The 72,089-nt window shown below is 40.8% G+C and overlaps 2 protein-coding genes across 2 annotated transcripts; one reads left to right on the forward strand and one right to left on the reverse strand.

Moving 5' to 3' along the window:
- Nucleotides 1-25,603: 25,603 nt before the first annotated feature.
- Nucleotides 25,604-26,308, reverse strand: LOC138889234 (uncharacterized). Its single transcript, XM_070172510.1, has one exon. The coding sequence runs from the start codon at nt 26,306-26,308 to the stop codon at nt 25,604-25,606; it is 705 nt and encodes a 234-aa protein (XP_070028611.1).
- A 30,980-nt stretch (nt 26,309-57,288) lies between these two features.
- LOC138889235 (uncharacterized) lies at nt 57,289-57,891 on the forward strand. The gene has a single exon (XM_070172511.1). It carries the CDS (start codon nt 57,289-57,291, stop codon nt 57,889-57,891), a length of 603 nt encoding a protein of 200 aa, XP_070028612.1.
- The last annotated feature ends 14,198 nt before the right edge of the window (nt 57,892-72,089 follow it).

A 72,089-nucleotide genomic window follows, 5' to 3' on the forward strand; every position in this document is an offset into this window, starting at 1 on the left:
AGTCGTTAATCACTTCTGAACACTTTTAGAAATAGAAATCCAACTGGAGTTGAAATGCTTGCTGAAATTGAAAGCAAGGAGGAGAGCCTTTGGTGGAGATTTTTTGGCTGAAAGTTGAAGCCCCTTTCTCAAGGCACTTGATGCCCTCTTATAGATGACAAAAAGAGGGTGAATCAGATTTTAGGTTTCTCTTTTAGTCCTTCCCTTATTTCAGTTTGGTCCCTCTATTTTTGACTTGCTAAGCAAGCAAATACCTCTATAGTTCTATCATCTACACTAAAGTACCCTTTTAGAAGGCCCTAGGATGCTCTTCTACCCACAAAATACCTATACTACCCTTATTAATGTTTTTAAATTACCATTCTTGCAGAAACTACCCTTTTCTATGCCTAAAATGCCCTTCCAATAGTCTGAAAATTACAGACTAAAGTTAACTGATCCTAATCCCTCACCCTGGCTAGAATTTAACTAAAGTTAATTAATCAAAAGGTCTTCTCAGCTATATCCAATCCAACCATCTTAAACACTGCAACAATTAACACTAACTGAAATCAAACTAATACAAATTCCAAATCCCACTTCACATGAACAGGATAAAGAAGAAACCTAATTAAACTAACGATTAATTGACGAACTATTTAAACCATTAACAGAAATTCAACAAAAGAGAAGAAATCAGAATCAAACTAAAAGAAGCAAGCATGAATACTACTAACTAACAAAGAAAACAAATATCACAACTAAAGAGGGCGAACAAAAGAAACCGATAGAAACTAGAAAAGAAACTCACTCAGACTCCATGCGGACTAACCCATCGAAATTGAATTCCGGTTAACGTTACTTGTCTATTTTAGCCAAAATAGGCAGGTAACGTTAATAGAAATCAATTGACTTCGAAGCTCCTTAAAACAGGCCCGAGCTGACCAACCCTAGATCCAATATGCTGAGCTTCAGAGTGATTCGAGGGATTTCGCCCAGGGACTCAAGATGAGGAAGGTCAGGGGATTATCAGGTATCGATTTCGGGCCGTTTGGACAAAATAGGATTTTGGGTCTGATTTTAAAATCAAGATTCGAAAGGCTAGGCGTTGATTCAAAGGGTAATTTTTGGTGTTTTGGAAAGAGGAGATGAAGGTGAGGAGGAGGTGTAAATTTGGGCGACATTGGACGACGGCGCCGCTACCGGCGATCTAGGGGTTTCAGGGCGGCGCGGCTAGGGTTTGAGAGGGGTGAGGAAGATGATGAGAGATGGGGTAGGGGGGGGGGGCGTTTCGGACAGTTTTATAGGGGGATCCTTGGATGATCTCGTCCGTTGGATTAAGAATCAATGGCTGAGATCGAACCCTAAAACGACGTCGTTTGGAGTTTAAAGAATTGGACCGGGTGGGAACGGGTTATGGGCTGATGGGGCGAGGGGGTGTATTGTTTGGGCTGGGAATTAATTGGCAGTGGCCCAATTCGAATTAACACACCCTTTTGTCCCTTTTTTTTCCAAATTGTTTTTTTCTTTATTTTATTTTTTCATTTTTTTTATAATTTTTCTAATTTTTTATAAAGATGCAAAATTAACATGATATCCTAATACATTTCAAAGCAAAGACTAATTAATTCCTAAAATTGTTTAAAACAGTTTCATGACAAATTCACAATAAAAATAATTAAAATGATAAAGTGAACTATTTTTGTGATTTTTCAAGTTTTGTTCTAAAACAAATTTACCCCTAATTAATACTAAAATATGAAATTAAATCCGAAATGCAAATGCATATTTTTTGTATTTTCATATGAATTATCATGCACAAATAAAATGCAAACAATTAACATAAAATTTACAAAAATTATAAAAATAAGGAAAAATCTCTTTTGTTTGAATTTTTGGGAATAATTCATATATAGAGCAAAAATCACGTGCTCACATGCGTAACTCTTCTGTCTGGACTGGGTTGTGCGGAGTCTATCCTGAATCACCTTAACCTTGTCCAAAACATCCTAAACTAAGTCTGTGCCCAATAATCTGGCTTCACCAGGATCAAACCAACTCACCGGGGATCTACACTATCTCCCATATAAAGCCTCATACGGTGCCATCTGAATGCTGGACTGATAGCTGTTGTTGTAAGCAAACTCCGTCAATGACAAGAACTGATCCCAAGACCCTCCAAACTCAATCACACACGCACGGAGCATATTCTAAAGAATCTAAATAGTGCACTCGGACTATCCGTCCGTCTGCGGGTGAAATACTGTACTCAACTCCACCCGAGTACCTAACTCATGCTGTACGACTCTCCAGAACCGTGATGTGAACTGAGTAACTCTATCTGAAATGATGGAAACTGGAATACCATGCAGACGAACAATCTCCCAGATATGGATCTATGCCAACCGCTCCAAAGAATAAGTAGTACACACAGGGATGAAGTGAGCGGACTTCGTCAGCCGATCAATAATCACCCAAATAGAATTGAACTTCCTCAATGTCCGTAGGAATCCAACTACAAAGTCCATGGTGATCTGCTCCAACTTCCACTCCAGAATCTCTATCTGCTGAAGCAACCCACCCGATCTCTGGTGCTCAATGTCATTCATTGAGCACGTTGTGTGACCCCTCGAACGTTGTGTGACCCCTCGACATGGGAATTTTGACCCCTCGAGCGTTGTGTGACAATGTCATTCATATGGCGCAGTCATGAAGCGACCGAGATGGACCCGTCGGTACACTTCCACGAAAGTGATAATGGATTAGTTAGAATGAATTGGCCTTGAAAGTAGGTGGACAGTCACCGCTTGCTCTATATATGAGTTTGCTCTCCCCTTTTTTGAGGATTCCGCTACTTTGAGCAGCTATCCTTTTTATAGAGTTCTCCTTCCTTGTGTAAGCTCTTTCATCATTGTAATTCAAAGCTTTCGCGTAAGTTTTCATTTCCTTTCTCTTGTTTCATCATATTTATGGCTACTATGCCAAAACCTACTCGCCAAGAAGAGGAGAGTTCCGCCTCTGCTTCCTGCTCGGTCAGTGGTACACCACCGACGTTCGGTGACCTCACCTCGAGATGTTTTGTCTCGAGGTAGGACCTTTCGTTAGAGTGACCTCCCAATGTTGATTGCAATTGGTAGCATGCATCGAGGTTCACTTCATCAATAGGAGAGGGATACCTCGAGGCAATGAGGAGAGACTGGGAATGGGGAAAAAAGGTGGTACTGCAGGTATCTTCCCCGAAAGAGAACATCATGGCTCATGTAGAGGGGTTTTTGAACATATACACGTACCCCTTCACGTTGGGCCCTCTTGATAGAGTCTTGCTTCACTTTTGTTAAAGATATCGGGCTACCCTAGCACAGGTTCACCCGTCATTCTGGAGGATAGTATTGATGATAAAGTTCTTTGCAGAGGAAGTCGGGCTTGAGTTTACCCTTAGTCATCTCATCAGATTGTATCGACCCTTTCATTACCGAGGCCTGATAGCTTTACGATGTCGATCCACCACTCCTTTTGTTGCCGATGACGAAGAAAATGGGGACCGAGGGTGGATGAATAAATTTGTCCGAGTGCGGACTTTCGATATTATCCCTATGGATTTCCTGCCATTTTTTGAGAAATGGAATTTCACCAGTAAGTGGTACACTTGCATTTTTATCATTTTTATAGTGAAGGCGGACTCCGTAAAGATGTTTCCCTCTACCATTTTACAACAAACCCATGGATTCCATACGAGGTTCTCGACCTGGCAGATTGGACTTGGAAGCTGGCAGCTCGCTCAACCTACGATAGGCATAGGTGGCGAGACCTATTGAAGGATAGATGGGAGGCAAATCACCACGATACGTTCCGTGTGGTTTTATTCCTTCTGAAAGGTACTTTCTTTTATGCGTATTAACTCCGTCACTGCAGGTATTGAAGAATTTCCTGATATGGGACTGTGCCCCCTTAGAGGGGAGGAAGGACCATCGGCTTCAGGGCCAAGGAATAATAACAAACGGAAAGAATCCTTGAAGGGTGAAGGTGCTCGTAGCGAGGAAAGCCCTACACGGAGGCTCAAAGAGGATGTATCAGCTGAGCCTGCGGCAACCCAAGGCTTCTAGCCTCAGAAAAATGATTCCTCCTTCGTCGCCGTCCTCTTTTCCCGTCGAAGGTACTTCGAGGGATAAAGATTTTCTACCGCCGTCTTTTTCTCCCGTTAAAGGTACTTCAAGAGATGTTCGAGGCTAGGGGCTGCCTAAATTAAGCGGGGTGTCGAGAGACCATATCCCTACCGAGAGCGGTTCGACCGGGGCCAATGAGACCAGCTGGTAGACGTACGATCAACCTTTAAGGAGGCTCAGCGGCTCTGCTCTGTGGTGAGTTTTGGTTGACTTTGTTGGTTTTTTGGTTTTTCATTTTCATATTCTCACTGAGCTTCTTTTCATAGGCCTTTGACAAGCTCAAGTCCGAGCTGCTCCGCTGTAAAGCCAGGTTGGAGATGGCCTTGAACAAGGAGAAATCCCTCAGGCTTCTTTGCAATAAAAGGGCAAAGGAGTTGATACATCTTCGGTACGAGATGAATCGAAGCTTGGATTATGAAGGCCACCTCGAGAGACATGTAACCTTAGTTTCGAGAGGATGTATGTTTTTTCTTCAACCCTCGGAGATTAATATTTTGACACTTCAGTTGCAGAGTAAGAGGACCTGGAATGCCTTTGAGGCAAAGTTGGCCAGGCCAAGTATGAGTGTAATGAGCAAAGAGCTTAGATAGATGCCCTAGTTGTGGCCAAGAATAATGCTTTGGCCAAGGCTTCTGCCCTCGACGTGCAATTCCAAAATACTTGTAAAAACAGCTCGGTCCAGACGAGCAGGATTGCAAAGCTCGAGTCTTGCCTATTGAAAATGAAGGCAGAGGTAGCGAACGCCCGGGCTAAAGCTGAAAAGATTCAAGGTAAGGCCGATAAGAGAGTGGCCATATATTTAAAAGATGGTGCCGATGCTCGGGCTGAGTTGAGAGGGGCTACCAATCGGGAGAGTAAAAGCAATGAATATTCCCGGTGCAAGTCTCGGAGGGAAACCCTCGAGGAAATCCATGCTAGGGGCTTCAATCTCTCGGAAGAGATTGAGAAGGCCAAGGCGAATGAATACGACGCCAAGTTCCTTCTATCTGATGTCGAAGATAATGAGGGAGAGGCCGATGGAGCCTTAGTCCCCGAGGAGAAAGTAGAATAGGCTATTCTTTTCTGATTTTGTGTATAGGGCTCTTAGAGAGCATTGGAAATGGAACTTTGTATTTTTTCACATATACATATAAAAAGAAGCATTCTTCTTCTTTCATGAATTTCTCTTTGCTTGTGTACGTCTTTTTGTGTCTCGAGTTTTGACGTTTGTCAGTGATTAGCCAGATGAATTGGCCTTCCAGTAAAAACCCTTAGTTTACAAATCAGTCCCGAGGCTTTTTATGCTGGCCCGTAGGCTCTTGCGCATTCGGTCGGTGCGACCTCTAATTTGGACTGGCGATAATGGCTTTTACGCATTGGGTCGATAAGACCTTTAATTTAGGCTGGAGACAGTGGCCCTTATGCATTGGGTCGGTACGACCTTTTAGTTTAAGCTGGTGATAGTGGCTCTTACGCATTGGGTCGGTACAACCTTTTATTTTGAGCTGGCGATAGTGGCTCTTACGCATTGGGTCGGAACAACCTTTAATTTAAGCTGGCGACAGTGGCTCTTACACATTGGGTCAGTATGACCTTTTAATTTGAGCTAACGACAGTGGTTCTTACGTATTGGGTCAGTACGACCTCTAGTATAGGCTTTATTTTCCCTCGTTAAATACTTTTTGAAATTTCATGTTTGTCCCAATTTTCAACGGTTGGATAATAAACTCGATTGTGAGTCGTTATGTGACGACAGATGAGCACCTCAGAAGGTTTCGGTCGATGACTGAATTGTTTTGAAACCTTTTTGTTGTTTGGAGGTAATATAATCGAAGCTATTTTGCTTATGCCGAGGGTAGCCTGATTAAACGGTTCTTTTCGAAGTATTTGCGAAGTAATTGAAGCCCTATGATTTTATAGAGATGCTCAGTCATCCCTGAGTTGCATTAGTTTGGCTGGTACAGCCTCGTGACTAGAGTCATTGTGTTTAGCTGTAGCCTTTTATTCCCCGAGTGAGGTAGCTTTGACATCTATATCGAGGGTATGCCTTTTAAGGGGCTTAGAAGTTCAAATATATAGCCTTGACTTTAAGATCGGGGTAATGCCTTTTTTAAAGTCTTATAAATTTGATCATGCCTTGCTTGAGGTCTTACAGATAGGTTACTTGGTACAAGTATAAATCATGCATTGCTTGAGGTCTTACAGGTAGGCTACTTGGTACAAGTATAGATCATACCTGGCTTGAGTTCTTACAGATTTGGGCACGCCCGGAGGTCTTGTAGCGTTGAAGATGCCTCATGGAGGTCTTATGATCTCGAGGTTGCCCGCACAGGGTCTTATGGCCTCGAATTTTTGATAGCTCGATGGGGAGACAGTCCCCGAGACATTGAGAGTTCTTGGCTCTGGAGCCGTTTTTTGATGTTGTCTCATTGAGGGCTTATGAGCTCGATGTTTCTTGGCCCAGAGGACTTACAATTTCGAGTGGCTCTGGGGCTGTTTCTTGTAAAAATAGCAAACTTTGCTCGGAGCATAAAGCGTTTTGATGGTAAAAGTCAACATGTATTCCTTGATTACTTGGCACAACTATTACATGGTTTTCGTCGTTGAGGGTTCGATTGTTCTATGAAGACACAGTTCTTTCGACCGTTTGGCCTGATACATCATTTTTCTATTGAGAACCTCTTTGGCTTGTCTTGATATCTCTGGGGAGATGACCTCCCGGGGGGATTCCCCCTAGTATTCGAGGTTGATTGGGGAGAAGCCTTGAATACTTGTTGAGTTCTCCTTAGGTACCATATAGATGTTGCCTCATTAAAAACCTTACCGGTAAAACCCTTCTTAGGATAAAATCCGATCGAAGGAAAAGAGTGCAGTGCATGCTTTAAAACCTAAGGTCTTCAAGCTGGAAGGTGCTTTAATTTTTCTTAACCGAACGCCTGCACAAAGGTTAGCATAAAACAAAAAAAAGAGTCGGTTATACCTTAGCCGTGATGGCGCTCGAGCCTCGATATGCTTCAACCGCTATCTTCGGGGATGCGGTACAATCCCTTGATTGTTCACTCAGGTGCGGCTGAGGATGTAGCTTGTGATTGCTACTTCGTTGTTTGCTTATCCTTTAGCTTCTTCGATATTGAAGGTGTCAATATTGGTGCCACATCATGCACAACGAACATTTCTCTTGCAGCATGTTGCTCCCCGTATACCGCTTTTATTCCATCATTTGTTGGAAACTTCATTATTTGATGAGGGGTTGATGGTACTGCTCTCATGTATCTTATCCATGGCCTTCCGAGAAAGGCATTGTATCTCATGTCTCCTTCGATGACATGAAACTTGGCATTTTGGGTTGTTCCGGCCACATTGACCGGGAGGGTGATTTCTCGTTTAGTTGTCTCGCTCACCATGTTGAATCCATTAAGGACTCGGGAGGCGGGCACGATCTGGTCGAGCAGTCGGAGATGCTCCACCACCATCGACCTGATAATATTGGCCGAGCTACCTGGATCCACAAGCACACATTAAATTTGAAAAGTATTCACAAGAAAAGAATTTACCAATGCGTCGTTATGAGGCTGAGACAGGGTCTCGATGTCCTCGTCGCTGAATGTGAGAGAGTCCTCGGGTATGTAACCTCGAGTTGGCTTTTCCCTAGTGATGGATATTGTTGTGCCCCCTTTTTCTTTCCCTTGTACTGGGAAAAAAGGTCCGGTTTCAACATTTATGGGGGTAATAACTTATTTCCTTTTGGGAATTGGGTATTTTGAAGAGTCGCCACCTAACGGATTATGGTGCGTTAGGGCACCTAGAGTGATTAACTCTTGGATTGGTTTGCATTACCAGAGATTTAGGGTAAGGGCTCAAAATAACCTTGAGGGAAAGGTGTTAGGCACCCCTCTCGATCCACAACTGTGGGTCCCGGACAAACTTATATTTATGAATTAGTCCTTTAACGAATAAGTAGTTGAAACAAATAATTGAAAATAAAGCATGTTGGACATTGTATGACTCAAATAATAAGACACTGAATTTGAACAAGTTGTGTGCATAAAAAAGAAAGTAAATTTTAAGCAAAGGGAATTTGGGAAAGAGGGGTCCTATGTTGGTTAGCCTACAGGATCACCCCACGTAATGTCCGGTAAACACTGCTCAATAAAGGGCTACACGTAACATTAGCGTGTAGTTATCATATCCCGTTCTACCCAAGTCCCTCCCCTTGGTCATAGCCTAAAACGTTCTACTAACATTGAAAATGCCTATGTGTGCACTACCCATCCCTTCCTTGTGGCCCTGGAGGTATTTTAAGACCTTTAAATCTGGGTAGTTCTAGACGACCCCTAAGGTGTTTTAAAAGGAGAAAATTCTAGGCGGTAGGCAAGAACACATAGGACTTAATAGCTAACTACATAAAGAAATAGTTAAGAGGCCCAAGTTTACCTCCACAAGTAATGCACATAAGCAGCACGTCTTAAACACAAACAAGATCAGTTCTTATTATAGAAAAGACCTAAATAGGACATATAAGTGGGTGTCAATGCGCAGAAGTATGCAACTTTGTTTCTATGAACTTGATAGTAAGGTTCTAATCAGTTTGCCTACTGAGTTTAAACCTGTTAAATCTGAACAACTTTAAATAGCAAAAAATATAAAGTTATCAGAGTTGCAGAATTTAAAATCGCCCTATAGGCTTGCCTAAACGCAGAATAGTGATGTCCTAAGAGCATAATAACTACGTTTGATGAGGTAAAATAGTGAGTAGTTCTTTAAAAAATAGACTCTTGAGTTCCTATAGGCATTCTTTTTAGCGGTATTTAGTAAAGGCAATGTTTAAAAGATCGATTAAAGAAGCAGACAATTGATTAAGCCAATTTCAAATGAAATAACACAAATTGGACTGACTTGTATAACTAAACTGATTTTAATTTCAATAGGCAGGATTTCTGATTTTTAATTCCTATAGGCATGGTATCTAATTGTTAAGAACTGATGTTAGAAACTTATAGGCATGATATCTACTAAAAGTAAATGTAAATACCTGTTGTAACAGAAACTGAACCTAATCACATTTTATAAGTATGGTATCTACTTAAGGAGTTGATTTTTAAACCTATAGACATGATTTCTGTTATTGGAACCACTTAGATCCTATAGGCATGATTTCTAGCATGGTAAGGCAAACATTACAAGTATATTAACATGATCATATAGGCATGGTTTCTAGCATGGTAAAGCAGACATAGCAAGTATAAAATCATATAGGCATGGTTTCTACCCATACTACCGCACAGATATGTGACTACCCACCCTTTTTTGCTAATCACCCCAATATCCGTTTACAAATAATTATTACAAACCAGATGAATAAATTACATAAATAGATAAAAGAAAAGGAAGAAGTTACATTATATGGAGCCTGAAGCAGGCCCAAGTGATTTCCCCCACCTCCAATAGTCTCAGATGCCAAATTTCATAGACAATATCATTGTCTAGGTGCGTCAAAGTTCACTAAGGATCTCAAGGATCCCAAGCAGTGCTCACACCTAGACTTTATAACCAAAACTGAGTAAGTGAAGTGTAAAAGAGCCAACTACAGTGCGTCAGAGTTCAGAGGGATCTCATAGGGATCCCAAGGCAGTCACACACTGGAGGGGAAGAACTTAGGGACCTAAGAGTAGAGTGGGGTGCATAACATAGTTTGAAAGGGTTTTAGTAAGAAAACAGTGTTAAAAGATACTTATTTGAAGTAGTTTTGTAAAAAACAACATAGGGACTTATTCAATAAGACAATTTTGAAAAGGATAAGGTGATCAACAAATAACAAACCAAACACAGAACCGGAAGAGGTTCATCAGCACTCCAAGACATAAAATCAAACAGGTACAAACATTCACTCAGGGGTATTGGGGGATTTGAGGCAAGTATAGGGCACATAGTAGGCAAAGATGCACATAGGTACATAATCAGAGAAGTCCTGAAAGGGGTTATAGGGATTAAGGTACAACATGAACTTCAAAATTAATATAGAATCAGACAGACTTAGGATAGCCAACTACTTTACACAGGAAGGTGCATGCCAGAAATCAGAGAAACATAAGCAAGGAAGAGTCACATTGGGGGGTATAATAGAAAGGGATTCATAAGCAGGTTAATCCTAAGGGGGTTTGGAAATATTCAGAAGCATGCAGTAAAGAAGACATTGAAGTAGACATGTTAGTTGCAAGTTGCACAACAAAACCATAGGCATAAGCATATTAGAAACATGACAAACTAAAGTAGTAGAAGAAGCATATTGTTCCTGAAACTGGAATCGAAATCAACACATACCAGTGAAGAAAATAAGCAAGCACAAAGTGAAAGAGAGCCTAATAGTTAGCCTTGGCTTGCAACCGGCTAACTTAGAACAGTAGGAAGTAACACAAAAGAGAGTAGAAAGTTTTGAGTGAGAGAGAGAGAGAGAGAGTTTTTTGAACCAATGTGTTCGTCTCTTGATTGTTAGTGAGAGAGTATATATATATAGTAGTTCAAAACTAGGTAAATAAGGCAAGAATCATAATTGTACAGTAATTATGGAACTCAGAACCAATTAGAGAAAAATTAGTACAAGTACTCCCTTAATTATGGGAATCAGTTCAAACGGTAAGAACATGTAACAAATAAGGAAAGAAATCAATGTGTAATTGAAGCATAACAGACAAGGGAAATAATTCATATATAGTAGGCATAGTGTAAAAAATTACGGCTAGGTGCAAAAAAACTCCAATTTAGGAGTTAGTCAGTAAGAATCAAGCACCAATACAGATAAGGTAAGCAAATCATTCTAATTGAGTAGAAAGGTAGGAATCAAAGGTTTAAAGGAAATTGTTCTAATCAGACCACAAAACAGGGAATTCAGAATCAATCAAAGAGAAAGTCATGACTCACAGTTTAGCATATAAATAAAGTAAGACTTGGAGAGTCAAGAGTCGACATGCAACTCTAGCAAACATGAAAGTTAAACACTACTGATTCAGTGAGAAAGATGCAAGTCTTGATGTGAACAGTCAAGATGAACATAAGCATACAGAATCTGTGTAAATTCAGGCTAAGAAACTCAGTAGAAACATATAAAGGCAAGATAGTCACGAGAAATCAAAGAAACTCAAAAATAAGAACTGGTCAGTCATGCTGATACACAGAACCAAACGAAAAACCCTAGAAAATTAGGTCTTTCAACATAGATGAGTTAAAGATGTAGTAAACTCATAGAATCAGTCAAGATATGTGAGAAATAGAAGTTTAAATACAAAGTAGCAGTTAAACGAAGTTTTAAAAAGAAGTTTCGAAAACCCTAGTTTTAGAAGAAGATGAAAAACACTTGAAATCATATGATTCTTGTAAAGAACCTCAAGGACAGTTTAAAACATTCAAGAAACAAACTCAAATCGAGGAGGTATAGAAAAGAAATTAAGGTTTCGAAAGAACCCATATAGAGATGAAGAAACTTATCTAGAAACTTAAAGATCGTAGCAAATATAGAATGATTTTACTTGAAATCACACTGGAATAGGCAAGAACAGGTAGGAGATGAACCCTAGATGCATGTCGTCATGGCCTTGGGCCCTTGAAGACCTTAGAGAAGGCAAGCATGACATGAGAGATGCCATTGGAGGCTTAAGAGATGATGAGAGGTCACTGGAGATGGCCGGAGATGGGAGGTCGGCGGTTGAAGATTAGGGTTAGGTTGAGAGTGTTTTGAGAGCAGAGAGGATTTTAAGGTGGCGGATGTAGAGAAGTGATTAGGGTTAGGGGGTCGTTTGGAGATAAAAAAGAAAGAACAAATGAGGGTCGTTGATCTTTTAGATCAACGGCCAGGATCTGATTGGGCCTTGGGTCGGGTAGGTGCATTTAAGGCCTAGGTTGGGTAATTTAATTATGAATTGGGATGGGTGTTGGGTTGAAATTAGGCTAAAATTGAAATACAATTTGGCTAAGTTTTAAATAGCCAATTTAAATTTTATAATTTATAATAAATAATAGATGATTTCTAAAAAATAATTTCGTATACTAAAATGATTTAAAATAGATATTTAACATTTTAAAAATATAGAAGATCATTTTATGCATATAAATGTAATTATGCGTTAATAGGGCTAGTATTGCAAATATATGCAAATTAGTTTTAAAAATGCAAATGAAATTATAAAAAATTCACTAAAAGTACTTAAGCACTATTTTGGCATAAATATAGGATTTAGATGGCTAAATTACCACAGCAATAATTTGAAGGAAAATTAATGGAAATCTTATAGGTAAAAGGGAAAGATTTAAATTATTTTAAAGCCTTTAAAATTATAGAAAAATTATAAAAACTCTGTGCATGCTTATATATATATATATATATATATATATATATATATATATATATATATATATATATATATATATATATTATTTTGAAAGTATATATGTCTATAAAAATATATAGGGAAAATTGGGTATCAACAACTACCCCTCTTTACCCGGGAAGGATGAAAGAGTTTTCAGGTAAAGAAATGATGGCCAATTTTGACCGGACGGGATATTTTTGAAAGGAAGAGTCCGGACTCCAGTCTTCGAGTTGCCTACGTATCCCTGGTTTTAAGGGAATTAAGCCATATGTAGTTATGGATCCATCGGCGGAATATGCCGATGAAATTATTGCAAGAACGGATACGCGATACGGAAGTGGCTATGGTGAGCAGTTAAGGTTCGGGACGGTTGAAGGAATTGGAGTGAGATCGCTCCTGCTAGGATAGCCGTTGCTTACTGGTTACGTGCAGATAAAAGATGATACAAACATGTATTTGCGAAAATTTAAACATGATGCAGATTCCCTTCGGACCATAATGGTTGTCTTTGGACGGTTAAAGATGACGTCCTTGGACCATGAAGCCTTGGGCCATGAATATTTTAGTGAGGGATTCACAAGCCATGAAATGATGTTCTCGAGCCATGAAAATGGTGCCTCCGAACCATGATGCCTTTGAATAATGATATGCAAATTTGAGAGATCCTCAAGCCACGGCATGGTGTCTTCCGGCTATGGGGATTATGCCTTTAGACTATGACGCCTTCGGATAGATTGCAGATATTTCAACCCATGATATGCAGTAATGATGTAAACAAGACAAGGCTTAGTATTGTGAAATGGAGGGTAGAGCTTAGCCCGATCGAAAAACAAATAGATAGTGCTAGAAATAGAACAAAATTTGTGCGAAAGGGGAAAATGCTTAGTCCCATGCGAATACAGAGGCAGGGATTAGCCTCATACAGATATAGGGGCAGGGATTAGCCTCATGCAAATAATGAGGCAAGGGATTAGCCTCATGCAAGTATGGAGGCAAGGATTAACCTCATGTAGGTATGGAGGCAAGGATTAGCCTCATGCAAGTATGGAGGAAAGCATTAGCCTCATGCAAGTATGGAGGCAAGGATTAGCCTCATGCAAGTAGGGATGCAAGGATTAGTCTCACGCAATTATGGAGGCAGGGATTAGCCTCATGCAGGTTTGGAGGAAAGGATTAGCCTCATGTAAATATGAAGATAGGGATTAGCCTCATGCAGGTATGGAGGCAGGGATTAGCCTCCTGCAGGTATGGAGGTAGGGATTAGTCTCATGCAGGTATGGAGGCAAGGATTAGCCTCATGCAAGTATAGAGGCAAGGATTAGCCTCATGTAAGTATGGAGGCAATGATTAGCCTCATGCAAGTAGGGAGGCAAGGATTAGCCTCATGCAAGTAGGGAGGTAGGGATTAGCCTCATGTAGGTATGGAGGCAAGGATTAACCTCTTGCAAATATGGAGGCAGAGATTAGCCTCATGCAAATGTGGAGGAAGGTATTAGCCTCATGCAGATGGGATGCAAGGATTAGCCTCATGCAGATGGGGAGGTAGGGATTAGCCTCATGCAAATAAGGAGGTAGGGATTAGCCTCATGAAAATAACACGTAGCAAATAAGAGTAGTATATGTCTTAGCTGGAGATATATTCGGTGTATGATGGACTGATTGATAGTGATCTTGCTACGTTACGTCGGATGTGCCTGCGTTCAAAGAAAAATTGTAAGTTTTTGTGGGGAGGAAGGTTGGTTCGTGCTTCTATCAACTGGCTTTGCTTTGCTCTATTCTGAAAGCCTTTCGAGTTCCCCTGGGTGACACCTGACTATTACAGAAATAGAGTTTTTGAAAAATATGCAATCATTTATGAAAATAGAGTTATTTAGAAATATGTTGATACATTAAGTAATTTTAGATGAACCAGTGAACGTAACACATCTCAAAGGTATTGCAGCTCTCTTATGTTGGAATTTTTAGGGTCCTCCTCAAAATTCTGCCCTAGTTTGGTGGATGATCTTTTGACTACTTGCGGATAGTAGGCCTTGCTGAATCTTCTTCGTAACTTTGAGAATCCTTCTCAAAATTTTGCCCCAGTTTCTTAACTGATTACTGACTTTCTAGCATGCGATGGCGTTGGCTGGACTAGCTCCGGAATTTTGAGGGTGCTCCTCAAAATTCTGCCCCAATTTCTGAGCTTGGGGGAAAATGGAAATTTTATTATGATATGAACGAACCCATAAGGATGCCTACGTATCCCCTCTTAAATGAAAATCAGGTCAAGCATAGTTCAATTACATCAGAAGAGAAGTGTAAACTAATTTAGGAATAGTATCTCTTGACTGCGTCTGAATTGATTGGTTTTGGCCAGATTTCTCCATCCATTTTTGCGAGTATGAGTGCTCCTCCTATCAGTACCCTGTGAACCACATACGGACCTTTCCAGTTGGGAGAGAATTTCCCTTTGGCTTCATCTTGATGTGGGAAGCTTTTCTTCAATACCAGCTGCCCTGGTGCGAACTGTCTTGGTTTTACCCTTTTGTTGAAAGCCCTGGTCATTCTACTCTGGTAAAGTTGGCCGTGACATAACGCGTTCATCCTCTTTCCATCGATAAGGGCCAATTATTCATAGTGACTCCTTATCCACTCTGCATCCATGAGTTCTGCTTCCTGTATGATTCTTAAAGAAGGAATCTCTACTTCGGCTGGGATGATAGCTTCGGTACCATAAACCAGCATGTAGGGAGTTACCCCGCTTGATGTGCGAACCGTGGTGCGGTATCCCAATAAAGCAAAAGGTAACTTCTCATGCCATTGTTTGTGGTTCTCTACCATTTTCCTTAGTATCTTCTTGATGTTTTTGTTGGCGGCTTGTACAGCTCCGTTCATCTGAGGTCTATAGGCTGTGGAATTCTTGTGCTTGATTTTGAAAGTTTCATACGTGGCCTTCATCAAATCACTATTGAGATTGGCGGCATTATCAGTAATAATGGACTCAAGAACCCCGAATCAGCAAACAATACGATCCTTGACAAAATCTACAATGACTTTCTTGGTTACAGCTTTGTAAGATGCAGCTTCTACCCATTTTGTGAAGTAATCAATGGCCACAAGAATAAACCTATGTCCGTTGGAAGTAGTGGGCTCAATCGGACTAATAATATCCATTCCCCAGGCGGCGAATGACCAAGGTGAGCTTATTGCATTGAGCTTGTTTGGCGGTACTTTTATCATATCAGCATGCACTTAGCATTGAAAGCACTTGCGGACATATTGGATGTAATCTGTTTCCATGGTCATCCAAAAGTAACCGGTCCTAAGTATCTTCTTAACCAAGATAAAACCATTCATATGCGGGCCATAAGTCCCGGCATATACATCCTCAAGTAGCTTAGAAGATTCCTTTGCGTCGACACATCTTAGTAAACCCAAATCAGGGGTTCTTCTATATAAAATCCCTCCACTGTGGAAGAAGTGATTGGACAATATCAGGAGTGTGCATTTCTGAATGTGATTTGCATGCACAAGGTATTCTCTTTTCGATAAATACTCCTTGATGTCATGGAACCAAGGTATTCCATCCGTTTCTTTTTCAACATGAGCACAGTATGCCGGTTAATTATGGATTTTTACCGGAATGGGATCAATATAATTCTTATCTGGATATTGTATCATAGATGACAAAGTGGCCAATGCATCGACAAACTCATTCTAAATTCTAGGCACATGTCGGAATTCTATCTTCATGAACCTATTTCTCAATTCCCGCACAAGGTACAGATATGGCAATATCTTGGAATTCGTGGTGGCCCATTCTCCTTGTACCTGGTGCACAAGCAAGTCTGAATCACCGATTACCAGCAGCTCCTGAATGTTCATATCGACTGCCATGTTGAGTCCTAGTATGCAGGCTTCATACTCTGCCATGTTGTTGGTGCAGGGAAATCTGAGTTTAGCAGACACCGGATAATGCTAACCCATTTTTGATACCAAAACTGCTCCAATGCCTACTCCTTTGAAATTTGTAGCTCCATCAAAGAACATCCTCCAACCGCCATATGCTTCGGTAATGTCTTCCCCTACGAATGACACTTCTTCATTAGGAAAATATGTTTTCAAAGGCTCGTATGCTCCTCCCACCGGATTTTTAGCAAGGTGATCTGCCAATGCTTGTCCCTTGACCGCCTTTTGAGTTACGTAGACGATATCGAACTCACTTAGTAGTATCTGCCACTTAGCCAACATCCCGTTTGGCATAGGTTTCTAGAATATATACTTCAGAGGGTCCATCCTGGATATGAGGTATGTAGTGTAGGAATAGAAGTAGTGCCTCAATTTTTGAGTTGTCCAGGTCAAAGCACAGCAAGTGCATTCAAGCAGAGAATACCGTCCTTCATAATGTGTGAACTTCTTACTCAAGTAATATATGGCTTGCCCCTTTCATCATGTCTCGTCATGTTGTTCCAAAAAACATCTGAAGGCTTCATATAATATAGATAGATAGAGTGGCAAAGGCCGTCCTGGTTCTTGCGGGACCAGAACTGGTAGTGTGGATAGGTACTCCTTGATCTTGCCAAAAGCTTTCTGGAAATCCTCTGTCCAGCTTGTTTCAGCATCCTTCCTTAGCATCTTGAAGATGGGTTCACATATGATTATGGATTGTGCTATGAAGCGACTGATATAGTTGAGACGTCCTAGGAAGCTCATCACGTCCTTTTTGCTCTTAGGTGGTGGCAACTCCTGAATAGCCTTGAGTTTAGACGGATCCAGCTCGATCCCTCGACGACTGATGATGAATCCCAATAATTATCCTGCGGGAACCCCGAATGCACACTTTGTGGGGTTCAGTTTCAAGTTGTACCTCCTCAGTCTATCAAAGAACTTCCTCAAGTTTGCTATGTGTTTTGCGGCCCTCTTGGATTTGATAATGACATCGTCTACAAACACCTCTATTTCCTTGTGTATCATATCATGGAATATGGTTGTCATGTCTCTCATGTAAGTGAACCCAACATTCTTCATACCGAATGGCATCATCTTGTAATAGTATACACCCCACGATGTGATGAAAGATGTCTTCTCTGCATCTTCTTCATCCATCCAAATCTGGTGATAACCCGCGAAGCAATCTACAAAGAATTGGAGTTTATGCTTGGCGCAATTATCGTTCAGGATATGTATATTTGGCAGTAGGAAGTCATCCTTGGGACTTTCTTTATTTAAATCCCAATAGTCAACACACACTCTGACCTTCCCATCCTTCTTTGGAACTGACACAATGTTAGCTAACCAGGTTGGGTACTCAACTACCCTAAGGACTTTGGCTTTGATCTGCTTGGTAATTTTCTCCTTGATTTTCAGGCTCGTGTCTGGTTTGAACTTTCTAAGTTTCTGCTTGACTAGTTGACACATGGGATTAATAAGCAGCTTGTGAGCCACTATGGACGTGCTCAAGCCATTCATGTCATCATATGACCATGCAAAAATATCGTCATACTCTTTTAGGAACCGAATGTACTCTTCCTTCTCTGTCGGTGACAAGTAGATGCTGATATGAGTCCCCTTAATGGTCTCAGCGTCTCCCAAATTTATTGCCTCGTCCTCGTCCAGATTGGATTTAGGATTATTCTCAAAATTTTCAACCTCCCTGACAATTTCCTTGGGTATCTCATTTCTTCCTCTAAATCACTATTCTCAAGTTGCATTGCCTCATTACATGTCACAGTTACTAGTTCATCAGAAAAAGTAATAATAACACTATAGAAAGGAAATGTGTAAAGATAGTAGTGAATAATAAAAAGCAAATGCATTTGATTAAAACTGAAAAATTATCCAGACAATGTACGGCTTGACGAATCAAGCATTTATTTTGAAACAAGTAAATCTTAAAACAAAATTACGTGAAATCTTAAATGCCCAGAATGACTATAGAAGTAAATTCCGCCAAGCTACCCAGATAATCGGCGGGCTGGGGATGGTGTGGCGCTCCAGTTTCAGAGAACATCTCCCTTCTTCATAGTCTGAATAGTGAGGACTTCTTCCTCCTCCTCCTAAATTATGGCACTGCAGTCCATGCCTTTGCCAAATGTCCTCCTTCGTTTCCCTCAGCATTCTGGCAGTCGGTGACTCTCTTCCTCACTTTTCCTTCTAATTCCAACAGGCTGTATTCCAAATTATCCAGCTTCTCACTAGATTTGGCGGCCCTCTCTTTCCATTTATTGATTTGGTCATCTGATGGAAGAGTCTTCCACAAGTCCAACAAGAGTGAGGGTGTGCTAACCATACAGAAGCTGGGGACCTCGTGCCTCATTTTCTGCAAAACAAAAGGGTTAGGACCATCTCCACCAAACTCGACTATTTATACATTTACGATCAGCATATCGGTATTTAGTTCTCCAAATTAATGCACAGAACGTGGTTGTGTCCGTTGGGATTATGAAAAACCCAATGGACTTTTGGATAAGGCTTATCTTAAAGGATCATTATGTGGACATCATATTGATTCAACTAGGTTGGACCATGATGCATGCACAATTTTGACCAGAGTAAGGCTACTATGGGGTTTTAGACTGGTACCCTCAAGCGAACAACTTGAGGGGGAAGGCACGGAACCGTCGACTGTACTGCTAATCAACTGGTTTTACCGCAAATAAGTCTTTCCGAATTTAAGGATAATAAATAGGAAGATCGCAACCACTCATTAAGCGTTGCTATAGGATTTGATGCGCATGAGTGAAATATGATGTGGAGCATGATTTATGCAATAATTAACAACATGTAGTCAAGTATTTGCACGTAGAAAAAATAAATACAGTATTTAAATAATTGAAAGACAGTTACAGAAAAAATAAAACAAAGAGACAAGTCAGTTTCAGGGATAAAGAATCATAAATGCTTAAAAGAAAACAGACAGCTAAATTAAAACAAAGGGAAAGGGTACGGGATAAAGCATGCTTGGACTAATTCATAAGAATAAGTTTGTTATGGTAAGAGCCTGAAGTTATCCCTAGCAGAGTCGCCATGCTATCGCGCCCCCTTTTTCTTTCCCTTTTTTATGGGGAAGAAAAGGTACGGGTTGCGACATTTATGGGGGGTAATAACTCATTTGCTTTTGGGAGTTGAGTATTTTGAAGAGTCGCCACCTAACGGATTATGGTGTGTTAGGGAACCTAAAGAGATTAACTCTAGTATTGGTTTGCATTACCAGAGATTTTGGGTAAGGGCTCGAAATAACCTTGAGGGGAAGATATTAGGTACCCCTCTCGAATTAGTCCCTTAACGAATATTTATGAATTAGTCCCTTAACGAATAAGTATTTGAAACAAATAATTGTAAATAAAGCATGTTGGACATTATATGACTCAAATAATAAGACACAGAATTTGAACAAACTATGTGCATAAAAAAGAAAGTAAAGTTTTAAGCAAATGGAATTTGGAAAGAGGGGTCCTAAGTTGGTTAGCCTACAGGATCACCCCATGCAATGTCTGGTAAACACTCCTCAATGAGGGGCTACATGTGATATTAGCGCATAGTCATCATAACCCGTTCTACCCAACTCTCTCCCCTTGGTCATAGCCTAAAGCGTTCTACTAACCTTTTTTTTTTGGCAATCCGCTAGGCAAGCGCCTAGGGCTAGTTTTTTTTATTAATAAAAGAAAAGAAAAGAAAATACAACAATTAGGAAGAGTACAAATAAGGGGGACAATAACACCGATTTTGTTACCCATATGCCTTGGCTATATAATCACTCCTCTGCGCCTCACATTGCCTTATGATGACAGCCTCATGTAGAGGATTCATGGTGTAGCTACCGGCAAAGTCTCACGAGGGCATATAATCTCATAGCCGTGTGGATATTTTTCCAAAGGCATAGGACCAAGGCAACAAAACCCGGGCTAAACCTTACCTTACTAATCCTATTGAGGCAAAGAAAAGGCCTCACCTACTAACAAGCATGTAAAAAATAAGAACTTGAAAGTACCAAATATTCAATGATCATCACAGAGTTTATAACATACTCTGATGATATTACACATGATAATAGTTAAAAGTGATAAAATAATACCATGTAAATTTTTTTGTCTTGGCCCTCTTTCTTGATCTCTGTGCATTCTTCGATTTGTAGCTCTTTGGCTTCTTGTTCCACTGTCTTCAAATACACTTCAAACTTTATCATTTCTTTTTTGATTTATTTGACCTTGTGGATGTGGTAGGGAGACTCGCCTTCTGCTTTGCATTTCTCATTGGTGGCTTCCTATGGGCAACCTCTTGTGTTGCTTTTCCATCCCACCTGTGTTGCCGTTCATGTGCCTTTTTATTTGTTTTTATTTGATCCACTTCTCATGTGTCTAGGCGAAAGGTCTCCCACCCTAGCTACATTTTTGAAGGAGGCATCCAGTAGTTCTTCTTCCTCCCCTTCTTCGTAGAAATCTTTACCCATGTCCATTCCAAATGTGTCACTATGATTGTATCCGGACTTCACTAATGTACCTTGCTCATTCCTCGGATTATCAAGAGCTTTCAATGTATCCATATCATGTGTAAGAAGAGCATGGAGAATATTGGTAAGTGTCAAGTTGAATTTAGTAGTCAATGAGATTGAACTTCCAGCAGTTCTTTCATTTCTGGGCAGTTCTAGACACCCCCTAAGGTGTTTTGAAAGGAGAAAATTTTAGGCGACATGCAAGAACACATAGGACTTAACAGCTAACTACAGAAAGAAATAGTTAAGAGGCCCAGGTTTACCTCCACAAGTAATGTACATAAGCAGCACGTCTTAAACACAAACAAGATCAGTTCTTATTAGAGAAAAGACCTAAACAGGACATCTAAGTGGGTGTCAATGCACAGAAGTATGCAACTTTGTTTTTATAAACTCGACAGTAAGGTTCTAATCGGTTTGCCTACTGAGTTTAAACATGTTAAATCTTAACTGCTTTAAATAGCAAAAAAGATACAATTATTAGAGTTGCAGAATTAAAATCACCCTATAGGCTTGCCTAAACGCATAATAGTGATGTCGTAAGAGCATGATAACTAAGTTTGATGTTGTAAAATAGTAAGTAGTTTTTTAAAAAATAGACTCTTGAGTTCCTATAGGAATGCTTTCTAGTAGTAGTGAATGAAGATAATGTTTAAAAGATCGATTAAAGAAGCAGACAATTTATTAAGCCAATTTCAATTGAAATAACACGAATTCGACTGACTTGTATAACTAAATTGATTTTAATTTCTATAGGCAGGATTTCTGATTTTTAATTCCTATAGGCATGGTATCTAATTATTAAGAACTGATGTTAGAAACTTATAAGCATGATATCAATTGAAAACATATGTAAATAACCGTTGTAACAGAAACTGAACCTGATCAAATTCTATAAGTATGGTATCTACTTAAGGAGTTGATTTTTAAACCTATAGACATGATTTCTATTATTGGAACCACTTAGACCCTATAGGCATGATTTCTAGCATGGTAAGGCAAATAAAACAAGTATATTAATATGATCCTATAGGCATGGTTTCTAGCATGGTAAAACAGACATAGCAAGTATAAAATCCTATAGACATGGTTTCTACCCATACTACCCACAGATATGTAACTACCCACCCCTTTTCACTAATCACCCCAATATTCATTTACAAATAACTATTACAAACCAGATGAATAAATTACACAAATAGATAAAAGAAAAAAGAAGAAGTTACATTATAGGGAGCCTGAAGCAGGCCCAAATTATTTCCCAAACCTCCAATAGACTCAGATGCCAAATTCCATAGACAATATCATTGTCCAGGTGCGTCAGAGTTCCCTAAGGATCTCAAGGATCCCGTGCAGTGCTCATCTAAAATTTATAACCAAAACTGAGTAAGTGCAGTGTAAAAGAGCCAGCTCCAGTGCATCAGAGTTCAGAGGGATCTCATAGGGATCCCAAGGCAGTCACACACTGGAGGGGCAGAACTTAGGGACCTAAGAGTAGAGTGGGGTTCTTAACATAGTTTGAAAGGGTTTTAGTAAGAAAACAGTGTTAAAAGATACTTGTTTGAACAAGTTTTGTAAAAAAAACATAGGGAGTTATTCAATAAGACAATTTTTATAAAGGGTAAGGTGATCAACAAGTAACAAACCAAACACAGAACTAGAAGAAGTTCATCAACACTCCAAGACATAGAATCAAACAGGTACAAACATTCACTCAGGGGTAATGGGAGATTTGGGGCAAGTATAGGGCACATAGTAGGCAAAGATGCACATAGGTACAGAATCAGAGAAGTCCTGAAAGGGGTTCAAAGGATTAAAGTACAACATGAACTTTAGAATTAATAAAGAATCAGACAGACTTAGGATAGCCAACTACTTTACACAGGAAGGTGCATGCCAGAAATCAGAGAAATATAAGTAAAGAAGAGTCACATTAGGGGGTATAATAGAAAAGGATTCTTGAGCAGGCTAATCCTAAGGGGGGTTGGACATATTCAGAAGCATGCAATAAAGAAGACAATGAAGTAGACATGTTAGTTGTAGGTTGAACAACAAAATCATAGACAGAAGCATATTAGAAACATGACAAACTAAAGTAGTAGAAGAAGCATATTGTTCTTGAAATTGGAACCGAAATCAACACATACCAGTGAAGAAAAATAGCAAGCACAAAGTGAAAGAGAGCCCCAATAGTTAGCCTTGGCTTGCAGCCGGCTAACTTAGAACAATAGCAAGTAACACAAAAGAGAGCGGAAAGTTTTGAGTGTGTGAGAGAGAGTTTTTTGAACCAATGTGTTCGTTTCTTGATTGTTAATGAGAGAGCATATATATAGTAGTTCGAAACTAGATAAAATAAGGCAAGAATCACAATTGTACAGTAATTATGGAACTCAGAACCAATTAGAGAAAAATTAGTACAAGTAATCCCTTAATTAAGGGAATCAGTTCAAACTATAAGAACAAATAACAAATAAGGAAAGAAATCAATGTGTAACTGAAGCATAAAAGACGAGGGAAATAATTCAAACATAGTAGGCATAGAGTAAACAATTAGGGATAGGTGCAGAAAAACTCTAATTAAGGAGATAGTCGGTAAGAATCAAGTACCAATAAAGACAAGGTAAGCAAATTAATCAAATTGGGTAGAAAGGTAGGAATTGAAGGTTTAAAGGAAAGTGTTTGAATCAAACCAAGAAACGGGGAATTTAGAATCAATCAAAGAGAAAGTCATTAGTTAGTGTTTAGCATATAAATAAAGTAAGACTTGGATAGTCAAAAGTCGACATGCAACTCTAGGAAACATGAAAGTTAAACACTACTAATTCAGTGAGAAAGATGCAAGTCTTGATGTGAACAGTCAAGATGAACATAAGCATACAGAATCTGTGTAAATTCAGGCTAAGAAAATCAGTAGAAACATATCAAGGCAAGATAGTCACGAGAAATCAAAGAAACTCAAAAATGAGAACCGGTCAGTTATGCTGATACACAGAACCAAACGAAAAACCCTAGAAAATTAGGTCTTTCAACATAGATGAGTTAAAGATATAGTAAACTCATAGAATCAGTCAAGATATGTGATAAATAGAAGTTTAAACACAAAGAATCAGTTAAACAAGGTTTTAAAAAGAAGTTCCGAAAACCCTAGTTTTAGAAGAAGATGAAAAACACTTGAAATTATATGATTCTTGTAAAGAACCTCAAGGATAGTGTAAAACATTCAAGAAACAGACTCAAATCGTTCTAGATCCGTACAGATCTAGGAGGTATAGAAAAGAAATTAGGGTTTTGAAAGACTCCATATAGAGATGAAGAAATCTGTCCAGAAACTCAAAGGTCGTAGCAAATATAGAATGATTTTGCTTGAAATCACATTGGAATAGCCAAGAACAGGCAGGAGATGAACCCGAGATACAAGTCGGCATGGCCCTGGGCCCTTCAAGACCTTAGAGAAGGCAAGCATGGCATAAGAAAAGCCATTGGAGGCTTAAGAGATGATGTGAGGTCACCTGAGATGGTCGGAGATGGGAGGTCGGCGGTTGAAGATTAGGGTTAGGTTGAGAGTGTTTTGAGAGCAAAGAGAATTTTAGGGCGGCGGATGTAGAGAAGTGATTAGGGTTAGGGGGTCATTTGAAATTATTAAAAAGGAAAAACTAACGAGGGTCGTTGATCTTTTAGATCAACGACCAGGATCTGATGGGGCCTTGGGTCGGGTAGGTACATTTAGGGCCTGGGCTGGGTAATTTAATTAAGAATTGGGTTCGGTGTTGGGTTGAAATTAGGCTAAAATTGAAATACAATTTGGCTAAGTTTTAAATAGCCAATTTAACATTATATAATTTATAATATGATTTCTAAAAAATAATTTTGCATACTAAAATGATTTAAAATAGGTATTTAACACTTTAAAAATATAGAAGATCATTTTATGCATATAAATGTAATTATGCGTTAATAGGGCTAGTATTGCAAATATATGCAAATTATTTTTAAAAATGCAAATGCAATTATAAAAAATACAATAAAAATACTTAAGCACTATTTTGGCATAAATATAGGACTTAGATGGCTAAATTACCGCAACAATAATTTGAAGGATAATTATTGGAAATTTTATAAGTAAAAGGGGAAGAATTAAATCATTTTAAAGCCTTTAAAATTATAGAATAATTTAATAAACCCTGTGCATGCTTATAAGCATATATCTGCTGTTTTGAAAGTATATATGTCTATAAAAATATATAGGAAAAATTGGGTATCAACAGATACTTTTATTCTTTTGATAGTGGGTTCCTATGGGATGTTGACTCCCCAACAATCATGTGGATGACATGTTGGCTCTTCTGTTTCATTTTTCTTGTTCGTATCTCTTCCCCAAAATTGATTTTTGGCTCGGTCGCTGAGGAACTCTCGGAGGTGCCATTTGCTAAGTAGTCGAGCTACTTCTTCTCGAAGTTGTCTGTAATCTTCGGTCCTATGACCGTGTGTGCCGTGGAATTTGCACACCAGGTTAGGGTTCCTCTGCGATGGATCTGATTGTACGGTCCTTGGCCACCTTGTATTTTTGATTTTGCCAATGGCAGATACGATGTCTGAAACATCAATGTTGAAATTGTACTCAGATAACCGGGGTGTCTCCGTCGACCCTATTATCTGTTGAACCTGGCTCTGCTCATGAGTCCCTGAGGGTTCTGACCTCGGTCTTCCCTTCGGTTATTTCGGGGTATGTTACGCCTTGGGGCATTTCTTTGATCTTCGGTGTATGGTTGGTACCTTTCCTTGTTTGGTTTTGCCTCCTTTGCCAGGAGCCTACTAGGATATACTGAGCCCGAGGGGGCTCCTAATTGGTCATCCCTGACCCTAGCTTTTGATTGATATCGATTGTGGACATCCGGACAAGTCATGGTAAGATATTCAACCAAGTTCTGCTTCAGCTGCTTCGAAGCCACCAAGCTTCGTTCATTCAAACCTTGGGTGAAGGCCTGCACTGCCCGGTTATCGGAGACTGGCGGTAATTCCATTCGCTTCATTTGAAAGCGAGATACAAACTCATACAACATCTCGTTTTCTTTCTGTTTGATTTTGAAGACATCGGACTTCCTTGTAGGAACTTTGATGGCACTGGCATGTGCCTTTATAAAAGAATCTGCTAGCATGGCGAATGAGTCTATCGAATTCGGGGATAGTTTTTGATACCATATCATGGCCCCTTTTGAAAGTTTTTCCCATAATTTCTTCAACAGGACGAATTCAATCTCGTCGTACCTCAGTTCATTTCCCTTTACAGCACAAGTGTAAGAAATTACGTGCTCGTTTGGATACGAGGTTCCGTTGTACTTCGGGAGATTGGGCATTCTGAATTTCTTCGGGATGGGCTTCGGAGCCGCACTAGATGGGAATGGATTCTGTACGAATTTCTTTGAATCAACACCATTCAAGATCGAGGGTGCGCTTGGGATCTGGTAGACCCTTGAATTGCAGGTCTCCACCTTTTATTCATTAGCTTCTATCATTTTTTCGCCCGATTCAAATCTCATTTTGAGGTCCTCGAGCATCTTGATAATAGAGGGGTCGACTGCTGACCCATTGTTACTCGATCGTTTCAGTACCTGTTCGGCTCGAGGAGCCATTTCCGGTGTTTACCTTGAAAATGGTAATAACAATTAGATTTGATTTTGTGGTTCTAAGAATATCTGATTTACTTTTATGCTAGTTGTTGACAATAGATGCTAAGTGTGAGTCTAGAAAATAAGATAAGAGCTTGAAGATTGTGTGTTGTGCAAACCGAGTGACCGAGGATCGGTGCCTCGAGCCAGACTATACAGGACTTAGGGGTCGAGCTAAAGCCTTAGGTTGGGGCCGATTAATGGGGAATAACAGTCTCAAGAGCTTTCATTAGGGCTCTTTATGACCAATGATGAGTAGCAAATGAAGAACAATAAAAAAATGAAATGCAATAAGTGTAAGTAATAAAATTGAGGAAAGACAATAGAGAATGTTTAAGTTTAGAGAGGAGAGAATATTCTTGTTCTTGTATTGAATATCAACCCCCTTCACAAAATGACAAGGGTCCCCTTTATATAGGAGGGGAAATCCTAACATAGTACATATACATTTATTACAAAGGTATGCGGCTAGTACAACCATTTAATGCCACGGTACGGGCTTGTGCTAGCTCAATAGACTTGGTCAGCTTTACTCACGTGACTTGGGAGTCTCCCACTCGTTCATCATAGCCGACCATTTGCTTTGCCCCGAGGTCGAGCATAGGGAACCCCCGGGGTCGAGCCTCAAACTGGTCCTCAGGCCTTCTGAAGACGGGCTATGGGATGTACTAATGATCATAAAATCGGGCTCTCCGATTTTAGCCGCATACAGGGACCATAAGGAAAATTGAATTATAGGTTTCTTATTAAGTATCCCATTGCTAGACATGCTAATGCAGACATACTGACCTTATTCCATGGATTTAGAATTGCTTCATCTCAATGTACCTGATCACTTGTAGTGAAAATTGATTCTTCCGAAGTAATAAAATAATAAAAGATATACATAACTGTTATACTAATATAATTGATATTGAACTAAAGAGTACATATAACTAGCATATTTTCGCCTTATATCTTATGCATATTTATTATGGGTTGTATTGTTCTTGATGTATTTTGAGCTTATTATGTGCTTTATATGTGTAAGAGTGATTTTAGCCCAAAGTGGGATTAAAATAAATTATTCGGCACAAGTTTGAGTCAATAGCACAAGAAAACTAAGCTCAGGAGGAGATGTCTTCCCTTTATTGTATCACGTCCCAAGAGAACAAGCTAATGAAGTTGATATCCATGAAAACCAGTAAAGTGAGGCCATCAAGTGGCCTCCACGAAGGTGGAGGTCAAGGTTGTTGCCATGCTAGCCCAGAAGATATGCTCTCCAGGTTTTCTAATTCGAGTTCGGAATGGACTAAAATGTCTCCTACACCTACAAATATATCCTAAACACGATTCACAACTTATGACCTAGAGAAAGCAAGGAACGACCATGGAGCTTGAAGTTCATCTTTTCTTCTGCCAAGTTTGTACTTTTATGTTTCTTTGGATAATTTATTATTTGGCTACCATATCTATGTGGAGCTAAGCTTCACGTTCTAGGATTGTGGTTCTTTCATGACTATTGTTATTTGAATACTGATTTCAGTTTCTTGAGTTATCATATTGGTTCTCCTTAGTATGTTGTAGGTATAATGGCTGTAGTTCGAGATGGTACAATAAGGTCATGTCCTCGGGGAGGTCATGGTGCCGGGCGAGGGTGGGGTGGGGGTGGGGCAGGGGTTAGGGGGTGGGACAGAAGGCAAGGGAGGTAGGGGCATAATGGTGCTTATAGGTTGAGAATTGGGTCATGGAACATAGGTACATTGCCGGGTAATTCTATAGAGATGGCGAAGATCCTGCAGAAGAGGAAGGTCAATATAGCATGTTACCAAGAGACTTAGTGGGTAGGATCGAGGGCGAGGAATGCAGATAAGTACAAGTTATGGTACTCTGGAGTCCTGAAGGGTAAGAATGGTGTAGGCATTCTGGTGGATAGGGAACTTAAAGAGTTTGTGGTAGAGGTTAGGTGGGTGAATTATAGGTTAATGTATATTAAGTTGGTGGTTGGAGCTTGGATGAGGAGGTCAAGAGGAGCTTCTGGGAGGGCTTGTATGAGATTGTGTGTAGTATTCCGCCTGCTGAAGGTTATTTATATGAGGAGATTTCAATAGTCATGTTGGGTTGACTGCAGGCGGCTATGGCAATGTGCATGGTGGCGTCGATTTTGGGGATAGGAACCCAGGAGGTACTTTATTGCTGGATTTCGTAAAGGCATTTGAGCTGGTGATTGCTAACTCTAGTTTTCCAAAGAGGGAGGAGTATTTGGTTACTTTTCAGAGTATAGTGGCGAAGACTAAGATTTACTATCTTCTCCTTAGGAGGTGCAACAGAGGGCTGTGTAAGGATTGCAAAGTGATTTGGGGTGAGGCCCTCGTGTCGTAGCATAGGCTTTTGGTGATGGACATCGGTATTATGATGAAGAGGAACAAGAGGACTACACGAGGTCGACCGAGGATCGGGTGGGGAGCCTTGACTAAGGATAAATCTTAGGAGTTGCAAGAGAGGTTATCAGCTATGGGAGCCTGGAGGAGTAGTGGGGACGCGAGCGTTATATGGTCAACAATGGCGGATTACATATGGGAGGCAGCAAGAGAGGTGTTGGGAGTCTCAAAGGGTTATGTTGGCAGGCACAAAGGCGACTGGTGGTGGAATGAATTGGTTTAAGGTAAAGTGAAAGCGAAGAAGGTGGTGTACTTGAAGCTAGTTGGGAGCACATGCGAGGTAGAGAAGAGTGTGCACATACAGAAGTATAAGGAGCTAGGAAGGAGGTGAAATTGGCAGTCACGTAGGCTAAATATGTGGCTTTTAGTCATCTGTATGAGGAACTAAGGGCCAAAGGTAGGGAGAAGAAATTATTTTGGCTGGCCAAGGCGAGAGAGAGGAAGGCCCGAGATCTAGACCAAGTGAGGTGCACCAAAGACGAGGATGGTAGAGTATTGATGGGAGAGGCCCAGATTAAGCGGAGATGACAGACTTACTTTCATAAACTTCTGAATGAAGAAGGGGATCAGGATATTGTGTTAGGCGAGTTGGGGCATTTCGAGAGTCTCCACGATTTTGGGTATTGTAGGCGCATCAATGTTGGGGAGGTTGTGGGGGCTATGCATAAGATGAGTAGGGTCAAAGCTACCAAGCCTGATGAGATTCCGATCGAATTTTGGAAGTGTGTGAATAGAGTAGGCTTAGAGTGGTTGACTAGGCTATTTAATGGTAAAGATGCCAGACGAGTGGAGGTGGAGTACAGTGGTTCTGTTGTACAAGAACAAAGGTGACATCCAGAGTTGCAACAACTATATGGGTATAAAATTATTGAGTCATGCCATGAAAGTTTGGACAGAGTAGTAGAAGCGAGGGTGAGGAGGACGGTGTCTATATTAGATCACTAGTTTAGATTCATCCCGGGTCGTTCCACTATGGAAGCTATCCACCTTATTAGGAGGTTTACGGAATAGTATAGTTATAGGAAGAAGGATTTGCATATGGTGTTTATTGATCTGGAGAAAGCATATGACAAGGTTCCTAGAGAGGTTCTTTGGAGATGCCTAGAGGCTAAAGGTGTACCGGTTACCTACATTAGGGTGATTAAGGACATGTATGATGGAGCTAAGACTCTGGTTAGGACAGCGGGAGGCGACTCTGAGCATTTCTCGGTTGTTATGGGGTTACACCAAGGAACCGCGCTCAGCCTTTCTTGTTTGCTCTAGTAATAGATTCACTGACACACCATGTTCAAGGGGAAGTGCCATTGTGTATGTTATTCACTAATGAAATTGTTCGGATTGATGAAACACGGAGTGGCGTTAACGAGAGTCTGTAGGTTTGGAGGCAGGCCTTTGAGTCTAAGGGTTTCAAGTTGAGCAGGACGAAGACGGAGTATCTTGAGTGTAAGTTCAGTGTCGAGCCAAGGGAAGCGGGCATGGACGTAAGGCTTGGATCACAGGTCATTCCCAAGAGAGGCAGTTTCAAGTACCTTGGGTCGATTATCTAGGGGGATAGGGAGATTGACGAGGATGTCACACACCGTATTAGGGTGGGGTGGATGACATGGAGGTTAGCATCTGGATTCCTGTGTAATAAGAAAGTGCCTCCGCTACTCAAAGGTATATTTTACAGAGCGGTGGTTAGGCCGGCCATGATGTATGAGACTGGGTATTGGCCAGTTAAGAACTCACATAGTTAGAAGATGAGAGTAACAGAAATAAGGATATTGAGTTGGACGTGCGGGCACATTAGGATGGATTAGAATAGGAATGAAGATATTCGGAAGAAGGTGGTCGTGGCTTCTATTGATGACAAGATGTGGGAAGCGAGGCTTAGATGGTTCGAGCATGTTCATAGGAGGAGCTTGGATGCACCGGTAAGGAGGTGCTAGCGGTTGGCATTGGTAGGTACGAGGAGCAGTAGAGGGCGGCCTAAAAAGTATTGGGGAGAGGTGATCAGGCAGGATATGGTGAGGCTTCAAATCTCCGAGGACATGGCACTCGATAGGAAGCTGTGGAGGTCGAACATTAAGGTTGTAGTTTAGGAGGTAGTTGAGTTTCATTTAATCTACCAGTGTGAGGCTAGGCTGATAGGATTTAGTCTTAGACTGCTAGTGGTTAGTGTTGTGTTTTCACTACTCTTCTATTATTTACTAATTATTATTTCTGCTTTCCATTTATTCACTGGTTCTTGTGATGTCTTTATTATTTTCATTTTTTTTATATTGATGGTACTGATATATTTTCTCTTTTTATCTTTTCATCTTCTTGAGCCGAGGGTCTATCAGAAACAGCCTCTCTACCCTTCGGGGTAGAGGTAAGGTTTGCGTACACACTACCCTCCCCAGACCCCACTTTGTGGGAATAAACTGGGTCATTGTTGTTGAGTTATCATATTGGTTTATTTAGTCAATCATGCCTTAATTATTTGATTACTTAATCACCTTTTGAATATCATCTACGAATTTAAGGCTGAACTTTGGAGAAAAAAATCTAGATTGCAAAGAGGATTGAGTATAACTTATATCTGAACCCATGTCTTATGGAATAATTTCGTGGTTAGGATAGAGATATGCCTAATAGCTTTTCTTAGTTGAGTACCATGTTTTCTATGAATTCTTTGTAGATTCTATTCTATAGGGATATATGCGATGATATATCTTAAATAAGCGAGTAGTATTGCGTGAGCATGCTAGTCATATGTACAATCCGATTAATTAGTAAACTAGGTAACTTAAGAAGTTGAATCAGTTGAAGAGCATAATAGGATTGTTAGGTAGCCCATATCTCTATATCATTTTCATCACATTGATAACATAAAAATCTGCTCTTCCTTTCTTTAAAGTTTATTATATTTTTTTAAATTTAATTAATTTAGACTCACCATTCTTGGGTTTAAATCTTATTTAGATAATTAGGATAGTATAATTCATTTAATGGCTAAAATTTAAGTCCATGTTGGTTTGACACACTATCTCATTATTTTATTACTTGTGTGTGTATTTGACTATAATAGTAATAACTGAATGTAGGTTCCTGTTGCCCCAGCTAGGGATCCAAAAAATGAACCACTGCTTCCGGAGCAAAACCTAGTTGCGAATTACTCGGCAATGTTACACCCCACATACGAAGTTGGAACATTTATCAGGTTTAAGTGCAACCAACTAGATGGCGACACATTACCGGGCAGAAGTGGCAACTGCATGCGATCAACTTTCACCAACTCTCCCATCGGGCACAATAGTTGATACGAGACGACCCATTTTGCATGTGGAGCGGTGAAATTTTCTATGTTTGGTACATATATTTAAAGGCAGTAAGGCTCATTCTCTCTTATTTTTTAGAAGTATCACCCACTATAACTCACTCAAAAATGCTCTCAAACCTCCATTGAAATTCCTAAGTAGAACTAGACTGGATCAGAAGGCAATCCTAGTAAGGCTAGCATGAAAAAGAATTGAAACATCACTGTAACATCTATTATCTTGTTGCGTTGATTCTAGAGATTTGTCGAAGGCAGAGTAATCATTGTAGAAGCGTAGCTAGTTCTGCGACGAGGTATCTAGGGCAACTATATTTCTTGGCATGAGTTTGGTGTAAGTCTCTCACTTCTAAATGATTTCTACACTGTAAGGTTTGGTAGTTCTAAGTTCCTCTCAATAACGTTGTTTTGTTCTTGTACATTCTCGTTGGTGGAATAACTTTCAAAGTATAAAGTGTTCCAAGTTGGCATCCTGAGGTCGAAGTGTATGATTTATTCAGAGTTTAAACTTAGTATTCCTTGAGAACGACATTGCATTGCACTTATATATATATATATATATATATATATATATATATATATATATATATATCTTATAAAGTCGTGCTATAGTCGGCTAGGTACGGTACCTATCATGCAACCACTGATCAGTTGGGTTTGATGAGACATGATATATGATATTACCGAGCCCTTGTCTGGCAGGGTACAATGATGTGTCATAAGAGATTACCGAGCCCCCTGAGTGATCGGGTACGATCAAGTCCTCTATGAGGCCGGGTATGGAGTGACGTAATATAAATCATTACCGAGTCCTTCTGAGACCAGGTACACCGAGTTCTATGAGATCGGGTACGACCGAGATCTCCTAAGGCCAGGTGCGATCGAGTCTTCTCTGAGGCCCGTTATGGAGTGACGAAATGTACCCCAAATATATATATATATATATATATATATATATATATATATATTAATCCATGGTTTAACAAAATCTTGCATGCATTCATGATTCATTGTTCATAGTTTTCACAGATTACGCCCTTGGTGGCTTGTCTTCGGTGTTAAGGGTAAAAACTAGTAGTAATATCTCCTATGTTATGCATTGATTTTATAAGTTTTCTTAGTCTTACATACTCAGTATGTTTTTATATTTTTTCGTACTAACACCCATTTTCTTTTGGGTGCTGTGTTCATGTCTACAGGTATAAAAAGATCGGGTGACGTTCTACCCAGTAGGTGCACATTCTATGTAATGGCCCAAAAGGTCTTCACTTGTTTTGAAAGTAAATTCTGTGTTTTGAGGCCTTAAAACCTCTTTTTGTATCATCTCGATTTACGTACACAGTCTCGACGCGTTTCTGAAACGCTTTTATGTGAAAACTAACTAAAATAAGGAAAATGACCTTTAAAATTGATTAAAGTTGACTTTGGTCAACATTCTTGGTAAATGGACCCGTACATATGATCCGACGATCTCGTAGGGTCCGTAGTAAAATTTGAAACTTGCTCATATGCCCGAAATTGAATTCCGAGATCCCAAGCCCGAGAAATGAATTTTTAAAGAAATTTGGTTGCTGAAAAATATAAAGGTTTTTAGATGTGAATTGATACATTTTCTTGATGGTATCTGGTCCGTATCTTTGTTCCGGAGCCTGGTACAAGTTTAAAGTAATTATTAAGTTGAATCAATAAAATTTGGTAAAGATCGGAATTGATTTGGTATAAATCAGATGTATAGTTGAGAAAATAGAAATTTTGATGTTCTTGAATAATTTTATGAATTTGAGGTTTAATTCATGGTTGTTAATGTTATTTTGATGATTTGATCGCATGAGTAAGTCCGTATGATATTTTTGGACATGCGTTCATGTTTGGTTTGGAGCCCTGAGGGCTCGAGTGCGTTTTGGATAGGCCACGGAATGAATTTGGACTTAGAGACATGGTTGTTGCAGGTTCAGCTGTGTTGCAGGCTCTGATCTCGCAATTGCGAGGTCAGGCTTTGCAATTGCGAGCCCAACAGGCTTGGCAATTGCGAGGGCTTGATCGCATTTGCGAAGAAAGCCCAGGCCTGCCATGTTCACAATTGTGAACCTTCCTTTGCAAATGCGAAGTCATCATGGGAGGGTTATTATCGCAATTGCGACGATTTGTTCGCAATTGAGAGGTAAGCAGACAATGCTCAGGTTTACAAATGTGAGGCCTGGTTCACATTTGCGAGCTTTGCAATTGCGAATCTCCCGTCGCAATTGTGACATCTGCGACCAGTTAATTGGGATTTTACGGGGATTTCATTCAATTTTAGCACTCTTCAAACCCTAAAAATATCTTGGGCGATTTTTCAAAGGCATCAACTTCTCCAAATCATTAGTAAGTCATTTCCAACTTATTTTCTTCAATCTATAACATCTTTTCATATGATTTCAATTCAAAATCATGGTTTTTTCATGGGAAATTGGGTGATTTTGGGTAGAACCTAGAATTTTCAAATTTTAGGGATCTGGACCTCGATTTGTGGTCGATTTCAAAATAAGTTATATATTTGAGTTCGTGGGGGAATGGATGATCGGGTTTTGGTTCGAACCTCGGGTTTTGACAAAGGGGGCTCGGGGTTTTTGACTTTTTTTGGGAAATCATTAGAAAACCTATTTTCATGCATTAGAATTAGTTTATTTAGCATTTATTGATATCGTTAAGTAAACTGTAACTAGTTACAAGCGAATTGGAGGTGGAATCGAGGGGTAAAGCGGTAGTTGAGGCTTGATTATAGTCGTGGCATTGAGGTAAGTGTTTGGTCTAACCTTAGCTTAAGAGAATAGGAGTCTAGGTCTTATTTGCTATGTGTTCATTTTTGAGTACGACATATAGGTATGGTGACGAGTATATATACGTCGGTGTCAACCATGCCCGTGAGTCTTATACTATGATTGATATAACTCCGTTTTGAATTGTCCATGCTTAATATGATGATTTCTAATGTTGAACAAGGCTTATGGAAGAATTCTTGGTAACTGAACGTTGTAGAGTATTGGCTCAAGTTGAGAATTGAAGTGTGAGGTAATTGAGGAAAAGAGAAGAGGTTTATGATATTGTCTCCCTTGCCGGGATGTTATTGCTTTTGATATTGTTTCCCTTGCCGGGATGTTATTACTTATGATATTGTTTCCCTTGCCGGGATAGTATTGTTATACTATTGTTCCCTTGCCGGGATTCTATTGTGATTTTATTGATTCCCTTGCCCGCATTGCTTTGTGATTGTTGCTTGGGTAAGGAAGAGTGTAAAAGCACGAAGGGTGATGTCGTGCGTGATATTTGTGAGTGAGCGTTAATGCATGAAGGGTGATGCCGTACCAATATTGTAAATGTAAAAGCACGAAGGGTGATGCTGTGCCATGATATAAGTGATAATGCACGAAGGAAAATGTCGTGCCTTGATTATGTGAGGTAAAAACACGAAGGGTGATGCCGTGCCGATTATATTGATCCTTATGGTGAGAACGAGAGTAAAATCGTGAAGGGTGATGCCGTGCACTTGTTACTGTCTTTCCTTGTTCTTGCTCATAATTGAATTATGGTGTTCCTTATGCTTCTTTACTAAAACTCTGTTTTACATGATATTTCCCGCAACATGTTTTCCCCCTCCCATCTTTAACTGCTAGTTTCTGTTGTTATTATTTGTGATATATAATATAACTACATAGGTTTATTTGGTAGTCTTTGTCACACCCCGAACCTGGGGAGCCGTGGCTGGCACCCGGTGTCACGCTCGATCGAGCGCACCACTCTATAACTCATTTTTTTTCTTCTGTAACTATCATGGGCCAACATGGCCACAACTCGTAATGTATAGCTATAAGTGGTTAAATGTTATATCAATGAACCATCTTTCACAAAATATGAATACATATGGGCCGTCAAGGCTTCTGACATACTGTACATAATAAACCTCTATGTCGACAAAGCCTCTAGATTATTTGACATAAAATGGGATAGGGTACCGGCTGACCCATAAGTATATAGTAAAATTCTGACACGATGACTCATAGACTCGGCTGCACTCCGAATGAGGTAGTCTTACCGATCCTTTGTTGAATGCCAATCTCATCTACTATGAGGGATCGTCAAACTGATTGTCTATACCTGCGGGCATAAAACGCAGTGTCCCAAACAAAAGGACGTCAGTACAAAATAATGTACCAAGTATGTAAGGCAATATACTGAAAGCTGAAATTCAACTGATAATATAATAACTGCAAATAGCTGGAAGTCAAAGATCATTTGAAGATATGCTTACCTGTTGATACTGTCTCAACTCTCTCAATAGTAAGTAAAATAGATGTCCGACCCTATAAGGCTCGGTATATATATATATATAACTTGTCGTAGTAGGCTCGCTCATAGGCGCTCGGCCATACTAGGCTCTGTATCTCGACTAACTGGGCTTGCTCCTAAGCGCTCCGCCATAGTAGGCTCGATATATAACTTACCATCTGATCAGAGGTTGCCCAATAGGGGCCTTCCCATCGATTATAGCTCGATGGTAATGAAAATACTTTTAATACTGTATATATAAACTCTTTGCTCTCTTGACCGAGAGAAGGAAATACTCAACTGAATATGAAGTCCCGATAAGGATATAACTTACAAAACTAGGAAAATATACGCAATTTGCGAGACTAACAAAATATACGTAAATTCTGGGATATGAATTTTTCTTTATGACTCGTTATCAAACTTGTGTGACGACGAGATCATGCCAAAATAAAGGAAGAGCTTAACCTTAACATACCTGAGCCGGCGTCAAAACCTAAAATACACTTCCCTGGATATGCAAAAACAACTTCTTCATGCAAAGGTAACATAACCATCTCTTTTGAAAAGTAACACAAGCACAACACCAAGCAACTGTCCCATATATTACCCCACTTCCATCATGTCATAGCACCCATTTGTTTCTAAATCACAAGCACAGCTCTTTAAACCTCAATCTCAAGGATAACGCAAAGAAAATGATAACTGACTTTAATAGTTTGATTTGCATAGCAACTTAAACATAGGACACGCCGACCTAAAATGTATATACAAGCTTCAACTAAGGAACGAGATCATGGAAAGAAGAGAACGAGTATGGACTATAATATTACTCTCACATATGCAGACATCACGAAGGAAATAAGCTGCTTCCGAAGTGATAGCTTTTTTCGTGCAACATCGCGTACTTCATGTTTTAGACTTCGCCACCTAATAGTGTGACTTTAAGAGTCACCTAAACACTAAAGGAGGGGCTGCCACGTTTGCTCTCATAACCTTATCCAAATAATTGGTAATTTATTAATCTCCCACTAATCAATAATTACGCAATTATCCACATAATTAAGAATTATTTCAAATTACTTAAAATTTTGCTTATTTTTAATACACATTATACATCCTACTATCATGATTATATTGTACCACATAAAATAAATACGTGCATTATTATTTTAATTAAAATATCCATGTAAAAATACATATATTTTCTCAACTTATAATTTTTCTAATCTCATATAAAGAGTAAAATTCTCGTACTCTTAATTCTTAAAATGGTAAAAAGATAACCTTATTTTCTTGTGAGAAAATAATTTCTATCTTTTTAATCAAGAAAATTTCATAAACTTTCTCATATTGTATATGTGTAAAATTTAAATCATATTTGAAAGTAGTAATATTAATAACAATATAAAATCGTAATTTTCAAACTTTTTACAAAAATATTCCACTCAAAATATCATATCAAATGTATATGACGGCATCAAAGTTGTTAAACTTATGGGGTCTTACAATAATATAGTCACAAATAAAAATCTCAATTTTTGACATAAGCATTTAGTTAGATTTCTGACCATGTCGCTCCATTTTATTTAAAGTTGCTGAAAGGAGGAATCAAGTTTCTCAGTGTGCTAAAAAAGTAAATGCTATACAACTTACTTTTACTATTATCTTCTTTTTAATTATTTTATAATACATTGTTCAAAGTATATTACTTAACATATTCTAGAGTCAAATTCCATCCTTTCTTCCAAATAAGTCATCGTATTAAAAAAATTTAGTGACATCTAAGAACTCTTCATTCCCAAAACAAACATGAAAGTTGATCCCAGAACTCCCTTTGGGACCCCTCACCCGTTGACCTGTACACATAACTCTAAGTTATATTGCTATTCGTACTCTTGAATGACAAAGCAATGGAGAAGCACCTTTTTTTATATGTATCATCTTCAACTTCCTCTCATCCTATAATACAAAACTCACTTCGATACTTCTCTTGGTTGGGATCGTTTCACTCGGGAATTTAAGGGAAGAACATCATGTTTCAAAAGCTTCCTGGACAGATGTTGGCATAAGGTTACATTTACTATGATACCATATTACAAAAGGAAATACTTATATGCTTCTACTTTGATTATACGAGATGACCCATGTAAGTTGCTAGTTTGCTACTACCTCAAGCGTTAGCCCATAATTCCCTTTTTCCCTTAAATTTTGGGGCGAATCCCTAAACTAATGATAAGACACTTTTGGACTCAATAATTGGATCAGAGAAGTCCTAAAAGCAATTTAAGATCTAATAAAAGATACTTCATCAGTCATTTTCCTTTCTGTGTAATCCTAAAGTGTTGTCACTATAAGAACCTTTGTAGAAATTCCATTTTTTAGGAGTTCTATACAACTTATCCTAATATTAAAGTACGGAATGTAACAGTCTTGTCCTAGCCTCGTCATTACTTTGCCGAGGTTAGGCTCGACACTTACCAGCACATGGGGTCGGTTGTGCTGATACTATACTCTGCACTTTGTGCAGATCCCGATGCTGGAGCTTTTGGACCACAGTGAAGTTGCTGCCGTCAATCCAGCGGCGGAGACCTAAGGTAGTCCTGCAGACGTCCGCAGGCCTTGGCGTTCCCTTCCATCTTTTCCTTCTATTTTCATGTAGTTCCGAGACAGATTTGTAATTTTCATTCAGACTGCCGTTTGTAGTATTCGTAGATCGTCTGTGACATTATGACTCCAATTCTGGGTTTAGGTGTATGTTGGATTCTGTACTAGTATTTGGTTAAACTATTATATTTCGTCTTCTGCATTTTAATTATTATTATGGTTATTTCGCTGTTGATTGCCTGTTAAATTGAATTGGTAAAAAGGTTAGGAAAAATGGTAATAAAATTTTTAACTCTCGGCTTGCCTAGCTTTTAGGAGTAGGCGCCATCACGACTCCCGATGGTGGAAAATCCGGGTCATGACATTCTAGTTGTTGGTTAACGTTCTCCATTCCTTCGGAGAAGTTGTTCGAAGTCAATACGTAATGAAGCATGTGTTCTAATCATTTTTGGATACGGTGGGGCATGTCCCGACCAAGTTATATACATGTATTTTATATTTATGCTCTTAGAAGCCTGCAAACTAGGCTGGTGGTCGGTATGTGTAAAAGATGATGGTAAACCCACTTGCAACAAATGTATATGTGTATTTTAAGTACTTGTAAGCTCTTGTTATTTTAGCATGCTAGAAGCAGATGAGGATCCAGAATAACATTATAGGTACAGATTCATAATTCTACCATATCTTATCTAATTTAATGTTTTCAAAATTTATTATTTATAAATATTTAATAATATTTTTGGTAAATACATGGTATATATGAGCGAAAGCTATGGGTTCAATTGAACCCATAGCTTTTATACTGGATACACCCATGATTAGACGAAGTAGAAGAATTACAAAAAAATATACGTGAATTCACACCATAATAAAAAATGGCCCACGTTTTTAAGTTTTACCCGACCTATCCCATATTGTACATATTTTGAAAGTACTGGCAAATTTAAAACATGTGTTCTTACAACCATTGCTTCAAAAAGCTATGGAGTTAAATCTGTGTTCTTACAATCATTGCTTTCATTCTCTCTTCTTCTCACATCTTCTACATATGCTTCAAGGGACCGTGTATTTTCTGCTTCTCCCCCAGTGTCACTTGGTTGCAATGTAAGTAAATTGAAGAGTAGAAGTCCATCATTGAAGGACATTCAAAACTTTGCTTTTGAAAATATGATTTTTTGAGTTTGTTAGTTGTTTGGATTGAGTTTGACGATGAGGTTCCAACCCAGACAGTTCTAGCAAGACCAGCCCAAGTCCTAGAGTGGTTCATCACCACCCCGGTTCTTCAGGATGCTCTGGTCCGTCTAGTGGGCCTTATGGAGAGTGTCTCCCAAGCAGGCTTTCTTCTTGTAGCACCAGCCTTCTCTCAAGCTAGAGGAGGAGCCCTAACTCCTTTTACTCACACTCCGGAGCAGATGACTCCCCAGTTTCACACTCCAACAGCTCAGCTAGTTGGGGTAGTTCAGCCGGGTGCTTGAGGGGCCAGCTATGTCTGTTGATGCCTTATGGAGGTTGGACAGGTTCACCAAGCTTTTTACTACTACTTTTGGTGGTACATCTTCTGAGGATCCCTAGGATTATTTAGACATTTGTCATGAGGTTCTACGAAACATGGGGATAGTGTAGACCAATGGGTTCAACTTTGCTACTTTTCGTCTGTCTGGAACCTCCAAGACTTGGTGGATAGATTATTGTTTTGCTAGACCAGCTGGGTTACCGGCTTTGACTTGGGATCAGTTTTCTCAGCTATTTCTGGAGAAGTTTCTTCCTATCACTTCGAAGGAGAACTATCAGAGGCAGTTTGAGCGTCTCCAGCAGGGTTCTATGATTGTTACTCAGTACGAGACTAGATTCATTGACTTGGCCCGTCATGCTCTACTTATACTTCCCACTGTGAGAGAGAGAGTGAGGAGGTTCATTAAGGGACTCGTTCAGCCCATTCGATTGTAGATGGCTAAGGAGACTAGGAGCGAGATTTCTCTTTAGGATGCGGCCAATGTGGCCAGGAGAGTTGAGATGGTTCTATCACAGGGGAGTGGTCAGGGGTCTGACAAGAGGCCTCGTTATTCAGGTAGATTTAGTGGTGCCTCATCTGGATGCAGAGATTCTTTTGGTAGGTTCCATTCTTCCAGGCCGTTTCATTCAGCACTTCAAGATTTTCACAATGCGCCAGGTGGTTGTGGTTCTCATAAGCAGTATTCTGATCAGTTGCCCTACAGTGCACCACCAGCTCCTATCAGTAGACGCCGCTCCAGAGTTTCCAGGATGGTTAGTTAGGCCGTTAGGGTCAGTAGTCTCAGCAGCCGAGGGCTTGTTATACTTGTGGCGATACGAGGCATATTGCTAGATTTGCCCTCGAGCACCGAGCAGCTCTCAGCTTTCAGGGTTCCTATGCCATGGTTTAGGCACCGAGTGTTCCACCGCTCGCTCAGCCAGCTAAGGGTGGGGGTAGAGGTGCTAGAGGTAGAGGTAGAGGTATTAGAGGTGGAGGTCAGGACGTTAGAGGTGGAAGTCAGGCTACTAGAGGTGGAGGCCAGTTAGTAGGAGGCCGTCCCAAAGATGTAGTTTAGAGTGGTGGGGACCAGTCCCAATATTATGCTCTTCCAGCCAGGCCTGAGGCTGAGGCCTCCGATGCAGTTATCATAGGTACTATTTTGATTTGTAGTAGAGATACTTCAGTTCTGTTTGATCTAAGATCTACACACTCCTATGTGCCATCTTATTTTGCACCGTATTTGGTCATTTCTAGTGATTCCTTGAGTACTTCTGTATATATGTCTACACTGGTGGGTGATTCTATTGTGGTAGATCGTGTCCATCGTATATGAATAGTTGTGATTGGGGGTCTTGAGACCCGAGTAGATCTATAACTTTTGGATATGGTTGATTTTGATGTCATATTGGGGATGGACTAGTTATCACCTTACCACACTATCATGGACTGTCATGCCAAGACTGTAACCTTATCTTTGTTGGGTCTACCTCGTTTGGGGTGGAGAGGGACTCCTAGTTATTCTACCAGTAGGGTTATCTCATATATGAAGGCTCGGCGTATGGTTGATAAGGGATGTTTGGCCTATTTGGCGTATATTTGTGATTCTTGTGCCGAGACTCCTTCTATGGATTTTGTGCCTGTTGTTCATGAGTTTCCGAAGGTATTTCCTTCAGACCTGCCGGGTATGCCACCTGACAGGGATATAGACTTTTGCACTGATCTGGCTTAGGGCACTCAGCCCATTTCTATCCTTTTGTATCGTATGGCCCCGCCTGAGTTGAAAGAATTGAAGGAGCAGTTGCAAGACTTGCTTGATAAAGGCTTTATTAGACCTAGAGTCTCGCCTTGGGGTGCGCCGGTGTTATTTGTTAAGAAGAAGGACGGATTGATGAGGATGTGTATAGATTATCGGCAAATGAACAAGGTCATAATCAAGAATAAGTATCCATTGCCGAGGATTAATGATTTTTTTTATCAGCTTCAGGGTGCCAAGGTATTTTTGAAGATTGATTTGAGATTTGGCTACCATCACTTAAGTCTTAGGGCATCCGATGTCCCTAAGATAGCTTTCCGCACTCGGTACGGGCATTATGAGTTTTTGGTGATGTCATTCAGGTTGACAAATGCCCAGCAGCTTTCAAGGATTTGATGAACCGAGTGTTCAAGCCTTATTTGGATTCCTTCGTGATAGTCTTTATTGATGATATTTTGATCTATTCCCGCAGCTGGGAGGAGCATGAGCAGCATCTGAGAGTTGTTTCTCAGACTTTGAGAGATAGTCAGTTGTATGCTAAGTTTTTAAAGTGTGAGTTCTGGTTGAGTTCAGTTGTATTCTTGGCTCACGTTGTATCAGCAGAGGGTATTCAGGTGGATCCGAAGAAGATAAAGGCAGTCAAGAACTGGCCTAAACCCGCATTAGCTATAGAGATCCGGTGTTTCTTAGGTTTGGCAGGCTATTACCATCGCTTTGTGGAGGGGTCTTCATCTATTGCATTCCCGATGACCACGTTCACCCAGAAGGGTGCCCAGTTCAAGTGGTCAGACGAGTGTGAGGCGAGCTTTCAGAAGCTCAAGACAGCTTTGACTACGGCACCGGTGTTGGTATTGCCTACAGGTTCAGGGCCACATACAATTTATTTTGACGCATGTCGTATTGGATTTGGTGCGGTGTTGGTGCAGGATGGCAAGGTCATTGTTTATGTTTCGCGGTAGTTGAAGATTCATGAGAAGAATTATCTAGTTTATGAATTGGAGCTAGAAGCCATTGTTCACGCGCTGAAGATTTGGAGGCACTATTTATGGCGTGTTATGTGAGGTGATCACGGATCACAAGAGTCTACAGTACTTGTTCAAGTAGAAGGAGCTAAATTTGAGGCAAAAGAGGTGGTTGGAGATGTCGAAAGACTATGATATCAGCATCTTATATCATCTGGGGAAGGCCAATGTAGTGGCCGATGCTTTGAGTAGAAAGCCAGTCAGTATGTGCAGTCTTACATACATTCCGGTTAGTGAAAGACCGCTTGCTTTGGATGTTCAGGCTTTGGCCAATCAGTTTGTGAGGTTGGATATTTCTGAGCGCAGCCGTGTGTTAACTTGTACAGTCGCCCATTTTTCATTATTTGAGCATAGTAGAGATCGGCAGTATGATGATCCTCATTTGTGGGTCCTTAGGGACACAGTGCAACACGATGGTGCCAAGCAGGTTACATTAGGATATGATGGAGTTTAAAGGATGAAGGGTCGAGTTTGTGTGCCTTATGTGGATGGACTTCGAGAGTTGATTTTAGAGGAGGTCTAGAGTTCCCGATACTCTATTCATCCGGGCACCGCAAAGATGTATCAGGACTTGCGGTAGCATTATTGGTGGAGGATGATGAAGAAGGATATTGTTGCATATGTGGCTTGGTGTTTGAATTGTCAGTAGGTAAAGTACGAGCATTAGAGACCTGGTGGTTTGTTCTAGAAGATTGAGATTCCTGAGTGGAAGTGCGAGCGTATCACTATGGACTTCATTGTTGGACTCCCACGGATTCAGAGGAAGTTCGATGTAGTGTGGGTTATTGTAGATAGGCTGACAAAGTCAGCACATTTCATTCCTATGGCAGTTTCCTATTCTTCTGAGAGGTTAGCCAAGATCTATATCCGGGAGATTGTTCGTCTTCATGGTATGCCCGTGTCTATTATTTATGACCGAGGTACGCATTTTACCTCACATTTTTGGAGGGCAGTCCAACATGAGTTGGGCACATGGGTCGAGTTGAGTATAACATTTCATCCTTAGATGGACGAACAGTCCGAGCGTACTATTCAGATTTTGGAGGATATGCTCCGAGCTTGTTTTTTTTGACTTTGGAGGCTTGTGGGATCAGTTCTTGCCTTTAGCGGAATTTGCCTACAACAACAGCTACCAGTCGAGCATCCAGATGGCTCCTTATGAGGCTTTATATGGTAGACGGTGTCGGTCGCCGGTTAGATGGTTTGAGCCAGGAGAGGCTCGGTTGTTTGGTACGGATCTAGTTTAGGATGCCTTGGACAAGGTTAAGATCATTCAGGATAGGCTTCGTATAGCTCAGTCCAGGCAAAAGAGTTATGCTGACCATAGGGTTCGTGATGTGGCATTCATGGTCGGCGAGCAGTTGTTGCTTTGGGTGTTGCCTATGAAGGGCGTGATGAGATTTAGAAAGAAGGGCAAGCTAAGCCCTAGATTCATTGGTCCTTTTGGGATTCTTGATCGAGTTGGAGAGGTGACTTACAGACTTGCATTGCCGCCAAGTTTATCAGTCATGCATCCAGTATTTCACGTGTCCATGCTTCGGAAGTATCACGGCGATCTATCCCATGTGTTAGACTTTAGCACTGTCTAGTTGGACAGGGACTTGTCCTAGGAGGAGGAGCCGGTAGCTAGTATAGACCGACAGGTTCGTCAGTTGAGATCGAAGATTTTTCCTTGGGTTCGTGTTTAGTGGAGGGGTCGGCTTGTTGAAGAAGCGACCTGGGAGTCCGAGCCCGATATGCGGAGCCGATACCCCCATTTTTTCTCCGACTCAGGTACTTTTCTTATGTCCGTTCGAGGACGAACGATTGTTTGGGTCATCACTCATTTTGAAAGTAAATTAAATGTTCCGAGGCCTTAAAAACCTCTTTTAATCTTATCTCGATTTGCGTGCGCAGTTCGGCTGCATTTCCAGAAAGCTTTTATGTGAAAACTAAGTAAAATAAAGAGAATAGCCTTTCAAATTGATTAAAGTTGAATTTAGTCAACATTCTTGATAAACGGACCCGGACCCATGATTTGATAGTCTCGTAGGGTCCGTAGTAAAATTTGGGACATAGGCATATGCCTGGAATCGAATTCCGAGGTCCCAAGCCTGAGAAATGAATTTTTAAAGAAAATTGGTTTCTATAAAATATAAAGGTTTTTAAAAGTGAATTGATGCATTTTCTTGATGGTATCGGGCCCGTATCTTGGTTCCGGAGCCCGGTAGAAGTTAAAATAATTATTAAGTTAAATTTGTAAAATTTGGTAAAGATCGGAAATGATTTGGTATAAATCGGACGTATAGTTGAGAAAATAGAAATTTTCATGTTCTTGAATGATTTTATGAATTTGAGGTTTAATACATGGTTGTTGATGTTATTTTGATGATTTGATCATATGAGCAAGTCCATATGATATTTTTGGACTTCCGTGCATGTTTGGTTTGGACCCCGAGGGGTTGGGTGAGTTTTGGATAGGCCATGGAGTGAATATGGACTTAGATAAATGGCTGTTGCAGGTTTAGATGTGTTGCAGGCTCTGATCTCGCAATTGCAAGGTTAGGCTTCACAATTGCGAGCCCAATAGGCTTGGCAATTGTGAGGGCGTGATCGCATTTGCGAAGAAGGCCCAGGCCTGCCATGTTCGCAATTACGAACCTTCTTTCGCAAATGAGAAGTCATCGGGGGAGGGTTGTTATCGCAATTGCGACGATTTGTTCGCAATTGCGAGGTAAGAAGACAATGCACAGGTTCGCAAATGCGAGGCCTGGTTTGCATTTGCGAGCTTCGCAATTGCGAAGCTCCCGTCGCAATTGCGACATCTGCGACTAGTTAATTGGGATTTTGATGGGATTTCAATCACTTTTACAACTCTTCAAACCATAAAAACATCTTCGGCGATTTTTCAAAGGCATCAACTTCTCCAAATCATTATTAAGTCAGTTCTAACTCATTTTCTTCAATCTATAACATCTTTTCACATGATTTCAATTCAAAATCAAGGGTTTTTCACGGAAAATTGGGTATTTTGGGTAGAACCTTGGATTTTCAAATTTTGGGGATTTGGACCTCGATTTGAGGTCCGATTTCAAAATAAATTATACATTTGAGTTCGTGGGGGAATGGGTGATCGGGTTTTGGTTCGAACCTCGAGTTTTGACCAAGCGAGCCCGGGGTCGATTTTTGACTTTTTGAGAAAATCATTAGAAAACCTATTTTCATGCATTAGAATTGTTTTATTTAGACTCTATTGATATCGTTAAGTAAACTGTAACTAGATACAAGCGAATTGGAGGTGGAATCGAGGGGTAAAGCGGTAGTTGAGGTTTGATTGAATTTGTGGCATTGAGGTAAATGTTTGGTCTAACCTTAGCTTGAGGGAATAGGAGTCTTGGTCTTATTTGCTATGTGTTAATTATTGAGTACGACGTGTAGGTGTGGTCACTATACGTCGGTGTCAAGCATACCCATGAGTCTTATACTATGATTGATGTGACTCCATTTTGTATTGTCCATTCTTAATATGATGATTTCTAATGTTGAACAAGGCTTATGGAAGTATTCTTGGTAATTGAACGTTGTAGAGTATTGGCTCAAATTGAGAATTGAAGTGTGAGGTAATTGAGGAAAAGAGAAAAGGTTTATGATATTGTCTCATTTGCCGGGATGTTATTGCTTTTGATATTATTTCCCTTGTCGGGAAATTATTGTTATACTATTGTTCCCTTGTCGGGATCCTATTGTGATTTTATTAATTCCATTGCCCACATTGCTTTGTGATTGTTGCTTGGGTAAGGAAGAGTGTAAAAGCACGAAGGGTGATGTCGTGCGTGATATTTGTGAGTGAGTGTTAATGCACGAAGGGTGATGCCGTGCGTGATATTTGTGAGTGAGTCGTGCCGATATTGTAAATGTAAAAGCACGAAGGGTGATGCCATGCCATGTTATGAGTGATAATGCACGAAGGAAAATGTCGTACCATTATTATGTGAGGTAAAAGCACGAAGGGTGATGTCGTGCTGAATATATTGATTCTTATGGTGAGAATGAGAGTAAATGCACGAAGGGTGATGTCATGCACTTGTTACTGTCTTTCCTTATTCTAGATCATAATTGATTTATGGTGTTCCTTATGCTTCTTTACTGAAACTCTATTGTGCATGATATTCCCCGCAGTGTGTTTTCCCCCTCCCACTTTAACTGCTAGTTTCTATTGTTATTATTTGCTGTATATAATATAGCTGCACAGGTTTATTTGTTAGTCTTGTCCTAGCCTTGCCACTACTTTGCCGAGGTTAGGCTCGACACTTACTAGCACATGGGGTCGGTTGTGTTGATACTACACTCTGCACTGTGTGCAGATCCCGTTGCTGAAGCTTTTGGACCATAGTGAGGTTGCTGCCTTCAGTCCAACGACGGAGACTCGAGGTAGTCCTGCAGACGTTCGCAGGCCTTGGCATCCCCTTCTATATTTTCATTCTGTTTTCATGTAGTTCCAAGACAGATTTGTAATTTTCATTCAGACCGTTGTTTGTAGTATTCTTAGTCCATCTGGCACTTTGTGACTCCAATTTTGGGTAGAGGTGTATGTTGGATTCTGTACTAGTATTTGGTTACACTATTATATTTCGTCTTATGCATTTTTATTATTATGGTTATTCCGTTGTTGATAACTTGTTAAATTGAATTGTTAAAAAGGTTAGGAAAAATGGTAATAAAATTTGTAACTCTCGGCTAGCCTAGCTTTTAGAAATAGGCGCCATCACGACTCCTGAGGGTGGAAAATCCATGTCGTGACATTCTAGTTGTTGGTTATCGTTCTCTATTCCTTCGAAGAAGCCGTTCAAAGTCGATAGGTAATGAAGCATGTGTTCTAATCGTTTTTGTATACGGTGGGTCCAGTCCCGACCAAGTTATATACATGTATTTTATTTTGATGCTCTTAGAGGCATGCAAACTAGACTGGTGGTCGGTATGTGTAAAAGATGATGGTAAACCCGTTGGCAACAAATGTATATGTGTATTTTAAGTACCTGTAAGCTCTTGTTATTTTAGCATGCTAGAAGCAGAGGCGGATCCAGGATTTAAACTTTATAGGTTCAGATTCTCAATTCTACCATATCTTATCTAATTTAATATTTTCAAAATCTATTATTTATACATATTTAACAATAGTTTTGGTAAAATACAAGGTATATATGAGCGAAAGCTATGAGTTCAATTGAACACATAGCTTTTATACTGGATATGCCTATGATTAGATGAAGTAGAAAGAATTAAAAGAAAATACACGTGACTTCACACCATAATAAAAAATGGCTCAAGTTTTTATGTTTTACCCGACCTAGACCATATTGTACATATTTTGAAAGCACTGGCAAATTCAAAACCTGTGTTCCTACAACCATTGATTCTAAAAGCTATGGAGTTAAATCTGTATTCTCACAACTATTGCTTTCACTCTCTCTTCTTCTCACATCTTCTACATATGCTTCAAGGGGCCGTGTATTTTCTGCTTCTCATCGTGTCCCAGTTTCCATCATTTCAGATAGGGGCTCTTAATTCACTTTGCAGTTTTGGAGATCTGTGCAGGGAGAGTTGGGTACTCAGGTTGAGTTGAGCACAAATTTTCACCCTCAGACGGACGGGCAGTCCGAGCGCACTATTCAGATATTGAAGGACATGTTGCATGCTTGTGCCATCAATTTCGGAGGGTCATGGGATCAGTTTCTACCACTCGTAGAGTTTGTTTATAACAACAACTACCAGTCGAGTAATCAGATGGCCCCATATGAGGCTTTGTATGGAAGACGGTGTAGATCTCTAGTTGGTTGGTTTGAGCTGGTGAGGCTAGGCTATTGGGTACATACTTGGTGTAGGATGCTTTAGACAAGGTGAAGGTGATTCAGGAGAGGCTTCGTACAACGCAGTCGAGATAAAAGAGTTATGCTGACAGGAAGGTTCGGGATGTGTCCTACATGGTTGGTGAGAATATTCTGTTGAAGGTTTCACCCATAAAGGGTGTTATGAGATTTGGGAAGAAAGGTAAATTGAGTCCTCGTTTCATTGGGCCTTTTGAGGTGCTTCAGATGATTGGGAAGGTTGGCTTATGAGCTTGCTTTGCCACCCAGTTTATCAAGTGTGCATCCGGTATTTCATGTTTCTATGCTCTGGAAGTATATTGGCGATCTGTCTCATGTTTTGGATTTCAGCACGGTTCAGTTACATGATGATTTGACTTATGATGTGGAGCTAGTAGCCATTTTGGAGCGTCGGGTTCGAAAGTTGAGGTCATATGATATAGCTTCAGTGAAAGTGCAGTGGAGAGGTCGGACTGTGGAGGAGGCAACCTGGGAGACTGAGCATGAGATGCGGAGCAGATATCCTCACCTATTTGAGGGTTCAAGTATGTTTCTTGACTCGTTCGAAGACGAACGTTTGTTTAAGAAGGGGAGGATGTAATGACCCGGCCGGTCGTTTCATGAATTACCGCTCCATTTTCCCCATTTTTGCTTCTTATTGCTTTGTGTAGCTGAATTATATGTTATCAGGTTGATTGGTTCGGGTTCAGAGAGGTTTTGGTAACGTTTGAGACACTTAGTCTATTTTGAGTAAGCTTAAGTTGGAAAAGTCAATCAGATATTGACTTATGTGTTAAAGAGCTTGGACATGAGTTTCGATTGTTCGGATAGCTTCGGGAGGTGATTTGGGACTTGGGAGCGTGATTGCAATGTGTTTTGGAGGTTCGGAGTAGATTTAGGCTTGAATTGGCGAAAATGGAATTTTGTCGTTTTCCGATTGATAGGCGAGATTTTGATATAGGGGCCGGAATGGAATTCCGTAAGTTGGAGTAGGTCCGTTGTGTTATTTGTGATGTAAGTGCAAAATTTCAGGCCATTCAGATGTGGTTTGATAGACCTTTTGATCGAAAGTGGAATTTGGAAGTCTTTGGAATTCTTAGGCTTGAATCCGATGTGAATTTGGTGTTTTGATGTTGTTTTGAGCATTCTGAAGATTGGAATAAGTTTGAATGATGTTATGGGATATGTTCTCATGTTTGGTTGAGGTCCCGAGGACCTCGGGTGATTTTTCGGTGGTTAAACGGATCAAATTGCATGTTTAAATGCTGCATATTTTAGCTTGATTTCTGTTGCAGGTATTTCTTCGTCACGATCGCGTGAGAAGGCTCACGATCGCGTAGAGCTGGGCATCCAGATTATTCTTCGTGTTCGTGTAGATAGGGCTGTGATCGAGTGAGTGTAGGTTTCTGTGTATCGCATTCGCATGGGCTAATTGGTGATCACGTAGGTGTAAGACTCTGAGCTTCGCGTTCGTGTGGGTATATACGCGATCGCGTACAGTGAAATTTGGGCCAGCGGAGTTTGTGCTTCGTGATCACGATTATGTAAATTAAAGAGCTGGGTAGAATACTTAAAAAGGCCATTTTCACAATTTTTGTCCTAAGTCCACCATTTTGACTCGGTTTTGGAGCTTTTTGAGAGAAATTGGAGAGGGAATCAAAGAGAACTTATTGGAGGTAAGAATTTTGGACTTAATACTCGATCTATTTGTGATTTCTACCTAATTAAACATGAAATTTGGGAGATTTAAAGCCTAAATTGGGGAGTTAGGGCTTGGAAACTTGAGATTATAATCTAGGGATTTGAGGGGCCATTTACGGTCGGATTTTGGTATTCTTGGTATGTATGAACTAGTGGGAGGATAAGGATTCCGGTGGTGTGATTTTTATCGAATTTTGAGAGGTGGGCTCGGGGGTCGGGTTGGACCAATTTCGGGATTTTGGTATAATTTGATTTTTTTCGCATGGGCTTCATTCCCTAAGCATATTCTAATGTTATGATTCTTATTTTGGGTAGATTGGATGTGAGTTGAGGCCGAGGAGAGAGGCAAAGGCATTACGGAGTAGTATTTCATCCGATTTGAGGTAAGTAACCATTGTAAATCTGGAACTGAGGGTACAAAACCCTAGTATTTCATATAATTTTGATAAATGAGGTGACGCACATGCTAGGTGACGAGTGTGTGGGCGTGCACCAGTAGGGATTGTGACTTGGTCCATCCCGCAGAGACTAGTAAGCCATGTACTTGATTTGAAATCTTATGATATCCCGTATTTTAGAAATTTATACTGTATTATGGGTTGTATGCCATGTTTACGAATTTGTGCCGACCTGTTGAGACCTTTAGGGGCATTTTTACTGTTTTTCCTCACTCTATTTATTTGAAAGCATATAGTCGGTCATGTTTTACCTTTTTATTGTTTAAAACTGGTTTTATCACTCTACTTCTTAAAATGTGAGAACTGTTCGGACTGAGTTCCCTGAGTTCCACTGTTATGCCCGAGTGGCTGTGAGGTTAATGACTAAGAGAGGTTGAGGACCTAATGGTTAGGATTATAAATATTACGGATCGGGTTGTACGCCGCAGCGATATTATATGTATATATTATTGATCGGGCTGCATACCGCAGTGATACTTATACGGATCGGGCGGCACGCCGTAGCGATATATATATTTGATCGGGCTGCACGTCGCAGCGATATGACGCTTGGGATTTAGAAGCCCCTCCGGAGTCTGTACACTCTCATTGAGCAGAGGCGACTATAAACTATGGATCGTGCTGCACGCCGCAACAGTTTTTATGATTATTACTATTATGAGGTGTATTTGAGCCTGAGTGCTGAGTGTGAGTACTTAATGACGAGAGCTGAGTCACGAGTGACTGAGAGGCTTGCTCGAGAGGCTATAATTATGAGTGATACCTTGCCCGAGGGGCCCCTTTATGATAGTTTTGCTGATTTCACTCTCCTTTTATAATGAGCCTCTGTTGAAAACTTCTAAGTAAATGATTTCAAAGTATTTCAATTGAAACTAAAGCTTTATGAAGAAAGTGGTTTTAAAATTTTTGTGTTTGGCTTGTTATTCTGTTGTTTACTCTTTTATATAATTTTTAACTGCTCGTCACTGTGTGCAGATTAAGTTGCCCGAGTGGCAGAGTGAGGGTCCCAAGCATTGTCGAAGTTTTTCGGAGACTACAAGGTAGTTGTATGGCATCTACAGCCCTACTTTCCTCCTTCCTATCTTGTTTCTTTCTGCATTATTAGTGTGATTATGTATTAGACAGTTGGATTTGTGTATTTGGAGGCTCTAAACTCGTGACACCAGATGTTTGGGATGTGTTGTTTTATTTTATGTAATTTTTTCCGCACATTTTAGTGATTTATGAATTCCTTATGAAAATTGAGACTTAACTAAATGTTTGAAAAATGTTTTTAGTAAAAGAAATTTACAGTGGTTACTTGTTGGGTTGGCTTGCCTAGTATTGTGATGGGCACCATCAAGACCGGGTATTTGGGGTTGTGACAAATTGGTATTAGAGTCTAGGTTACATAGGTCTCACGAGTCATGAGCCGGTTTAGTAGAGTGTCGCGGATCAGTACGGAGATGTCTATATTTGTCCTTTGGAGGCTATAGTACTTTTAGGAAAAACATCATATTCTTGAGTTTTTTGTCGTGCGAATCGGTTGATCCGAGTACTAAACTTCTCTTATTCTATTCTCTCACAGATAGTGAGGACACATGCTACCGGTCAGGATAGACGACCACCAGTACAACCAGCGGGGGCCACTAGAGGCCGGTGACACGGTTGAGGCCGTGGTAGGGGTAGGGGTATAGCCAGCACAGCAGCCAAGGCAGCACCTGTAGATCTACCAGCCGCTCTAGTTCAGGATCAGGTCCTAGTTGTGGACGCTCCAGCAGCACCAGCTCAGGCACCAACTGTGTGTATTGTGATTGCAGGCATTCAAGAGGCTCTAGCTCAGATTCTATTAGTGTGCACTAGTTTGGCTCAAACAGTCTCAGTTACTATGGCCGCAGCTACTTCTCAGGCCGGGGGAGCCACTCGGACTCCCCGTTGCTTGCACACCTGAGCAGGTTGTGCAGGGACTTCAGACACTGGGGGTACCTCCATCCTAGCTGGTTGCACCAGCCCAGGAGTATATGGTAACAGTTATGCCTGACGACGAGCAACATCGATTGGAGTGGTTTGGTAGGCTTTAGCCTCTACCTTTCAGCGGTATTGAGGGTGAGGATGCCCAGGGTTTCTTGAATAAGTGTTAGAGGATTCTTCGTACAGCGGGTATTCTAGAGACCAATGGTGTAGCATTTACTACCTTTCAGTTTTTTGGAGCTGTCTTTACTTGGTGGGAGGCTTATAAGAGGCATAGGCCTGTTGGTGCAGTGCCCTAACCTGGCAGTAGTTCTTTGTCTCTTTCTGGAGAAGAATGTGCCACAGTCTTGCCGAGATGATCTGCGCAGGCAGTTTGAGCAGGTACATTAGGGAGACATGACTGTGACACAGTATGAGATGCGGATCTTTGACTTAGCTCATCATGCGGTCTGGTTGGTTCCTACAGATCGAAAGAGGATCGGGATGTTCATTGATGGCCTCACATATTATCTTCGGATTCTCATGACTAGGGAGAGTGTGTCAGGTGCTACTTTTGAGGTGGTTGTTAACATCGCCCGCGAGATTGAGTCGATTCATCGCCAGGAGCGAGAGGAGAGAGAGGCTAAAAGGACTCTGAGATCTAGTAGCTTTGGTAGTTCTCCTTCGAGGTGTCAATTTGAGCAAGTTAGAGGTCGTCCATTCAAGTAGACTCAGTCAGCTCGCCCAGGTTATCATGGGGCATCATTGGGTCATGGTTCTCACAGTTCTCATCAGGGCCATTCATCACTCAGTGCCCTTCTAGTCTAGAGTTCGTCCCGTGCTCTATCAGTTCAGGGTTCTTTCGTGCTAGGTCCTTCTACTAGTCATTCCGGTGCTAGGGGTTCCCTTTAGTCCTCGTCTCCAGCACAAGGGAGTTGTTATGAGTGTGGAGAGTTTGGTCATATGAAGAGGCAGTGTCCTCGTCTTCTTGAGGGTCCATCTCAGCAGAGGGGTTAGCCCTCGACTTTAGCTCCAATTACCTTACCACCCGCTCAGGCAGCTAGGGGTAGGGGTCAGTCAACTGGGGATTGCCCCAGAGGGGGAGGTCGATCAGGTGGTGGTCAGGCTCGTTTCTATGCCCTCCCAGGTAGACCAGATGTTGTTGCTTCAGATGTTGTAATTACAGGTATTGTCTTAGTCTGCCGCAGAGATGCCTCTGTGTTATTTGATCCCGGTTCCACCTTTTCTTATGTGTCATCATACTTTACTCATTATTTGGATACTTCATGAGTCTCTTGTTTCACCTGTTCATGTATCCACTTCGGTGGGCGATACTGTTGTTGTAGATCGTGTGTATCGATCGTGTGTGGTGACTATTAGGGGTCTGGAGGCCCGAGTGGATCTGTTGTTGTTATGTATGGTAGATTTTGATGTTATATTGGGCATGAATTGGCTATCTCCGTGTCATACCATTTTGGACTATCATGCTAACATAGTGACGTTGGCTATGCCGGGTGCGCTGCGAATTGAGTGGCGAGGTTGTACTGATTTTGTCCCTAGTATGGTGATTTCATTTCTGAAGGCCCAACGTATGGTTGGTAAGGGTTGTCTTTTGTATCTAGCCTTTATGAGGTATGTTGGTGTAGAGACTCCCAGTATTGATTTTGTTCCAGTTGTGAGGGATTTTCCCTATGTGTTTCCTGCAGACCTGTCTGGTATGCCACCGGACAGAGATATTGATTTTGGTATTGAGCCCATTTCTATTCCACCGTATCGTATGACGCCAGCGGAGTTGAAGAAGTTAAAGGAGCAGCTTCAGAAACTCCTTGATAGGGGTTTATTCGGCCTAGTGTGCCGCCTTGGGGTGCGCCAGTTCAATTTGTGAAGAAGAATGATGGCACTATGAGGATCTGCATTGATTACAAGAAGTTGAACAAGTTTACAATTAAGAACAAGTATCCCCTGCCTTGCATTTATGATTTGTTTGAATAACTTCAGGGAGCGAGAGTGTTCTTTAAGATTGATCTTCGTTCAGGTTATCACCAGTTGAAGATTAGGGACGCGAATATCCTTAAGACGGCTTTCAGGACCCGATATGGTCATTATGAGTTCTTGGTGATGCCTTTTAGGCTGACCAATGCCCTAGCAACATTTATACACTTGATGAACAGTATGTTCCGGCCGTATATCGACTCATTTGTCATAGTTTTCATTGGTGATATCTAGTGTATTCGCGTAGTCAAGAGGAGCACGCGGAGCATTTGAGAGTTGTGTTGTAGAGATTGAGGTAGGAGAAGCTTTATGCAAAGTTCTCTAAGTGTGAGTTTTGGTTCAGTTCACTGGCTTTATTGGGGCATGTAGCGTCCAGCAAGGGTATTCAGGTTGACCCAAAGAAGATCGAGGCGGTCCAAAGTTGGCCCAGACCATCCTCAGCTATAGAGATTTGCAGCTTTCTTGGTTTGGCGGGCTATTATCGCCGTTTTGTTCTGAGATTTTCATCTATCGCAAAGCCTTTGACCAAGTTGACTTAGAAAGGTACTTTATTCAGGTGGTCGGAAGAATGCGAGGAGAGCTTTTAGAAGCTCAAGACCGCCTTGACCACAGATCCAGTGTTAGTGTTGCCATCAGCTTCAGGTTCATATACCATGTATTGTGATGCTTCAAGAGTTGGTATTGGGTGTATATTGATGCAGGAGGGTAGAGTTATTGCTTATGCTTCTCGTCAGTTGAAGTCCCATGAGAAGAACTACCCTATTCATGATTTGAGTTGGTTGCCATTGTTCACGCGTTGAAGATTTGGAGGCATTATTTGTATGGTGTGTCGTGCAAAGTGTTTATTGATCATTGTAGCCTCCAGCACTTGTTCCAGTAGAAGGATCTCAATTTGAGGCAGTAAAGATGGTTGGAGTTGCTAAAGGATTATGATATTACTATTTTGTACCATCCGGGAAAGGACAATGTGGTGGCCGATGCTTTGAGCTGGAAGGCGGTGAGCATGGGGAGTTTGGCATATATTCTAGTTTGGGAGGGACCTCTTGCAGTTGACGTTCAGGCTTTGGCCAATCAGTTCGTGAGGTTAGATATTTCAGGGCCCAGTCGCGTATTGGTTTGTGTGATGTCTCGGTCTTACTTATTTAATCGCATCAGAGAGCGCCAGTATGATGATCCTCATTTGCTTGTCCTTAAGGACAGAGTTCAGCACGATGATACCAGAGATGTGACTATTGGTGATGATGGGGTGTTGAGGATGCAGCGCCGGATATGTGTGCCCAATGTGGATGGGCTTCGGGAGTTGATTCTAGAGGAGGCCCATAGCTCACGGTATTCTATTCATCCGGGTGCCGCAAAGATGTATCATGATCTGAGACAACATTATTGGCGAAGGAGAATGAAGAAAGACATTGTGGGATTTGTGGCTCGGTGTCTCAATTATCAGCATGTGAAATATGAGCATCAGAGGCCGGGTGGCTTGCTTCGGAGGATGGATATTCCAGAGTAGAAGTGGGAGCGGATCACCATGGACTTTGTAGTTGGGCTCCCATGGACTTTGAAGAAGTTTGATGCTATTTGGGTGATTGTGGATCGGCTGATCAAGTCCGCGCACTTCATTGTTATGTGTACTACCTATTCTTCAGAGCGGTTGGCATATATTTATATCCGGGAGATTGTTCGTTTGCATGGTGTCTTAGTTTCCATCATTTGAGATAGGGCACTCAATTCACTTCGCAATTTCGGAGGTCTGTGCAGTGAGAGTTGGGTACTCAGGTTGAGTTAAGCACAACTTTTCACCCTCAGACGGACAGATAGTCCGAGCGCACTATTCAGATATTAGAGGACATGTTGTGTGCTTGTGTCATCGATTTCGGTGGGTCATGGGATCAGGTTTTACCGCTCGCAAAGTTTGTTTATAACAATAGCTACCGGTCGAGTATTCAGATTGCTCCATATGAGGCTTTGTATGGGAGACGGTGTAGATCTCCAGTTGGTTGGTTTGAGCCGGGTGAGGCTAGGCTATTGTGTACAGACTTGGTGCAGGATGCTTTAGATAAGGTGAATGTGATTCAGGAGAGGCTTCGTACCGCGCAGTCGAGACAAAAGAGTTATGCAAACAGGAAGGGTCGGGATGTGTCCTACATGGTTGGTGAGAAGATTCTGTTGAAGGTTTCACCCATGAAGGGTGTTATGAGATTTGGGAAGAAGGGTAAATTGAGTCCTCGGTTCATTAGGCCTTTTGAGGTGCTTCGGAGGATTGGGGAAGTGGCTTATGAGCTCTCTTTGCTGCCCAATTTATCGAGTGTGCATCCAGTATTTCATGTTTCTATGCTCTGGAAGTATACTAGTGATCCATCTCATGTTTTGGGTTTCAGCACGATTCAGTTAGATGATGATTTGACTTATGATGTGGAGCCAGTAGCCATTTTGGAGTGTCATGTTCGATAATTGAGGTCAAAGGATATAGCTACAGTGAAAGTGCAGTGGGCAGGTCGGCCCGTGAAGGAGGCTACCTGGGAGACCGAGCAGGAAATGCGGAGCGATATCCTCACCTATTTGAGGCTTCAGGTATGTTTTTTGACTCGTTCGAGGACGAATGTTTGTTTAAGAGGGGGAGGATGTAACGACTCGTCCGGTCGCTTCATGAATTACCGCTCCATTTTCCCTATTTCCTCTTCTTATTGCTTTGTTCAGCTGAATTATATGTTATCAGATTTATTGGTTCGGGTTCGGAGAGCTTTTGGTACGGTTTGAGACACTTAGTCTCTTTGGAGTAAGTTTAAGTTGGAAATGTCAACCGGATGTTGACTTATGCGTTAAAGGGCTCAAATGTGAGTTGCAATGGTTCGGATAGCTTCGGGAGGTGATTTGGGACTTGGGAGCGTGATCAGAATATGTTTTGGAGGTCCGGAGTAGATTTAGGCTTGAATTGGCGAAATTTAAATTTTGGCATTTTCCGGTTGATAGGCAAGATTTTTATATAGGGATCGGAATGGAATTCCAGAAGTTGGAGTAGGTCCGTTGTGTCATTTTTGATGTGTGTGCAAAATTTCAGGTCATTCTGACGTGGTTTGATAGACTTTTTGATCAAAAGCAAAATTTGGAAGTCTTTGGAATTCTTGGGCTTGAATCCGATGTGAATTTGGTATTTTGATTTTGTTTTGCGCGTTCCGAAGATTGGAACAAGTTTGAATGATGTTATGGGATATGTTGGCATGTTTGGTTGAGGTCTCGAGGGCCTCGGGTGAGTTTTGGGTGGTTAAACGGATCAAATTGCATGATTAAAAGTTGCAGGTTTTAGCTTCAGTTCTATTGCAGGTTTTTCTTCATCGCGATCTTGTGAGGAGGCTCGCGACCATGTAGTGGTGTCTCAGGGGGCATCCAGCTTATTCTTCACATTCACGTAGATAGGACTGTGATCGCGTGAGTGTAGGTTTCTGTGTATCGCGTTCGTGTGGGCTAATTCGTGATCGCGTAGGTGTAAGACTCTGAGCATCGCGTTCGCGTGGGTATATATGCGATCGCGTAGAGTGAAATTTTGGGCCAACGGAGTTTGTGCTTCGCGATAGCGATGTGTTTTGTTTTGCGCGATCGCGATGTGTTTTGTTTTGCGCGATCGCGATTAAGTAAATTAAAGAGTTGGGCAGAATGTTTAAAAAGGCCATTTTCGCGATTTTTGGCCTAAGTCCACCATTTTTTTACTGAGTTTTGGATTTGTTTTGAGATAGATTGAAGAGGGAATCAAAGAGAACTTATTTGAGGTAAGAATTTTGGACCTAATACTAAGAGAACTTATTGGAGGTAAGAATTTTGGACTTAATACTCGATCTATTTGTGATTTCTACCTAATTAAACATGTAATTTGGGGGATTTGAAGCCTAAATTGGGGAGTTGGGGCTTGGAAACTTGGGCCTTTTATCGAGGGATTTGAGGGGCCATTTATGGTCGGATTTTTGGTTGGGATAATAAGGATTCCGTTGGTGTTATTTTTATCGAATTTTGAGAGGTGGGCTCGGGGGTCGGGCTGGACCAATTTCGGGATTTTTGGTATAATTTGATTATTTTCGCATGGGCTTCATTCCCTTAGCATATACAAATGTTATGATTCTGATTTTGGGTAGATTCGACGCGAGTTGAGGCCGAGGCTAGAGGCAAAGGTATTGCGGAGTAATATTTCATCCGATTTGAGGTAAGTAACCATTGTAAATCTGGAACTGAGGGTACAAAACCTTGGTATTTCGTATAATTTTGATAAATGAGGTGACACACATGCTAGGTGACGAGTGTGTGGGCGTGCACCGGTAGGGATTGTGACTTGGTCCATCCCGTAGAGACTAGTAAGCCACACACTTGATTTGAAATCTTATGATATCCTGTATTTTAGAAATTTATACTGTATTATGGGTTGTATGCCATGTTTAGGACTTTGTGCCAACCTGTTGAGACCCTTACGGGCATTTTTACTATTTTTCCTCACTCTATTTGTTTGAAAGCATATATTCAGTCATGTTTTACCTTTTTATTGTTTAAAACTGGTTTTATCACTCTACTTCTTAAAATGTGAGAACTATTCGGACTGAGTTCCCTGAGTTCCACTGTTATGCCCGAGTGGCTGTGAGGTTAATGACTGAGAGACGTTATGGATCTAATGGTGAGGATTATAAATATTACGGATCGGGTTGCACGCCGCAACAATATTATATGTATATATTATGGCTCGGGCTGCACTCCAAAACGATACTTATATGGATCGGGTTGCACACTGCAACAATATTATATGTATATATTATGGATCGGGCTGCACTCCAAAACGATACTTATATGGATCGGGTTGCACGCCGCAGCGATATGATTCTTGGGCTTTAGGAGCCCCTCCGGAGTCTGTACACCCCTAGTGAGCGTAGTCGACTATAAACTATGGATCGGGCTGCATGACGCAGCGGTTATTATGATTTTTACTATTATGAGGTGTATTTGAGCCCGAGTGATGAGTTTGAGTACTGAGTGACGAGAACTGAGTCACGAGTGACCGAGTGGCTTGCTCGTGAGGCTATAATTATGAGTGATACCTTGCCCGGTGGGCCCTTTTATGATAGTTTTACTGATTTCACTCTCCTTTTATAATGAGCCTCTGTTGAAAACTGCTAAGTAAATGATTTCAAAGTATTTCAATTGAAATTGAAGCTTTATAAAGAAAGTGGTTTTAAAACTGTTGAGTTTGACTTGATATTCTGTTGTTTACTCTTTTATATGATTTTTAACTGCTCGTCATTGCTTTCAGACATTATTTACTTTAGTTACTTACTGAGTTGGCGTACTCCCGTTACTCCCTACACCTTGTGTGTAGATCCAGGTGCCTAAGCGGCAGAGTGAGGGTCCCCAGCATTGTTGGAGTTTGCCAGAGACTTCAAGGTAGTTGCATGGCATCCGCAACCCTGCTTTCTTCCTATCTTGTTTCTTTCTGCATTTTTAGGTTGATTATGTATTAGACAGTCGGATTTGTGTCTTTAGAGGCTCTAGACTCGTGACACCAGATGTTTGGGTTGTGTTGGTTTATTTTCTGTAATGTTTTCCGCACATTTCAGTGATTTATGAATTCCTTATGAAAATTGAGACTTAACTAAATGTTTGAAAAATGTTTTTAGTAAAAGAAATTGACTGTGGTTACTTGTTGGGTTGGCTTGCCTAGTATTGTGATAGGCGCCATCTCGACCGGGTATTTGGGGTCGTGACATGTACATAATATTATCAAGCCTCTGAGGGCATCCCATTATATCATCTCGGCCACTGTGGGCTCACCAACTAATCAGGTGGTGGTGTGTATATAACACCGTAACATTTTTCCCATATATATATATATATATATAACGCCATCTTGTCATGGGTCAATGTACATATATAAATGAATGCAATGCATGAAAAATATGTAATAATCTCAATATTCTTTTTAGATAAACTTTTTCAACTGCGTATCATTCTAAGACCCATGAACAAAAGATATAATAATATGTCACATGGGAAATCAAGAACATAGAGGCCCCTAGTATTTTTATGAACAAAGTCGTTTATGAAAACTATGCATTTGCTCATTTCTTTTGTATAATTTGGATCATGCCAAAAGAAAGGAGGAATGGCCTTAATATACCTAGAGTAGGAAAAAATCCGTATAATATTCTTGGTTGGATTGAACGTTAGCGTCTGGTTTGAGAACGTTTTGATCTTTCATTGCCAACAAAAATGTCTACTAAGAAGTGCAACTTGAGGTTATGATTCCCAGATTATTATATCCTCTTGACAGTACTATAGCCTACATCTATACATTCTTCTCCTTGTTGTATTATTAATTCTTATAAAACAATCTCTTTATGCATAATCACTATCATGAATGAAATTCATGAAAAAATATGTAATAATCTCAATATTCTTTTCTGATAAATTTTTTCAACTGCGTATTATTATGAGACCCACGAATAAAAAATATAATAATATGTCATATGGGAAATCAAGAACATAGAGACCTCTAGTATTTTTATGAACAGATCCGTTTAAGAAAACTATGCGTTTGCTCATTTCTTTTGTATAATTTGGATCATGCCAAAAGAAAGAAGGGATGACCTTAACATACCTAGAGTAGGAGAAAATCCGTATAATATTCTTTGTTGGATTGAGCCTTAGCGTCTGGTTTGAGAACGTTTTGATTTTTTGTTGCCAACAAAAATGTCTACTGAGAAGTGCAATTTGTGGTTATGATTCCCAGATTATTGTATCTTCTTGACAGTACTATAGCCTACGTCTATACATTCTTCTCCTTGTTGTATTGTTAATTCTTATAAAACAATCTCTTTATGCATAATCACTATCCTGCTCAATTATATATCAATTGGATGTTGATCAAATGAAAAGTCTACAATGGATAGAAAAGTAGTTATAGATATATATGACACTAACTCAACTTATGTAATGAATTATTTTAGATTGCCACCTAATATCATATAACTACTTACTCATTTTTGTATCAAGAGTAGGTTACTGCCACGTTTTTTGGAGGGGCGGGGGGGATTTGGTCTTATATGATAATTTACTACTTATTTAGGTAACGTCCCGTTACCCGATAATTAACCAATTACCCGCATAATTAAAAAATTTCTCAACTTACTTAAAATTCTATTTTTAATATGCTTTATACATCATACTACTGTGGTCATATGGTACCTTGTATGGTACTAGTCTATAATTATTGGGTATCATAGCTCGACCCGTATTTTATCCCAAACCGGCCACCTTCAACGAAACTCATTTTCTTTAATTCGTGCACCATTTATCCTTCATGACACTTACTTATCGCTTGTTATAAATACCATAAATACGTTAACCTCAAGATAATCTCATCCCAGAGTCTACGTCGATTAACTTAAAACAAAACTTTAACGTACGAAAAAGCGATATGTAACAAGATCTTTGCATGAAATCGAAATTATGTCTGATATCTATACAAAATCCATGTCTTGCTGTAGCGATGGGCTTGGTATATAGTGAGTATGAGTTGTCAAAGCGGGATTATGGCCACTACGCGTTGAGCACGTCCGCAATCCTATTTGCTATATTAACGTTAGATACCAATCTATACTTCATGCACATTGCCCCCTCTCTCTTAGGAAGGGACGATAGCCTATTGTGTGATTCTTTGAAATAACAATCTTGTCCTACCTTATTTTTGTACCCGTATGTATAGAGTATAACTTATGTACAAAGTATAACTTCTGTTTCCTTTATTTTTGTGCACCTGGGACGAGACTAGACCAAGACTCAAGCTCGAGATCCCAACGGGAAAAGTAAGTTGTCAGCCCATAAGAAGCCTAGATGTGACTAACGGCGAAGCTATACATAAGGCTATCAAACCTGAAGCCGTCATTCGAGTACGAGACAAAATGAGTCGTTCTATAGCGCCCCTCCCCCCTTGCCAACCAATCAGGTCAAGGTAACAAACGATTTTGTTTGGTTTAACTTGTTTTTTTTTTTGTATTAGGATAGGAACACAATCATTCTCCCAGGTGCACAAACAAGGAACAAACGCCACCAAAGCAACACAACAGGAAAACATTCCGCAACATATCATCGTGTAGGCGACGGTCGAGCAAAACCCCCATACCATACCATACTGCAAATAACAGACAAATAACATAACAAGCCAATATTATTAAGAAACAATCTCCATAACCTGGGACTGGACGGTTAGCCCATGGAACATACAGTCACTCCAACACAGGCAAAACATGAACACGAAGAGCTTACATGTATGCTCGCCATGGCAATCAGATCTGCTGACTAAGTATTCCGAATCACGTCCGAACTTCGTTCGAGCTAATCACGTCCCAGGGTGCCCAAAATACGAGGAAATAAGTTCATCTAGCATCCCGTCAATGATCTCTCCAGGCCGAACAATGAAGGGACTAGATAGACTGGGACTCACCCCGACGAATAGATAAACTGTGCAGCAACAAATAATATTGTCCAATCGAAGAAAGCTATCATACAACATTCCTACCACTCTACCGAGCCCGCACATTTCCACGCGAAAGTAAAATCCAACCTCGTTCGAATTAACAAATCAATGTTCGACCTCGCTCGAACTCATCACGGGTCACAATTCGACCTCATTCGAATTCACACCCATGCGGCCCCCGGCCATCGCCAAGCAAAAGTAAAATTCAACCTTGTTCGAATTTACAAGTCAAAACTGACTTTGCCCAAGTTGGCGAGACAAAATTCGACCTCGCTCGAATTTACAAGTCAAAACTGACCTCGCCCAAGTTGGCAAGACAACATTCGACCTCGCTTGAAATTACAGGTCAAAACTGACCTCGCCCAAGTTGGCGAGACAAAATTTGACCTCGCTCGAATTAACAAGTCCAAAGTGACCTCGTCCAAGTTGGTGAGACAAAATTCTACCTCATTCGAGTTAACAAGTCCAAAGTGACCTCACCCAAGTTGGCGAGACGAAATTCGACCTCACTCGAATTAACAAGTCAAAAGTGACTTCGCTAAAAACTGGTATGACAAAATTTGATCTCGATCCAATTAACAAATCCAAATTGACTTCGCTCAAATTTGCAAGATGAAATTCGACCCCGCTCGAGTTAACAAAGTCAAGTTCAAATTAGCGGGTCGAATTCGATCACACTTAGATCAACTACCAGAAGTCAGGGACTTATTGCGAGAAAATCTAAGAAATTGGAAAGGGAAAAGAGAAGGGAAAGCCAAAAACATACAAACGAAGACAAGCCGACTATTTCATTCGAAGAAAATATAAGTATCTTACAAAGGGCCAAAAGAGGTGGCCCACCCAGCAACAACAAACGAACAGAAAAAAGCTAAGTATAAAAAGCTATAAAAATTTCACTCAGCCTCATCTCTACCACCGTCCTCTCCATCATTGTCATCATCTAAAGGAAGCTTATCATCAATCTCAGCACCCCCACTGGCCTCCGGTGTCGCAGGGTCATAACCGCAGGAGAGACGAGCCTCGCATGCCTTAACCCGAGAATCTTCAAAAGTGGCCTCAGGAACGTTTTCTGCCATCCACAAACCCTTATATATATGTCGTTGGGCCTCAACATGGACCCATAGCTCGTCCAAATGGTAGGGGACAACAACAGGGGCAGATTCATGAGGGAGGGCCTGAGCCAACAGCTTCACCTTCTCAACCTCGAGAGTCGTAACTCAGTCTCCCAGGCTTGAAGCTTCCCAATCAAGTTCATCGATCTGCTCCTCAAGTCATGCCTCTCTTAGTATGTCGTCACCCTTTCAGCTTCCCGCTCAGACCTGAGGACGTGGATAGTGTCTTCCATCACTGTCGCCCTCGCCAAAGCCGCCACTCGAGCTCCCTCGACTCTCTCTTACTCGGCCACCTTCTTTTCTAGCTCAACCACCTTCTCCGTCCACTCTACACTTAGATTGGCGACTCTAGTGGCATTCTGCTCAAGCTCGGCTCGCAAAGATAGAACCTTCACCTGAAGATCCTCGCATTCCACTGCAAACCCTTTGCCCACCTCGAGCTCATCGTCTTTGGAATTAAGCAGCTCATCGAGCTCGCGACATCTGGAGATAGACCGCATCATATCCTCATCCTTTTTCTCTAACTCCTCCCTGACAGATTGAGTATTACCGCCCTCCCTAAGTTGTGCATGCATATCGCGACACCTGTTGCGATTCTGGTGGTACTTCGTGGCCATTTTTAGAAAGACTTCAGCCCACGTGTCAGCCCTGCGAGCACTCTCGATCTCCAACATGTAAGTCTAAAAAGGGGGAGGAATCAGCAAAAGCAAATGGCATAAAACAAAGAAAATAGCAAAAGGAAACTCACCCTCAAGGCCATCCCAGCCACACTACATGACAAACCAGAATCACTAATCTCCCGAAGAGACCCGCTTTTGGCGGCGGAGCACAGAAGGTCAAATTGGGGCACCAAGTCCAATGTGTCCTCCAACAGATTAAAGTCCGACGGAATTTCGAGCACACGGGAAGGGCCTTCCGCCCTCACGTCGACCCTGGTAAAACCATCCTCAAATATTCTTATATCCTCAGGATCAATATCAGAATCAGATTCATAGGCATCTTCCACTACGCCCTTCAACCTCTTATTAGCCGAAAAGGGGGCGCGACCCTGCCGATACGTCGATGGACTACTTGGAACAATCGTGGCAACCTCTGAACTCTGTCCCCCCGCCATGGCAGCCTCTTCTACATTTGAGACGGGCACCGCCTCTACACACAGGCCGGTATCGCCACCAACTTTAGACACCGCCAAAGTAGGGTAGCCCCGCGAGGGCATTCCAAACAAAGATGCCCCCTCTGACAACCTCCGCCTCTTTGACGGGGCCTCTTTGCTACTGCCATGAGAAGGTTCGTCAGTTGAACGGACTGTGGGAACCGGAGTCTCTGATCGAGGAGCAACCTCTAAATGAATAGGTTCGGTCACGGACGTGGTCCGTCGAGCAACCAAACTTTGGACGCCCTTATCAGTTACCCTTGGTACGGGCCAGGCAGAGAAAGCCAGTTGACAGAAAGCAACGACATGATCCCTTGCCCTTCTTGCTCCTCTTCGACCTGCCAATGAGAGATTTGACCAAACAAAGATATAAAGATATAAAAAATATGGAGGAAAGAACAAGATAACTACGGCCGAGACAAGGCGACTTACCTACGGAAGGTTTGCGCCCAAACCTCTCGTGAAAGGATGACCATTCACGAATCCCCATTCACGAATCCTTATCGTATGGGGAAGAACTGAACTCAAACACCCGCGAATATCAATAACTTGCGGAGCGGGCAATCTCTCGCCTACAAAAACAAAAACTCAACGAGATCACTGGAGGAAAACAACCAACATCCGTTATTGTTTTTTAAAAAAAATAGGGGAGACGAAAAGAAAGGCTTACGGGCGAAATTCCATGCCTCAGGGAACCCAGTCGGGTTAGACACCACGTGCTCCGTGTGGACATAGAAGTAGTTTTTCCAGAAGTGGCAGTTGGTCTTGTCATCCATCTTCACCACCAGGCCTTTGGTGCCTCGGTGACGAAGATGTAGCATGGTGCCCCTAGCTGGGGACAAAGAGATAAAGCAGGTGTTGAAGAGAAATCCCCCGGTCGGCCGGCTCCGAGTATTTCATGAGCATTAAAAAGAGTTTGTATATATACAAAGAAAGCTGAGCCGAACACACCTCATAGAAGTGGAAAAAATCAGCCGCCAGAGAAGGGATAGGAAGCGTGTATCCGATGACGAAAGGGTACGTATAGAACATGTAGTATCCTGGGCGGTGTATGTGCACAATGTCAGAGCCCGCTGGAACGAGTTCGATATGCTCAAGGATTCCCCATTTGGCTTTAAATGCTGCGAGAGCCGCGATATCCATCGTCGAAAGAACAAGTTCCGGCTCATTCCCAGAAGGGCTATTGAAGTCAGTCCTTGCCTTCCCTGGACGGGGAACCACCTCATCTACCATCGGAAAACTCTCGTCCTTCGCCAGACCCACTCCCTTTTCGAGTAGGGGTAGATCATTTTCCGGCACCGAAGCACCAACGACTCGATCAGAGTTATATAAACACTAGCCATCGCTTCAGGTGACTGTACAAGTTGGGAGTGTAAAGAAAGGAGGGTAACAGCCACAATGATTGCTGGTAGAAAATGAAATACGAAGAACTAAAGAAGATGGAAGAATGCCCTAAGATTGTCTTGTGAATGAATGGGAAACTTTTCCCTACTTATAGGGATATGGATATGCTGGTTTGAGAAACCAAGCGCCGCCTTTTTTCAATAATAACGGAAGGGGCATGGGAAGCGATGCGACACACAGAAAATGTATGCCATAATGACGCTTGACGAATTTAATGTCATTTCTAACAGACTGTGGTCTAACGAAGCATCCGAAATATCACATCATCATCTCGCTAAGAGGTGCTCGCCCATCGCCAAAAACGCTCAGATTTCTCAAAGGTTTTCTTATTGACGGAATCCGCCTATCGAGCTCGTCCAAAGACGACCTCAATAGGCAGAGGGACTAACTGTACGGGTCGAAATCTGACTACATGAGAATCGAAACAAAAAGGAATGGCGAGGGGTTGATTATGCCATAGTTGTATTCATAAGGCACCATGACGGCGAGCATCTCGGCCACTGCTGAGGTCGAACCATCAGAAGGCATGTATGGCGAGGTACATGCCATGTCACTTAGGGAGGTCGACCTGAAATGTAGTTGGCAGATTAGTGTATCCTGGCTAAGGACCGTTGGGTAAAGGGGAATATCTATTATATATATACTAGGTAAGAGAAGGTAAAGGGGGACCTTTTTTCTTCCTCACTTAACAACAGAAGAACGGGAGAATGTTTCGGAGGAAAAACAAGATACGGTTTAGAACTTGGCTGCAGATCTTTGCAATCACCATTCCGGAATCAATAAAGATAGATCCCGCAGCTACTAATGGTACACCTTCTTTTTCTTCTTTATTTTACATTACGGAATAGCAACGTCAAGAATGTAAGCATGTCATCTACATTTGATATCTTTTATAATCTTAAAAGGTTCATGAGTTTAATCATATCCTATTTTTCCTACATAATATTCTTTGATCTAGAGCTAATTATTCTTTGCTAGGATTTATCCTCTATTTTTTTATTAATTCGTTTTAAAAAAGAATTTAACACTTTTTTGGTAAAACAGATACTACCACCGATAGGCGATAGCCAATCCGAAGTAGATCCTCTCTCGTGCTCGTTCCACTTCGTTCTCCTGAATTTTACACTAATATATATATATATGAAAAGATTTAGTACGAGCGAACAGTGTAACAACAAGCCAATGACTGGCAATCAACTAGCCCAACCTTTTGATTCTACATTATCCTTTAGGAGCCAAAAGCTCCAAAAAAATAAAAAAATAAAATTAAGAAGCTGAAAAATGTGATTTTGTTTTTTATTGTAAACATGCAGCAGATTTTATTTATCGAAATTCATCGCTCGGAGACTTCCAAGTATATCCTCGTTATCTGATCACTACTTCTTCAGAGAGGCTTTTTTTCTATTTCTACCTTTGTTCCTTTTGCTCTTCTTTTATGATATTTAGCAATAAAACATAGTGACCTATTGGTGAGTTTTATTCAATAAAAAACAAAGAAAAAGGAAAAAAAAAATAGAAGGAAGGCGACGTGTTTCCCAATTTAAGGTTAGCAATGTACACTACTCAAAGCTTAGTTATAGTAGATTCATTAATTATGTTGCTTTATATATGTCATTATTTACATTCAAGAACTTATCAATCTATTTTTTCTTATTCATATCCCTATGGAAAATGACAATCTCAAAAATAGCGGTGGGAATGGGTTCAACTAGACACAACTTGGCTCCGCCTACAAATCAATACTGCTTAGCAATGTTAAACTCTCCATCTCAATTTATGTGAGAATGTCATGGAGTTTAGAGGGAAAAAAAAGACTTTTAAAATTTATTGACTAAAATAAGTTATGAAAATTTTGGTGGGTTTAAATTATTTCGCAAGGATAAAATAAAAAGTTTATAAATAATTGCTATCATATATAAAACATATAGAAAAGAGAAGAAAGAGAAGAGTATCAAATAAATTGGGATACAGAGTAGTTACCATGTTAGAAATATAGGGAAAAAATGGATGAGATTTAGGACAACACACATAAATACATTCTGGTACTTGTTATAGCTAAATTTCAGACTTGCAACAATCCATAATATCTTACATAATTGACAATTACAAAATACATCCATACAATACAATTATTATTTATTTCACATGCTAAGTGTCACGACTTTAAACCCGGACCCGATCGCGATGACACCTCGCGTGAAGACAAGACCAACAGACACTTTTTCATTTCAGTTTTAAGCAATTAAACAAAAAGAATAAAGTAATAAAACTAGGTCTAATCATAATCATAAATCCCAAAACAAGGTAGATAATGCAGTACAATTTGCGGAAGTAAAACCCAACACAGCCCGATATCAGGGTGTCACCAGCCATGAGCAACTACCAAATCCGGATAATACAAGAAGGTCTACAAAGCTACTACAGAGTCACTAATCAGGGGAAAATAAATGAGATAAAGGGGGAGAAACACAAGGCTGTGGGCGCCGAACAGCTACCTCGTGAACTCCAAAATCTGTCGGGAGCTCTCAACTCTCGCAAGCAGGATTAGCAGTGCCTGAATCTGCACACGGGGTGCAGGGAGTAAAGTGAGTACTCCAACTCAGTGAGTAATAATCATAAATAAAGACTGAAATCAAGAAATCACGTAAGGCACGTTATAGGCTATAAGGAAGCAATAAAAGCCAGTAAAACAGTGAAGCAGTAAAGATGTATAAGATTACTGAGTTCAGTTTAAACTTCATAAGATGCATTTTTAACAATTAAGCAAGCAAATGACAGGCAAATAGGAAGATAAACACATAAAGGATCACCCCTCGGGCACAGTGTCAACAAATCCGCCCATCGGGCTATATCTCACATCACAATGGGTACCCGCACTTATTGGGGTGTGCAGACTCTTGGAGGGGCCTCTTATGGTCAAAGCGCTATATCAAGCCATCTTGTGGCGTAATTACTAAGCTCTTGGCCTCATATCAATAAGCCACCTTGTGGCGTACATATCTCAAGCCCTCGGCCTCATAATCATAATCAGTGTTTCCTCACAGCATAGGCTCTCGGCCTTACTCAGTCAGAACCTCATAGCCACTCGGGCAACAGTAAAACATAGTGCGCAGCCCAAAATATCATAAAAGTCTTAAAGCAGAGTAAACATGGCTGAATTATGAAAAATAGTAGAATATAGCATAACTTAGTTCAAGTATAAAGTCAAAACAGTGAGGAAATATCAATAAAATCCCCTAAGGGTTCAAATAGTTGGCACGAGGCCCAAATATAGCATTCAACCCAAAACATGGTGATAGCAAATAGTTTTCAGTCAAATAAGTGATAAAATAGACATTCGGGACGGACTAAGTCACAATCCCCAACAATGCACGACCTGACTCTCGTCATCTAGCATGTGTGTCACCTCAATATAGCAGAACGATGTGCAATCTGGGATTTCATACCCTCAGGACATCATTTACAATCATTACTTACCTTATTCCGGTCCAAACTCTAGCCCGCGATGCCTTTGCCCCTCGAATCGGCCTCTACTCACGTCGAATCTATCCAAACTCAGAATCACGAAGTCAAAATATGCTAAGGGATCGAAGCCCAAGCAAAAATAATCAATTTACAACATAAATCCCGAAATTATCAAAACCCGACCCCTGGGCCCACGTCTCCGAATTCGATAAAATTCACATCAATAGGTTTCTTATCTCCCCACGAGTTCATACATATCAAAAGTACCAAAATCCGACCACAATAGGTCCCTCAAATCCTCAAGTCGAGGTCTCCAATAATAAGCCCTAGTTTCCCCAATTTTAACCCTTGAATTCCTTTAATTACAGCTCTAATCCGTGAAATAATACCATAAGAACGAGTTTTAGGTCCAAAATCCTTACCTCAATGAAGTCTCCTTGAATTCTCTCTTCAAAATTGCCTTAAACTCCAGAATTCGCATTTAAAAAGGGTGTAACCCTCTGAAAATCGCGAAGGAAGAAATATATACATTCTGACCCAGGCATTTTCTCACCTGCGGTCAATCCACCGCATCTGCAGTACCTCTTTTGTAGTCCAAGAGCCGCTTCTGCAGCTTTTCACTTATTCCCCAGCTTCCGCATCTGTGGTTCAATATCAGCACCTGCGCCATCGCAGGTGCGGTTTCTCCAACCGCTTCTGCGGTTTCTCCAACTGCTTCTGCGGTTTCTGCCTCCCATACCTTCTTCCGCACCTACGACCTTCTTCCTTTCATCTGCGGTATCGCACATGCAGTCCCCAATCCGCGGGTGCGAAAACACCAGAAGCAGAAAATCTGCAGCTTCACCAAAAATTCCAAACTTTTCCATCAACTATCCGAAATCACCCCGAGGCCCCCGGGACCTCAACTAAAAGCACAAACATAACCCATAACCTTATTCAAACTTATACCAATCTTCAAAACACCTCAAACAACATCGAATAAACCAAAATACATGGGATTCAAGCCTAA

This window comes from Nicotiana sylvestris, chromosome 4 (assembly GCF_000393655.2).
Source record: "Nicotiana sylvestris chromosome 4, ASM39365v2, whole genome shotgun sequence".
In the NCBI taxonomy this organism is placed as follows: Eukaryota; Viridiplantae; Streptophyta; class Magnoliopsida; order Solanales; family Solanaceae; genus Nicotiana; species Nicotiana sylvestris.

What these genes read in the sequence shown, in the direction of transcription:
- LOC138889234 (XM_070172510.1), bottom strand. Translation starts at nt 26,308, where the DNA reads ATGCCCAATCTCCCGAAGTACAACGGAACCTCGTATCCAAACGAGCAC.
- LOC138889235 (XM_070172511.1), top strand. Translation starts at nt 57,289, where the DNA reads ATGTTGTGTGCTTGTGTCATCGATTTCGGTGGGTCATGGGATCAGGTT.